Source organism: Rhinolophus sinicus, linkage group LG04 (genome assembly GCF_036562045.2).
Source record: "Rhinolophus sinicus isolate RSC01 linkage group LG04, ASM3656204v1, whole genome shotgun sequence".
NCBI lineage: Eukaryota > Metazoa > Chordata > Mammalia > Chiroptera > Rhinolophidae > Rhinolophus > Rhinolophus sinicus.
The window spans coordinates 6,439,161-6,511,249 of record NC_133754.1 but is presented as its reverse complement, the minus strand read 5'-3'; the positions used below and the strand labels follow the sequence as shown (position 1 = coordinate 6,511,249).

The 72,089-nt window shown below is 40.8% G+C and overlaps 1 long non-coding RNA gene across 2 annotated transcripts; it reads left to right on the top strand.

The window, feature by feature from the left end:
- The first annotated feature begins 29,755 nt into the window (after positions 1 to 29,755).
- On the top strand, positions 29,756 to 46,614 carry LOC109457122 (uncharacterized). Of its 2 annotated transcripts, none has more exons than XR_002138967.2 (4): positions 29,756 to 29,892; positions 42,614 to 42,733; positions 43,156 to 43,330; positions 45,257 to 46,614. It is a non-coding gene; the product is annotated as an uncharacterized LOC109457122 (long non-coding RNA). The 2 variants fall into 2 exon arrangements; XR_012495435.1 differs by having other exon boundaries at positions 43,138 to 43,330.
- The last annotated feature ends 25,475 nt before the right edge of the window (positions 46,615 to 72,089 follow it).

Sequence of the window (72,089 nt, the reverse complement as noted above, 5' to 3'; positions counted from 1 at the left end):
GATTCTTTATTTAAAGATTCCAGTTTCCTGTTATCCAACTTGTCATCAGTTTTCTAAAAAATATCAATTACAGTTAATTTGACGTTTCTTTCAGACAACTCCAATATCTGGGTTGCCCATGGATCCATTTTTATCATTTTCTTTTTATCTCTTGATTTTCAGTCATTTGGTAAGAGGAAAACGACACATTATGTACAGAGGATCAAATATAGGAATTACAGCAGAATTCTTGTCAGAATATATGCAAGCCAGTAGACAATGGAATAAACTACCAAAAAGTGGTGGTGGTCGTGTGGGGCGGGGGTGGGGGTAGGGGGATAGAATTAGAAATGTGTAACTAGAATTCCATGCCCAGGAGAAATATCTTTGAAAAATTAAGGGAAAATAAAAACTTGTTTTTAACAAGCAAAAGTTGAGGGAATTCATTGCCAGCGGACAATACTACAAGAAAGAGAAACAGAAAGAAACGGTATCATTTATTTGAAAATGTTTATCTACATTAAAGAATGAAGAGTGTCAGAAATGGTTAACATCTGAGTAAATGTAAACATCTTTTTCTAATGTTCAATCTAAGAGATAATTGGCTATTTAAAGGGAAATTAATAGGAGTGTATTGAGGGGTTTATAATAAGTGGAAAAAATGTATCACAGTAATAACACAAAAGACAGGAAAAGGAAGTACCTTGTTGTAAGGTTGCTAATATTAGGCTGGTGAAAAAGTGATTGTGGTTTAAAAGGTTAAAAACAATTGCAAAAACCGCGATCACTTTTGCAACAACCTAATACTGTACATTAGGTGGTATTCTATTTTATACTACACACTAGGTAGTGTTCTGTTATTTAAAGTAGATACTGATAATTTAGAAACAAATGTTATAATCCAAGAAGAACTGCTAAAAAGCAAAAAGAAAGCATTATATTTAATAAGACAATAGTGGTGATAACATGGAGAATTATAAAAAATATTCATTCCAAAACATAGCAAGAAAAAAGTAAAAGAAAACAAAGAAGCAACTGAGAAAATATAAGTTAAATATCAAGATGGCAGATTTAAGCCCAACTATATAAAACATTACAATAAATTTAAATTGTTCAAATGTGCCAATTAAAATATAGAAGTTGTTAGATTGGACAATAAAGCAAAGTCCAATCGTATTAACATCAGATAAAAGTTTATTTCAAGGAATTCTATCAGGGATAAAATAGTATATTTCATAATAGTATGTTTCATAAAACAAATCGATTAAGGGGGCCTAACAATTACAAATGTGTATGCCTCTATTATAGAGCTTCAAAACATATATGGAAATAGTCAATAGAATTCAAAAGAGAAAAAAAATATATCCACAATTATAGTTGGAGATTTCAACTCATTCCTGTCTCTAATTGGCAGAAAAAGCTAGGTAGAAAATCTTTAGGAATACAGAAGATTGAAGAACACTACAACCAATGGATAAAACTGACATTTGCAGAACTGACAGCCAACCACAGTCTTAGGGTATCGGTCGGGGAATCTTTATCTTTCCTTATAAATCAATGAACCAAGTTAGAAAATATTGAAGCAAACTACCTCTGGACACATAATTTAATTTCTCGAGTTTATAATATGTGGAGAAATGGTGGGATTTGAAGTAGGTGAAAAAATAGAAAGGTGACAAAACATTGCTGGAGCGAGCACTGTCTCACAGAGCTACACATAGGTCCTCCAGTATCAGAGAGCTTCTCTGTGCAGCAGGTATGATGATTCTGGGCTGTGAAAGCTCCCTCCACTTTCCAGGCACCCATCATCTTCTAATATTAAGTACTAATATTAAGTATGAATTGTTCCTGTCCTTTTCCTGGGTACACTCAAGTCTCATTGGCCTCCCAGCTGTTATTCAAATGAGCTACACATATTCTTGTCTCAGGCTTTTGCACTGGCTGCTCCCTCTCTAGGACACTCATCTTCCCCATAAGTGTGGATGGCTCGTTCCCTTGCCTCCTACAGGTTCTTGCTCAACTATTAACCTTCTTGGTGAAACTCTCCCTGAGCCATGATCTGTCATCATCCCTAATTAATTTTTCCACCTAGCGCGTCCCAGCTAAGTTTTTCTATTTGGTTCTTTTTTTTTTTTTCCACCTAGACTGAAATACAAGTTCTATGAGGGCAAGAATGTTGCCTAATTTTTCACACTATATCCCTAGTACTTAAAATGATGCCTGGCACACAGTGGGTTAAGCTGCCTTTGCATATGTATTCCTGCCACCTGGAAGTTCTTACCATTCAGGCTTCAGGTGAAGTACCACCTCCTCAAAGAAATCTTCCCTTACCACACTATTGAAAGTGCCTCCATTCCGCCCTACTTATTCTTTCTGCCAATACCCTTTTCAGTTTTCTTCACGTGCCTATACACATCTGAAATTACCTCACTATTTGTTTACCTCTTGATTGTCAGTTTCTTGCTGTTGTGTTATAGAGGACAGAATCTTCCTCTGCCTTCTTCACAGCTGATCCCAGGACCTAAAACAGAACACTGCCACATAGTAGGTGCTCAATAAATATTTAATGAATGAATGAATGGACTTGAGTTCTTTGCATGTTTCATTACCTCTCTTGCAATACTCACACTAACCTCTAAATCTTACTCTATGCCTTTTTGTTCTGAGTAAGCTGACCTGTAGTTTCTACATAAAATATAACCTGATATGGAAACCCAGTGTCTTCCAATTTTGTGAAACACTCCAGTCTGAACACAAAAAGGAACAATAGCAACCAAACCCTAATCTGAGAATTCTATCGAACTACCCTGGGGCTAATAACAGTAAATTCCTCCTGTTTAATCTCCTGTGGATCCATTCACAGTCATCCTACTTCTGTATCTTTTACCTTTCCGAGCTCAATGTACTTAGAAGCACAAGTAAAATCCTGTAATCTTCTATTTTGGAGTCCTTGTCTGAAATGGATTCAAGAGTCAAACAAAATTAGCTTCTAAACCTTCAATTTTCCAAGCCCACGGGCATTCTCTCTCACTGAGAAGTGAAGGTGGCTTTGAGCCATCTGTTACTTCCCATGAAATAGTCCCCTCAGATGTCAGAGATGATGGTTCCACTTCTTTTAAATATATATGGGAGAGAGAGAGAGAGAGAGAGAGAAGAAAGAAGAAAGGAAAGAGGGAAGGAAGGAGGAAGGGACGGAGGGAGGGAGGGAGGAAGAAAGGAAAGAAGGAAGGAAGGAAGGAAAAGAGAAAGAAAAAGATCTCCTGGTCACCCGCCCGCACAGCTTTGTTTACTGGTCCTCTGTTTTCCTTGGGAGACCCTGCCAACAAGAAGCTCCATTTAACTGACAACAGCCATTTCTCATTAAACCTCCAATTTAAGCATGACACACAGTGGAAAATTGCAAAACAGGAAGCTTGCAAATTGCACCAAAGCAATGTTATTAGACATGAGACCAAAAGACCCATTATGATGCTGCCTCTTGGGATGACACCCAGAACCCTACCGGAGGAAGCAGGGCTCCTGTGGGAACAGGCTCCTCTTCATGGAGTTACATAGATGCTGGGGAAACACGTGCCTACGGACAGTAACCCAAGTTCTTTAAGAGGTGGAGACACTGACTGAAGGTAGGGTGATTGTACTCGTATGTCCTGATTTGCCAGCGGGGACAATCTCATTTTATACCTGTTATCTCAAGGTCATTGTTGAGTACCTCCTTTGTCTTTCAAAAGTACCCTTGTTTGAATGATCAAGTACATAGGCCATCCTAACTGAAGATCAGTGTGGTTGATGAATCAATAAAAGACTGTTTGGAAGGCAAAGAGAAATCTTGTCAGAGTTTCAACCATGTGCAACCAAGTGCATCCACTGATTGACCTTGGCTGGCTGGAGTCTTGGACAACCCATGTCAGATTGTTGGAATCCAGGCTTGTTGGCTTTGTTATCTCAAAAACTGAAGGCAGCCAACCCCAGAGAAGTGTTTACGATTTGCCTCATCAGCCACCCAGAGAAGTGGACTTAGACATTTCTTGTTTGGTCACACTCTCCTCTTGGCTTATTACTGAGCTCTGTGCCATCCAACATGGTGTCCACTAGCCAGAGATGGCTGCTGAGCACTTGAAATGGAATGGTTCAAACTGAGATGTTTCTTAAGTATAAAATGCACGCTGCATTTGAAAACTGAGTACAGAAAAATAATAAACACCTCAACAATTTTTACATTGACTACATATTAAAAGAGCGATATGTTAGATATAGTGAGTCAAATAAATTGTGTTATTAAAACTAATTTCTTCTGTTTCAGTTTCACTTCTTTAATGTAGCTACTAGAAAATGTAAAATGACCTATGTGGCTTGCATTGTCTTTCTGTAAGACAGCCCTGACCTAGCCATTTTATTCTACCCAGGGAGGCCCACTGAACTGGAACTAAGCAAAACATTCAGCTTTATTTCAGATGGCTGTTTAGCCATCTTTGTTTATTTTCCCTGTACCAGGCATTTAGAAACACTTCCAGACTTACGGCAGATAGCAAATATTAATTGTTTACCACAGGTAGGAACTAAATAAATGTTAGTGCAGATCTCCTTTCCTAGATAGAGCACCTGATTTAATCTCTCGTAAACAATACGGTTTTTGCTACACGAAGCTCACTCTTCCTATGTAACCAATAAGGAAAATACTGCTTAATATGAATTCATCTTGACAATCATTCATTCATGTTCCCTTACTTCAGCAGATATCACTAGCAACATTTTTAGGCGATTTGTCCTATTTGCACCTATATTTATATGGGTGGGATGTGAAATACGGGTATGTTCTATTAGCAAAAGTTGCTGAAATTATCAAGTTGGGTGAGCTGTGAGTGAAATATGAGTGAGGGAAATACAATTTAACATCAGTGATTTAGATGGAATTTAGTGAATGGAAGAGCATAAATAAGGTGTAAGCTTTTTTTTTTTTTTTTTTTTTTTTTTTCAAAAAGATAATGGTGAATTATAGGAGAAATGAGAAATACCTTTAAATATACATCCAATACATGTAGGACCTATAGAGCAGATCAGATCAAACATGTCTTTGTCAACCAGTTAAAAGATTTTGGCTTTTATTCTACTTGAACTAGAAAGCCAACTTATTTAAGAAGGCTCCAGTTTATTTCAGAAGATCACGCTATCTGATGTATAAATAATGAAAGAATGCATGCAACTGTGCAGCGGTTCAGAGGAGAGATGATGGCAGCTTGGAATATAAGCTATGATAAAAGAATTTAGGGGGAAAACATGAAAAGAAAAAAATCTCATAATTGTAGCACCGTTGGGGTCAGAAGTGAGTTACCCTAGCGTATAGATTATTTTGAGCTGAAAATAATTAAAGCCCAAAAAACTCAAGAAGACTTTTCTACTTCCCCCTTCACCTGCCTAAAGAAATACTGATAGAAAAACCTGCTTCAGGAAGGGGGCCTAAGCATATTCACTAGCATAATTGCATTAGCATATGAATTAAGTGTGGCAGACAGCAAAATATCTGTCCCCTACAGTTCCCTTTCTGTCCCAATGTTTCTGGGTGGCCCTGCAAAAATGTGTTTACCAAATGTTGGCTCTTCCTCATCTACCTGTGAATTCACTACCTTCCCCTCAGTAGTCCAAAATGACAAATACATCTCATTTTGCCTCACTGCCTTTGGAATTTTCATGTTTATGTGAATTCCCTGTGGGCATGTATTAAAATTTGATTTTCTCCTGTTATTCTGCTGCATGTCATTTGAATTATTCCACCAGCAGGAAGAACTAAAGTGGTAAGGGGAAAGTTTCTCCGGGCCTGACAACACCCATGCAAAATCATAGATAACTGAGTAATAGTTCTTTCCAGTAATTGATCTACCCATAAGTTTTGGCCTGGTTGCATTATACTTTATACGTAATTTAGAATGGAGCTTTATAAACTTAACATTATAGGATTTTTTTTCATGTTATGAAATGCTTTATAAATATAACTGTTAATATCTGCACAATATTTTGTCAATACTTGCCATTGGTTACATAACTATTTCCTACCATTGGTCATTTTAGGGTGCATAAAACACTATGCTATTTTAAATTACATGAAGTTTTTTATTAATATATTCTCAGGGTTGAATTCCAAAAGTGTAATTACTAAGCTAGAGGTTATGAAGATAGTAGGTATTAAGTATGCTGCCAAACAGCTTTAAATTCAGGCTATATATTTAAAGACAAGCATTTTTGTTACTTTAGATTCAGATAATAGTAATACTAGCCTAACAATGTATTTTTAAGTCAAATTTTGTTTGGGAACCTTCTTTGTTAAACAAATAAAATTTTTGAACATGAATTATTTTATTCATTTAACTACTATCTGTTAAACATCCATTCTGTACTAGGAACACTCCAGATGCAGAATACAAGGAGAAAGAGATTCTCTTTTTCCCTCAGATGGATCTATAAATCAATAATTACAGAAGAGTAGAAGATATTTGAAACTGATTTTCACCATAAATATTTTAAATATTTAATTGAATTCTTACTTACATTTTAAGTTGGTAAATTATTTCTCTGTAAATTATCATTAGGTAAATTTTAGCCCCTGACAGAATTATTAAATGTTACAAATTAGAAAAATAAAAATTAATACATTTTACTTTTTTTTAAGAATAATAATAAATGCGAGAACAGCTGAGAAATGAGTCCTGGTGGGCAGCTGCCTCCAACAGCAACAATTCTTCTCTGGGAGAATAAGAATGTTTAGTGAACAACTAGCTAGCTTGTCTCAGGTGTCAGTGGCATGATTTGAACTGGATGTTTGCCCGGCTGCTCACAAGGCTGTTGAAGCACCAACATGAGCTAACAAAACCAATAATATATAAATGCAGCCCGACCTCCTCCTTGGGTTCTAGGTCTTCTGTCCAGTGTCCTACTTGCTACATCAGCAGGTACCACAAACAACACAGCCAAACAAGTTTTGATTTTCTCACAAGAATTTCATTTCTCTCTCATCTTTCCTATCTCAGCAAATGAGAACAGCATCCTTCTCCCCCACTTTCCTACATCTTCGTCTAATCGTTCAGCAAGTGTTCTCAGTAATACCTGCAAAGTGCGTGCCCACAAGTATTACCTTGGACCACTATGTCTCGCCTGAACTACCGCGATAACCTCCTCACTGGCCGCCCTGTTTCTTCTCTTGTCCCGCGGCAGCCTGCTCACTCCCGGGCACCAAGTGCGCTTCCTAAGCTGTACAGGTTATTTCTGCACATCTCGGGCCCAATCTGTCAATAGTGCTCTGGCCGTCCTATTTATTCTCTCAGAGGTTGCATCACAATCTGGGCAACAGGCCCTCTCCATTCTCTGCCCCACTTGTACCTTGAAGAGAATTCAATCTTCACTCACTTAATAAATATCATTTGGTAAATATTGAATGCCTACTATGTACAGGTACCATTCTAAACACTGGCTATGTTGGTGAACAAAACAAATACAGGAAAAGTAACAAGCACATATATTTGATATTAAAAGCTGATAAATGCTTTTAGTAAAAGGAAATGAAAGGAGAGTAGGTTGGGTGGTCTGGGAAAGCTGGGGCAGGGGATAGGAGAAGTTGCAGTGTTAATTAGGGTGAACAGAATTGGCCTGATTGAAAAGCTAACGTTTGAGCAGAGACCTGAAGGAGGTGAGGGAAGTGGCCATTCGGATGACTATCTAACCAAAGAGCAGTCGAGGCAGAGGGAAGAGTCAGTGCAAAGGATCTAAGGTAGCAATACACCTTCTGGGCCAAGGAACCACAAGGAGTTCTGTGTAGCTGAAGCAGAGAGAGCAAGCGGGGAAAGCAGTAGGCACTGAGGTCAGAGGCAACTGCATGGGCCAAGTCATAGAAGGCCTTCAGGCCATTGTGTGCACAGCAGATTTTATTCTGAGTGAAATGAAGAGTGTTTGCAGGGTTTTGAGTAGATGAGTGGCATGATCTGGATCACATTTAGTAGGAGTCAGTCGAGCTTCTGGGCCGATAACAGAGAGTGTGCGGCAAGTGTAGAAGCAAGGAGACCAATGAGTTCATTGCAATGATCTCGGCAAGAGGTAAAGCTGGGCTTGACTTGCTCAGTTGTTGTGAGAAATGATCGTTCACTTGCTTTGCCCCATCCTACCCTTGGTTCTTAAACTCTGAGAAATGAGTTTACTCCTCCACTCTGCACAAACAGGAGAAAGGAGAAAAGCCTAGATATTCCTCATGCAATGGAGGCTGTGAAATTGGCAAGATATGAATGGGCTCTGGGTTTGATCATCTTTGTTGGGCTGAGCAGCATGTCTAGGGAAACAGAGAAAGGAAGGACAGTGAGATAAAAGGGGAAAAAAAGAAGACTTCAGGAAGAGAGGATTGGGATCTGGGAAGGGAAAGAGGAAGAATCCACGGGCAGTCTCTAAAACTCTAGGCCTCATTGTGTGGTGCAAAGGAAAGAGGCAGCAAAACACCCAACTGCCCCTTTGATTCTTTTAGCTTTAAATTAATGGTTCTTACCTGGAGTGATTTTGCCCCTCATGGGCACTTGGAAATGCTTGTAAACATGTTTGGTTGTCATAACTGGGGGAAGGACTGCTACTGGTGTCTAGTGGGTAGTAGAGGCCAGGATACTACCAAACATCCTACACTGCACACAACAGCCCTCCACAATGAAGAATCATCCTGCCCCAAATGTCAATGGTATCACGGTTGAGAGACCCTGCTTTACACCTATGAACTGAACCCTGAGTAAAGAACAGATTTTGTTATTCTCAGTATCTAGTGCATTTATTATCAGTTCAGGAATGAGAAGACCTAGGACTCCTCTCCACAATGATTGGTACAACCCAAGTAGAAGATAGGTTTCATTTTCCTGACAGCCTCATTCTATGCTCACTGCTCCATTTGGGACCCAGGTGAGTCAGTAGGTGGATACACTCACCATGTACAAGAGAAGTAATGGGCCTACCATACAGGTTACATTTCCATGATAATCAGAATAATTCTGGTATTGGTTAGTTTCTAAACCATAAAATCTACTTAAGTTCTTATGAGACCAGAATAGAGTAGTGATTCATATGCATTATAGATTAAATAGTTATGATTTAAGTTAAAAAATACCTAAGAAATGACTTAAGACACTAAGAATTGCAACATGGCTGCCACGGAGAAATGTATTCCTCGTCAAAAGGGGCATAGGTACTGCATATCCTGAGGCTGAAACAACCACTGGGTACTCATAAACACAATCCCCCTTTAAAGATCCATTTCCTACACACCTTAAAATCAATGGCTGTTTGGTGCCATAGAGGGTAGGCATCCCAGGGGGTGAACATAGCAAACTTCTATTTATGTATCTTAAAAAACAAATTAAAATTCACCATTATCATATGGATAACTACTGTTTTCCTCACTTGGTCCAAGTGTGAGAGGTTTGTGTGACCCACAGTCCTTGGGGGTTTCACAAGACAGAAGGAGGTATTACGAGTAGCATCTTCTGTGTTAGTTCATTTTCAGCGTATTTTGACATTTTGCAATTGACATGTGCCTGTGCTTTTGCCTACAGCCATAATATTCTTTTGTATTATGCAGTTTCCCTGATTAGCTCATGGCAAGGTACTTAAAAGAGCTGTTAAGTTTCAGGGTGAGTTACTTTCTTTTAAAAAAAGATGAATGACCTCAGTCGCTTACCATTTCTACCATGACAGGTGGCTGATAGTAAGCTAGCTGGTATTTCAAAAATGTGAACACACTTATTTTAATGAGGAGTGAGAAATTAATTGCTTTTGAAAGAGGTATGTGCTGGAGAGAGAGAGGATTTGAAAAAAGATGTTTGAAATGTTCCCTGGTTACATGATCTTGATGGCAAAAGCAGTATAGACAATCTATTTTTAAAAATCTATCTGTGCCATTATAAAAAATAGAGACAGTTTTCTAATCTGTTAAAAGTCAAACAGAGCATGTCAGTGGATTTTTTAACCCGTTTTTAAAAAACATAAACAGTGCAGCAGCTTCCAGCTTGTGGAAAAAGTGGATTGCTATCAGGGAAGGGCAATCCAGATATTTGGGAGAGCACCCCATGCTGGTCATAAGGGGACTCTGGAGACTCAGGGAGTCACTTGTGCCCTTTGGGTCCTAGGCGTGTGCTTCCTCTCTACTGATCATACTGACTGTGCAGACCGTTTCTTAGATGTGAGGTAATAAGAAAGGTGTATGTAAGTCAGGGTGGCCTGCAATCGTTTATGCCAAACAGAACTGCCATTAATAAATAACAATCACATGTATAACTGTCGACTTACATTTACATGTTTAAAAAAACAAAAACCTTTTAGGTGTCATTTTCTTTCTATTTGTATTAATACATCTGTTACTGATTCTAATCTGATGTGAGATGTGGTATGAGGCCCTTGTGGTGAACTACAGTTCTTTCAACTCAGTCCCCAAAGCAGCAAGAGTGCTTAACTCCAGTGATAGCGATTTTCGTATCCAATTAACATCAGTATTCTTCTAAACAACGTCTATTTACTTGGTTATTTCTCCTTTTCCAAAAATGCACCAAAAAAGAAAAAAAAAGTGAGTCCCTCCATAAGCAAAGTTGGTGTTGATTCTATCTTTCTATCTGCTAAGCTCTGAGCATCACCTTCCAACATTAATTGTGAATGGCTCCAGGCTTTTCAAGTAAAAACGCTCATTTTGCTGTAAGATTTTTAGTGTATATTCAAGCAAGGGCAACCGGAATATTATTGCTTTAACCTCAGTGTGTTTCATTTGGATGAGGGGGCATCTATGTCTCCTATTTTTATTTTACGGAACAACAGAAGTACAGTAGTGTTGAAGGATGTATCCAAGCCATACAATGAATGGATAGCAGATTCCTCAAATGGAATCCAGTTGCTGTGTTATTTAGACTTCCCTCATGTATAATACCTTCCACATCCTGTATATCAGCAACAAGGATTAATAATACATTGTTTTATTTAATCGCTTCTAAAATTTAATTTCTATATAGAAGACGAAGTATTGGTTTCAAATGCTGGCATAACAGCAGTCAACAATGAATGGCTGCTATCTCTTATGAATAATGGCCATTTTGATCACCTTGATTGAAGGTGTGACAAATATTATAATGAAGGTCATGCTAGGTTAATTATATTTCATGTGGCAGGCATTGCAAATTAAATTGCTTATTTATAGTCATTTATTACAGTTAAGAAGTACTGTCATCAAATTTGATTTAGATGGATTTTATTGAGCAGGAGGGAGTTGGTTTAATTGAAAAAGTTTCTATTTTAGAACACACTAGAGTGTTCTATTCTCTGGTTTGAACATGCAAGGCCTGTATCCACTGCTCCTCTAATATCTCCTGCATGCACTTGAGTTAGTTAAATTGAGAAATGAAACATGTACCCAGAACAGAAACTTCAAATTAGAAAGGTACAAGAATACCACAATTATTTGAAAAGACACAATTGTAGCATAATATCACCGCATCCTCAGACAATCTGCTCCATTAACTGATTTTGTGTCTTTGAACAAAGGCCCAACTCTCAAATGGTCTCAAAAGAATCAAAAGAACACATTTGTATTCGAAGGACTCTGACCTTGACTTCATGAAAGTATGTCAAGCCATACACAGGGTACCCCTTCGTATTTCCATCAGTCACTACTTGTTCAACACTGTGCCTCCGAGTGTAGCGGGTGCTGTACAGAACGTTCTGGAGACTAGAGGGGGCACATTTCATCTGAGTATCACTTTTAACTGCTGAAGAAGGCTCCTTTAAGGGGCACCAAAAAAAAAAAAAAAAAAAAAGATCAGAAACAGACTCAATCCAATACAAAACAAGATACAAGACTATTTCATATTTATTTTTCAATGAGATGCTTTTTTTGTGAAATCAAAGATCCTTCTTAATCTGGGCATTTTACTGCTCCATTCTCCTCCCTCATGGCATTTTACCTCGAAACCCACAGTCCTGCTATAGTTCCTGCTATAGTTCTTTCTCAGGGCATGCTGTCCTTCTTCACACTTCTAAATCTCCACCCAGAATGTTCGTTCGGACTAGAATCCCGACTGCTCCTCCTCCTCTAACTCTGCCTAGTGAGTGTCCACTCATCCCACAGCTCCGTCTTCAGGTAATGCATGAAGGCTTTTCTGAAACATTTTCACTCTCCAGTCCTCAAGGAGAATTGTATCATTCCCTCTGTATTCGTGTGCTAGGGCTGCCATGACAAAGGACCACAGACTCTGTGGCTTAAATAATAGAAGTTGCTTGTCTCTCAGGTGTGGAGGCCAAAAGTCCAAACTCAAGGTGTGGGCAGTCTTGGTTCCCTCTGAGGGCTGGGAGAGATGGATGCGTCCCACGCCGCTCTCCTTGGTTTGTAAATGGCCATCTTTTTCCTGTCTCTTCATAGTGCCTTCCCTCAATGCATGTCTGTGTCCAAATACCCCCTTCATATAAGATGCCAGTCATAATGAATTAGGGCCCACCCTAACGACCTCATTCTAACTTGATTACCTCCATAGAGACACCATCTCCAAATAAGGTCACATTCTGAGGTACTGGGGGTGAAGACATCAACATAGGAATTCTGGGGACACAAGTCAACTCATAACACGCTCTTTTATTCCTCTTCCCCAATTTGTGTTATAATAATTTTTTGGCACCAGTGTATTTGTTTTTTTCTACCTGACATCTTCCACTAGGTCATAAACCTTTACAAAGAGGGAACCACATTTGGTTTTTCTTTGTCACCCGGAACTAGTATAATCCCTAGCACAAGCGGCAGCTCACTAAAGTCAGCTGGTTGGTTCACTAATGGAATGATGAATGAACAGAGACCCAGAGCAATAGTAGTAAAGCCTCTCCAATTAATTTATAGAAAGAGCTATAGCAGTGTGTCTGGAATTCTACATTTACCTGTTTCATAGGTCCATCTCTCATTAGACCATGAATTCTTTGAGGACAGAAACCGTGTTTTGTTCTTGATTGTGATAGAAATTGTTTATTAGTGGCTTATTTAATATCTATCATACTTGTCTTTTTTATAAACAGGCTAAATTTTGTTGGGCGAGGCAATGTGTCTCAGGCTCCCTTGCAGAAAAGTGAGGTCACGTGATGGAATTCTAGCCAATGAGATGTAAGTGGAAGTGTGGCTGGGACTTCTAGGTAAACAGAGAGCAGACTTACCCAGCATGTTTTCTTACCTTTTGCTGTTTCCCTTATTCCTATTCAAAATAAAGAGACAATGCTCATAGGTGAAGCAACCAGTCTGTGACAAGGTAAATAGTAACAAGAATAGAAAATATCTTTCCTTCCCTCAATCTTGAGAGATGTTTTCTTAGTATAAGATTCTAAGTTGATATTTATAGTCTCTCAGCATGATGAAATTATTGTTGCCAATGTTACTTTTAAGAAGCTAGCCACCAATCGAATTGCCTTTACTTTGTAGGTGGCTGTGTCTACTTGATGGCTGTGTTCTTTTTTTTAAAATCTCTTTTTCTTTGGTGTTTTGTTTCACTGCAATATGTTCAGATATAGATTTCTCTCTTTCTAATCGTACTTGTGACTATTGACATTCTTGAAAATGAAAGGGTCTTTCAATAATTAGGGAAAATTCTCAGCCATTATCTCTTCAAATATTGCCTTTTCCCCATTATTCTGATTATTGTCCTCCGAAACTTTCGTTAATATATGTCAGGTAGTCCTGCTCTATCCTCTACGTCTTTAATATGTCCTACATATTTTCTATCTCTTGACCTCTCTAAACTATATTCTGTATAGCTTTTTTACCTATATCTTCCAATTGACTAATCTCTCTTTAGCTATGTCTGTCTTACCTGCTGTTTACATTGCCTAATTAATTCAATTTGTATACGTATTCTAGAATTCTAGAAGTTCTCTAGTGATTCTTTTACAAATATATTTTGTTCTTCTTTTAAAATTTCTAACTTTTGTTTATATTCTCAAGCTTATCCTTTATTTCTCAAAATATTAAATAATAGTCTTCTTTTAATCTTTAGTGATGATAATTCCAATATATAAATTCTTCGCAAGTTAGATTCTCCTGTTTACTATTTCTGCTGGTTTTCACTCATGGTGTCTTGGTTCCTTATGTGTCTTGTGAGTTTTGACTGTAGGCTGGTCATTTTTCTTTTACCATTATCAGTAAGAATTCTTTGAGGTCTGGGATTTCTTTTGAATTTGTTTTGTTTATAAAATATGCCACCACCTCTCAAGGGGACCTGGGTCCTCTTTATATTTTTTACTTGATTTTTTTTTAAATACAAAGACATAAAATAGGCTGCAAACCCACATGAACTCAGGCTTGTGGTTTTGAATTCTCAGCAGTGATTCCCCGCATCCTCTGTCCAGCTCCCAGATTGAGCCAGGTAAATGTATTTATTGTTATTTCTGAATGGTGGTTTTCCTCCTTGTTTACCATTACATGGAAGGTATAGCCCTTTGAATGCCAGCTTTATGTTGGGTATTTTCTACTGGCTTCAGCTCCGTGTATGAACATTAAGTTGTACTTCCTGGTTCCATCTCACCAAGCAGTAGCTCAAATTTTCCTGGATTCAGTAGAAAACCTCAGAAAGAAAGACAACTGTGGCAGTCTCTTGCTCCACAGGGTCCCTGCCTTCACCTTGTTTTTGACCTTGAGGATTCCTTCTTTATGCACTGGCTGATATAGTCTATATTTTCTCCAGCATTCTGGTTGTTTCAATTGGGGCATCATTCAAAGCTGTATATCTGGCAGACTACCAGAAACAAAAATAAAATTAATTGTTTACATGGATGAAAATTTGAAAATAAGCTGAATATCTACCTATAAAAAACTGGGGTTACATATGTACCATAAATGTCATAAAGCCATTAAAAGGAATGTGGTAGCTGCACATATACTGACATAGAAATATCTCTAACACACACTTTTAAATGTAAAAAGCCATTTGCACAACAGTATTCATGATTCTAATTATGTAAATAATTAGATATGTATATGCTTTTGCAAGGACACATTTTTATTTAAATGCACAGAAAAATACCTAGATGTTTACTTACTAAAATTAAAGTAATTTTCTTCGTGGGTTTTTTCCCCCCCTTTTTTTTCCTTTTTGTGATGAGAATGTATTCTTCTATTACTTCAGTTTATTTATAAATAAACACAAGTGTAAAGGAATAAATGAGATCAGGCATTGGAGCAGTTATTAAAGTGCCTGACATATCATAAGAACTTAATTTTACTAACCAATGTCACCTCCATAAATTTAATTTTAAAAAACTTAATAAATTTTCACTTATATTATTATTTTCATTTAGAAGAAAATATTGTTGATGGGATATAGCAGAATATTATTGATGGTGGCTTGTGATATACTACAAATCAGTAGCAGACCTTGGGTTGGAAATTTATCTTTTAATTAAAAGCACTGATCTATTCCCAAACTGTTATTTATAGATCACTTGTTTTACTTGCTACTTTCAGATAGGTATTATTCGCAGTAAGTAAGCTTAAAAATGTGACCTGTGATCAAATACATTTTTAAGATGTGGAGGTATAATAGTTTTGTTTGTTTTGTTTTTAACAGAAGAGGTTGTCAGAGCTATGAAATTCTATTATACATTATGAATCTCCAAGATTACCAGTCTTGTATGAAATACTCCCCAAAGTTATTGAACCCCAGAATTCCTCTCTCAAACATCTTCAGGCCCTTCTTTCCCATGAAATGCCTTTTAAGGAATACTTCACTGGACCATAATACAGGTTACAAATATCACAATATCCATTTACTGGCTCTGAACAAATAGTGAGTTTTTATAGCCAGGTTTTCATGGTGCTTAATGGATAGTGCATTCTCTTTTGTCCTTTCATTTGTCTGGAACAGATTCCAAGTATAAACACTGATTTGTTTTGTCAGTGAAGGCGAGAGAACTTCCCTGTCTACGCCTCATGCTTCTTTGGATTAGCATTGATTAATGGGTGGAAAATATGATGCATCTAGAGTCGTTTCTCGGCATCAAATAACATAAAGCCAAACAACAAAGGGCAGGCATGGAAAATAATAAAAAAGAAGAAGAAGACCCCTGACGCCCTTGTTCCTGCTGACTCTTACCACACAACCAAGGGCCCTGCTGATTGGGAAAAAACGCACTGCCAACTGTAATTGGATAAAAAGTGTGTTTTGCACACACTTGGACTGCACAAAGGAAAACTCAATGAGGTCAGAAGATAGCAAAACAAATATGCACTTGCTCAGCTGTAAGCTTTTAATAATGAGTGCCTACATGCTAAATATCTTCTTCCTCCACCTTCTACATGTGCCCACTCTCTGCACCATGTTTGCAGAGAGCTATTATCTTGGCGTTCTTTGTCCCTTTGAAACTATGCCATTCAAACTTGTTTGTTCGTGCAGCACCAACTCACCAAGGGGCAGGCGTGGAAAAGAGGAGGAGACAGACCAAGACCCCTGGCACCCTTGTTCCTGCTGATAGCATCTTCAGACACAACCATCCCCAGGGACAAACATTTTGAAGAGAGACAAATCACAAGCTGGAGATGCAGAAGGGGCCTTGTGATTCAGCCAGAAAGGAACGGCCTCCATTTGTAACAATGAGGGTTGGCGTAGTTTTGCTTCCATAGTATGTTAACTGGGTTTGACTTAGTTTACATTGTGGGGAAGCAGGGAGTCCTTAGCTCCAAGAGTGGTCTACAAGACAAAGCCCTCTGTGAAACGTGATTTTTTAGAAGCCTCTAGAAAAGATCTTTTTGGTGACAACAAAAGACCCTTCTCACTCTAATCCACAGGAAAGTTTAATCGAATAGAAGCATCTTCACTGCCTGAAATTATACATGACTTTTTCTTCTCGATTACATAGAAAGCAAGGAAAAAAAAAAAGTGATGATCTGGATTCTTTAATTCTTTAAGCATAAAAGTGCTAACAAATTCAGTGTTTCCTGACCCTTGCCTCTGACAGGGTGTGATGTAGCAGGGTTCTGGTGAGAAGGAGGTATATGGGTTACTGCCTATGTCTAGGAAATTCTTGTTTCTGATAAAAGCTGAAATTGATCATTCAATTAATAACAAGTGACAGAGCCTAGAATGTGTCTTCTACTATCCTATACATGTTAAAATTGTTCAACTGTGCTCTCCTGCTGCCCATGAAAGTGACAGTGAAAAATAGCTGGCCATTACCACAAAAGCAAAGCGTAGTGCAGTAATGATGCTTGAAGCTTCCTGCAATGCTGGAATTTTTAGAAATCATTAATAATAAATTATCAGCAATGCCATGAGCGGCTTGTAGCTCTTCTCTTTGGTAGGTAAAACTCTCTGTTATAAAGTAATAATACACTAGGTCATGTCACAGCCTTCTGCAATGTTCTTAAAGTTATTTTACTTTAACACCAATATCGCCAACATTGAATTCATTTTGCAGATGGGACAACCGAGGCCATTCTATCAAATAATTGTTTGGAATGAATTAGTACTGCAACTGAGATTGAGACCACCAGCTTAGCCCCAGGTTTAAAACTAAAGCCTCTGACATATTTGTTAACATGACAGGCACAAGTAGAAATCATTGGTTAATGAGTTGGGGTTGGAATGGAAATGGGATTCCATTAATCACAAACTCTAGGCCATTTGTTTCATCCATCAAATTCAAGAACAAGCAACAATATGATAAATTAAAAGGTAGCTTTGGCCCATATTTCTCAATGTGGTTTGGGGCCACACGGGAAGTAAGCAAGTGTTCTATTAGAGGAAAGGAAGTGAACGCATAGCTAGCGAACACGAAAGCAAAACACTCAACTCCAAGACTTTTATTTATCAGCTCAAGAGCTTAATACTCAGTTACCAGTGTTCAGTCCAAAGCAAGGAGCAAGTTCAGACATGCTTTAAGGCACTTGTCTCAGTCCCCTCAATTCCACTCAGCAATTTTCCAAGAACCTGGTGGCTTCCTCCTAATTTCAGAGTCTGCAGGAATCCAAAATGGACATAAAAATGGTGAAAGCACATTCAAAGCCCAGAACCCATGGGGAGGGACTTTAGGTAGGAAAGTTCTTCCCCGTGCAATCATTTGAGACTTTCTCTTTGTTCAGTGTCAGATCAGTCTGTTAGAACAAAGGCTATCTCAAGCTCTTGGCTCTCTGAAGAAAATTCATAAGATGAATTCTGAGATGCAAATCGTGTAACTTCCCCTTTCTGACTTTCTTTCCTTATGGGTAGTGGGAAGTGGGGAGACTTGAAAACAGGATATCAAATCAGACAGCCCTGGACTACTTGATGGTTTAAGAGCCTCCCTGCTTCAAAAATGTCAGGGGGATATAAAGGACAGCATAGGAAATAACTATGGATGGTTCCAGGCTACGTGTAGATAAAGTTTTGTTTTATAAATTCCTAAGATGATGATCTCAAGCAAATCAGAAATACAGAAAGTCACATAAAACAATAACTTCCTGAACATTTACCACCTTTCCCCTTTTGACAATTATGACTACGACAATTGTGAGTTATGGTTCATCGCTTTGAAAAAGCTTTGTAAATCATCTCCTCCGATCTCCTTCACACAGTTATAAAACTCAAGATTCTATTCCAAGTAAGGAAGCAGATCTTCCCTCCAGTTCGCCAACTGTTAAAACTGTAGACTCAATAATCACGATCTGGGGCAAAACCTGAACACTTAAGCTCTCTTAAAGGAGAACACGTCATTTACACCTCATATAATGTATGAACCACGTTCCAGTTGGATACCATACTCAGATTTCTTCTCAGGCCTTAACAGATAGGAACTTAGTTTCTTCTTTTAAGTTAAGCCCCAAAAGAATTAAAGGACAATAGAAGGGAGAAGCAGGAAAAAAAAATAGAAGTGAGAAGCAGAAAAAAAAAAGTATTTGTGTTGAATAAAAGGATACATCCTCCTAAGATTAATAACAAAAACGAAGAAGATGAAAAGGAGAAAGACAGGAGAGAAAGAGGAAGAAGAAGAAGGAGGAGAAAGAACAAGAAGAAGGAATAGACGTGAATATACGTTTTCCTTTTCTGGCTGTGAATTGACTGTGCAGGCTGTCATCTCCACTGTGTTCTTGCTCATGGAGAGGTTTTCGGAACTACTTGCCAACCAGCCTGGAGCACGGGAGATGCCATGTCCCATCCTGGAGTTCTACCAGGAAACTGCTCTGGAAGAACTAATTGGCCTCTCCTTCACATGACATCTGATTCATATCTTTGACAGATTTAATTTTCAATGAAGGGAGAGCTTATGAGTGTTTCTCTGAAGTGGCCCTGTGTGTTGAGAGCCGATTCCCCTAAACTTGGCTTGTTCATCCTTGTACAGCATCTTCAATAAAAGCAATCCTGCCATGCTTGCTGGTCCTTGACAACCAGCGGCAGGAACGTTCCCTGACACATTTGGACTCTAACTGGGGTCAGTATCCAACATCCTGCAGGCACTCCTGGGGATCACAACAAATTTTCCATCTTCTCTCTTGTTTGCCTTACTCCCTGGGAAGGTTCAAATTAGGCAAGTGTCAATATTTTGATACAGTGACATGATAAAGCACCGCGGTCAGGGCTTGCAATTGCATTTTTGAAATGTTAGCGTGCGGGGGGTAAGAAAAGCAAATAAAGCAAACCAAACTCCACAAAGAAAAATCAATTAAGAGCCTTGAGAAGACATTCTATAGAGCACTCTCTAACAAAAAAACAAAAAAACAAAAAAAAAATCCCTCAATCTCAGTGTGTCCGAAACTGAGTTTATGATCTTTCCTCCAGAACCCGACCCTCTTCCTATGTTTCTTATTTCAGAAAATGGCTTTACTGTCAGACCCAAGCAAGAACCTGAAAAGAGATCCTTAATGCCTGCCTTGCCCTCAGTCACCACGTAATCCTTCACCACGTCCTGTTGATTTTACCTCCTCAGTGTCTCTTGAATCTAACTCTTCTCCATCTCCACTGCCCACACCGTCATCCCTCGTCTGGTAAAAACCATTGTGTCCTTTGGTTGCTGTTGATTCTGACCTTCTACAGTCTGTTCTCATGCCATAGCTAGAATAATCTTTTCCAAACACAAATCCAATAATAATATCAACCTTGTTTAATACTCTTGATTGCCCTCTCATTGCTCTCTGGATAAAGCCTAATATCCATACCATGGCCTCCAAAATTCTCAATGTTCTGGCTCGACCCACCTCTCCAACCTGACTCTGAGCTACTTGCCTTCATACATTGTGCTTTGGTCACTCAGCCCTCCTTCCAGGTCCTCAAACGCACATGCTGCTTCCTACCACAGGATCTTTGGAGACATCAAGTGTCACATTCTCAGTAAAGACTTTTTGATTCCTTCAGCCCAGGTCATGGTCATTGTCATAAAACTGTCTTCCTTTCCTTCCGAGCACTCAGCTAAGTTGAAATTTTCATTCATGTGCTTATCTGATTACCATCTGTCTCCCTTACTCTAATGCAAGGGTGTCCAAACTGTGGCCCACGGGCCAACTGCGGCCTGCAATCCATTGTTAATTGGCCTGCAGCAAATTCCAAAAATATATTTAGTTTACTTAAATAAACCAGGTGAGGCAATACGTACTTCACCTCAAGTGAGTGGCCCGGATGTTTGTGTATTTTACCACATATGGCCCTTGGTGAAAAACGTTGAAAAAAGTTTGGACACCCCTGCTCTAATGCAAGTTCAGTGCAGGCAGGGACCATGTCTGATTTTTCTCACTATTGAGCTTTTTTTCTGTCAGTTTCAGTGGAACATATTTTTTATAGTTTCCACTGTGATTGTGGATTTGCCTATTTCTCCTTTAATTCTGTCAGTTTTATCTTTATATTCTGAAGCTATATTATGAAACAATACCAATTTGAGACTATTTTATCATCCTAGTGGATTGACTCTTTTATTATTTTAAAGGGTCCCTTCTTGCCTTACAGTTTACTTTGTTTGATATGAATATAATTATGCCAGCCTCCTTTTGGTTATGGTTTATATGGTATGTCTTTCTCCATTTTAAAATTTTTATTCTTTTTGTATCTTTGTGTTTAAGATGCTTGTCTTGCCAGCATTGTATGATTGGGTCTTGTTATATTTTTTAATACAGTCGGACAATATAAATTTTATAATCTTGTTTACATTTACTATAATTACTGTAACATTTGAGTTTAAATTTACCATCTTACTAGTTTTTTTCCAATGTATCCTGTTCATTGTATGTTCCTTTGTTTTCCTCCTTACTTTCTTTTAGGTTAATCAAATAGGTTCTACTACTTCATTTTTTCACATCTTGGCAGTTGCTCGTATACAAGTATAATCTTTTGGCATTCTTTCAAAGGCTCCTTTAGAGATTAAACATGAATCCTGGATTTATTAAAATGTAATATAAAATAGCATTTTAAAAATCAATTCCTGTGTAAATGAATGGACCTTTGAACACTTTGACTTATCTTTTTTCTGAATTTTATGCTGCATTGTTATCATATATCTTAATTCTACATATATTTAAAACCCCATAAGACATTATGAATACTGTTTTAGAGAGTCAGTATTTATTTAGATTTACTTACATGTATATCTTTTCCTTACTATTTATTCTTTCCTATAATTTTTTGCTGTCAGTTAGCATCCCTTTTTTTCTGTCTGAAGACCTCCCTGTGTAATTGATGAAAAATTCCTCCAGAAAATACTTGTATAGTATTCAAGACTTTGGATCCAGCCAACAATTTGCAAGAAACACACAGAAGGGAGGGACTTGCTGAACTGTACCATGATTGTGATGCTACAAAAATCCAGACTTTCGGAAATTCTACAGGTGAAGTGGCTCAGGGTCTTCAACAGATAAAGCCTAAGGGGAAGAAAGGAATGCAGGGGTTCCAGCAGATTAAAAGAGACTTACATGATATAACAAATATTTTTAATAGACAAGTGTAGAAATGTATATTTGGATAATCAAAATATAAACTCAAGAAAGAGATTACAATGAATAGTGTAATGGTTGCTCTTAGGCAAGGGAATACGTTGTGATCAGAATAGCAAACAAGGAGACGTTTCTGAGTGGCTGGCAAAGTTCTATTTCTTTATGGTGGTTGCAAGAGTATTTGCCTTAAAATAATTTATTTGGTTTTGGGTGGTTCTGTATCTGTGCTTTATTTTATAATAAAAAAAGATAAAATTTTTAAAAAATTAATCAATTTTATCTTCAATCTTGAAAGACAATTTTAAAAACCCTAGTTTGGAAGAGGTATGGGATGGTGTAATTTGTCTTAAGAATTCATCTTTCAGCCATGTTGTTCTCCTTGAAGAGAATGTGTCTTATTTTTCCCTCTGGCTGCTTTTAACATTTTTTATCTTTGTCTTTGGTTTTCAACAGTTTTATTATGGTGTGCCTTGCTGTAGTTTATGTGCGTTTGTCCACCACAGGAATTATAGGGTTTTTTGCATCTGTGGCTTGAGCCTTTCATCAGTTTTAGAAAACTCTCTTTAAATATTTCCTTTGCCCATTTTCTTTCTTGTTTCTGGCACTTACATATTTTATAAATGATTATTTACAATGTTCCATATACCTTTTATCTTCTTTTTCTCTATTTTGCATTCTTATTTCTCTTTGTGGTTCAGTCTGGATAATTCCTACTGACCTACATTTTGGTCCATTATTTTTCTCTTCAGCTATGTCCAATGTGACAATAGCTGTCCTAATTCACTTGTTGAATTTTCACTTTTATTTATTGTATTTCGCAGTTTTAGAATTTTCTTTTTTTATAGATTTCAAGCGTCCGTTGATATTCTCCATCCTGTCGTCAAGTTTCTCTAATAAACTTAACAGTATTTTCTTTTCTATTTTTTTTTATTAGTTTCAGGTGTACAAAACAATGGACAGTGTTTCCCTGAAAATAAGACCTAGCTGGACAATCAGCTCTGATGTGTCTTTTGGAGCAAATGTTAATATAAGACCTGATATTATATTGTATTGTATTATATTGAGCATTTTTTTCATGTCTGTTAGCCATCTGTATGTCCTCTTTAGAGAAATGTCTTTTCATGGACTCTGCCCATTTTTAAATTGGGTTGCTTGTTTTTTTGGTGTTGTGTTGTATGAGTTTTTTATAAATTTTGGATATTAACCCCTTATCAGATGTATCACTGGCAAATATCTTCTCCCATTCCGTATGATGCCTTTTCATTTTATTGCTGTGTGATATTGTTATCCTTTGCTGTGAAAAAAACTTTTTAGTTTGATGTAATCCCACGTTTATTTTTAATTTTGCTTCCCTTGCCTGAGGAGAAATATCAGTAAAAATATTACTAAAGGTAATGTCTGCAAATCTACTTCCCATATTTCCTTCTAGGAGTTTTATGGTTTTGGGTCTTACATTTAAGACTTTTTTCTCCATTTTGAATTTATTCTTGTATATGGCATCAGAAGGTGGTCCAGCTTCATTTTTTGCATGTGTCTGTACAATTTTCCCAGCACCATTTATTAAACATACTGTCTTTACCCCAACTTAAATTCTTGCTTCCATTATCATAGATTAAATGACCATATAGGCATGGATTTATTTCTGGGCTCTTTATTCTGTTCCATTGATCTACGTTTCTGTTTTTATGCCAATACCATGCTGTTTTGATTACTGTAGCCTTGTAGTATGATTTGATGTCAGGTATCATTATACCTCCCACTTTGTTCTTATTTCTCAAGATTGCCATGGCTATTTGGGGTCTTCTATGGTTCCATATAAATTTTAGGATTATATGTTCTATTTCTGTGAAAAATGTCATTGGTAATTTGATCGGGATTGCATTGAATCTATATATTACCTTAGATAGTATGGACATTTTAACTATATTAAGTCTTCCTATCCATGAGCATGGATATGTTTCCATTTATTTGTATCTTTAATTTCTTTCTTCAATGTCTTATAATTTTCTGAATACAGGTCTTTTCCTTCCTTGGTTAAATTTATTCCTATGTATTTTATTGTTTTTGAAGCAATTATAAATGGGATTGTTTACTTAATTTCTCCTTCTGATAGTTTGTTATTGGTGTATACAAATGCTACTCATTTCTGAATATCAATTTTGTATCCTGCTAATTTACTAAATTCATTTATCAGCTCTAATAGTTTTGGTGGAGTCTTTGGGATTCTCTCTATATAGTATCATGTCATCTGCATATAATGACAGTTTTACCTTCTCCTTTCCAATTTGGATGCCTATTATTTCATTTTCTTGTCTGATTGCTGTGGCTAGAACTTCCAGACTATGTTCAATAAAAGTGGTGAAAGTGGGCAATCCTGTCTTGTTCCTGATTGTAAGGGAAATGCTTTTAGCTTTTCCCCACTGAGTATGATGTTAGCGGTGGGTTTATCTTATATGGCCTTTATTATGTTGAGATATGATCCCTCTATTTCCACTTTGCTCAGAGATTTTTTTTTAATCATAAATGGATGCTGGATTTTGTCAAATGCTTTTTCTGCATCTATTGATATGACCATATGGTTTTTATTTTTTATTTTGTTAATGTGGTATATCACATTAATTGATTTATGGATGTTGAACCAACCTTACATACCAGGAATGAATCCGACTTGGTCATGGTTTATGATCTTTTTAATGTATTACTGAATTCAGTTTGCTAATATTTTGTTGAGGATTTTTGCATCTATGTTCATTAGGGATATCAGCCTGTAGTTTTCTTCTTCTTCTTTTTTTTTTTTTTTTTTTTTTTTTTTTGGTAATGTCTTTGTCTGGTTTTGGGATCAGGGTGATTGTAGTCTCGTAAAATGAGCTTGGAGGCTTCCCTCATTCTGGATTTTTTGGGAATACATTTAACAATATTTAAAATGTGTGTCTGATACCTCCCATATCTGTAAGGTATCAGTATCCTCTATGAATCTGATTTTATTGTTTTTAAATGATTTTGGTCATTGGTTTGTCTCTTGATATAGGATAATTTTTTAAACTGAGTACTGGACATTATTCTATGAAAAACTATAGAGATTATTTGAGGTTCTGGATGATCTTCTCTTTCTTTGTGGAGGACAACATTCACGTGGCAAATCACCTTAATCCAATCTGGACTTTCAGTTTTTGTGAGAGCTGGCCTGTACCTGGTCTGCCTTTACTCTTACAGTGTTGCCCTTTAGAGCTCCCAACTAAAAGCTAGGGTGTTTCTCAAGGCCTCTCACATTAGCAGGCCACGAATGCCAATTTTCTCACATGAGATTGCTGAAAACAATCTATAGCCCCAAAGAACTTGCAGATGCTTCCAGGAGAAAGCAGAGTTGCATTTTGACCTCACCTCTTTGTATTTACCTCTTTCTGGAATCTTGTCTACAAATGTCTTTGCTGCATTGGTCTTATGTATTCCTTCAAATAAATGTCTTTTTAAATTATTTTATCCAGTTTTTCCCAATTATTCTTTGTGGGAGGGTTTGTCTGATAGAAATGAATCCATCCATCTGGTTTAAAAAAGTCTATCTTTAAATAACTACTATTTATTGGTCAAGTACTCAGAGGCCCTGTTATTTCCTCACAGCCCTCTGAGTTCTTCCTTGATAGGACTCTCCACAATTCACAGTTAATTATTTTTGTGTTTCTTTGTTGGACGTCTGTCTCCCCCTCTAGATGGGAAACGCGATGGCTCGGAGGGACCTGTTTTGCTCTTCATGGCATTCTTCTTGTCTAGCTCATAACAGGCTCTCACTGACCAGTTTTAACGAATGAATGCAGGCTTTGGGCTAAGAATTTTATGTACATTATGTTATTTAGTTCTGACCGTAACCATATGAGGCAGGTGTTGTTATCTTCGTTTTAAAGAAGAAATGTTGAAAAAATTAGAGAAGTGAACAACTTCCCAAGGTCACCGTATATTAAATTTTCTGCAAAACTCCTCTTGTTGGACACTTAATTGTTATGCTTTTGCAACCTATACATGCAGCCAGCTTTTTATTTTTCAATATTCAGACTACTAAAGCATTCTTCAGACTACTAAGCATCCTTCAATTGCTTCTCTTTATTTTCCTCTTCCTCCTTTTCATATTCTACGTCTTGCTTTTCAAGGCCTTCAATGCTCATAAGCAAGTGAACTAGAAAAATAAAAGGTGATGAAATTCACAGCAGCTGAGCGAGGTGTCGATGCTCCCACACACCGAAAGCAGGGTAGTACCCCTGTCCTCGTGCCACAGTGGACAGCTCTGGGACCTGGACTCACTCGTTTTGTTTATTGTTGATCTTTCCTTTTATTTTTAAAATAGGCTTTATTTTTTAGAGTAGTTTTAGGTTCATAGCAGAATTGAGCAGAAAGTACAGAGTTCCTACATACCTTTACCTACACACACACACACACACACACACCCTCTTGCACAGAGTCGTGCATTTGTTACCATCCATGAACTCACATTGGCTCATTCATTTTTGTCCTGCTGTATGAAACCATCTGGGAGTGTGTGTCTGCCCAGTTTCAGCCATTTTGTGTTGAGTCCTCTTTTGACCTGGAGTTAAAATTTAAAAATCTCTGCTTCTTTGTCAGCATTTATTCTATTCTTAACATGCTGCAGTGAAGTTCACTTACCCTGACCTTTGGCCCTCCTAGCACATTGCAATGTTTGTAGACTCAAAACCAGGCGATTAACTTTAATATTTCATTCTTGAAGGAAATCAGGTCTGATCTCTGAAAGACAAAGTGGTCATGTTGTCGCTTTGAGTCTGAAATCTTCATGATGCTACTCATGCTCGCAGTGCCCTCTCATCCTGCCCACAAGACCTACATCCGGCTCAGATCCCACCACATCTGTGAAGCCTGTCCTAACAAGCTCCATCCCACCACAATTCTTTTTTCTCTTCAGCACCGTATCTGGCAGCAAACTGTCTTTGGGGAAGCCATTAACCCCCTCTGAGCTTGAGTTCCTTGTTTGAAAGCATGGATCGAGATACTTCAGACAAGTTTGTGGGTAAATTCCAATGTGTCCCAATGTGCCCATGCTTGTCACGCAGTAGACATGCAGTAGACATCAATACTCTCTTTCTCCTTACCTGCTCAGGTATTACGAAGACAGATGCACAATGTGAGGGACAAAACTATGAAACTGTATAAAATGTGCTTGGACACAGAGTACTTGGACAGCCGAGAACAATATCTCAATAATATCAAGTCCTTTCTGGGTTTTTGAAGAAAGGGGACTCTGAAGTCGCTGGAGCAGAGAAACTGGAGGACAGTGGAGCTGCCAGCAAAAAGGAAAAGTGGGGACAAGAGGTATCACTTGGCCCAGGGATATCTTCTTAATCTCCAAATAGCAAAGGGAAATAGCACAAAACAATCGCTCACCAAGCTAGATCGCCACAGGCGTATCTGGGTGGAGACTTGCTTCCAGCTCCACAGTCAGAGTATGTGGGTAGGATTGGAACACACATCAAGGAGGGAAAGTGCTTCTGAGAGCGGGTTGCAGAGGGATCCATAAGTCCAGGCCCAAGGGAACCAGTTCCAGGACTATCACAGGTCAATGAGTAGACCCATTTCACAGCTGTGGGGGCCCTGGATAGTCAGGAGGGGCCACATTGTAGTAAAGCACTTCAAAGTCTTGTTGAGGGGGATGGATTTTAATCCTGCAATGGCTGAGGAGCTCTGGGGAAACTCTGAGCTGACCTGTGACTTGGTGACTGAGCTACCTGGACAGCACAGACTGACGGGGAAGGAAGTTGGAGGCTGGGGAGCAAGTGTGAGGTTCTTCTAACAGTCCTGGGTGAGCTGATGAGGCCTCACCTCAAGTGGCAACAGTGGGAATGGAAAGGGAAGGGCTTATGTTCAAGCACCGCCTTCTGAAATATTTCTGTGGCCTCTACTTCGTGTGGATTTCTGCCCCTCCCCACTATTCCATGACAGACTACAGGTGTTTAAATATGTTTTTTAATTTGATGAGCCTTAAAAAACCTATTTGAAAATATAAGGAGATAATAACATGGACTTAATTCTGGGGGCTTGTTTTTTAAATACCATAAGGGGATGAATTAGCAAACCTCCTCTGCACCTCACCACTAAAGAACAACCCAGAATATAATGTAATTAACTATAAATAATATAACATCAAAACTGGTGCTATTCCACTCAGGAAGCGAAGAGCACAACTATGACACAACCACTGTGAATTCTCTTCTAAAGGAGACTGGCTCATCACCGGCGGAAAGAAACAAATGCATCTTAGCAGTGGTGAGTGTATTGTTGCTAAACAGGCAAAGTGGAGGTCATGGCCATGGAGAAATAAAGTGACCTGGAAGGAAAACTAGCCATGGTCCTCTCAGGTGACAAGGAGACAGCAATGGAGCTGGAGACCAACACACTTTGCTCCTGTTCATGGAACCTTAGCCCCACCCTCCAATCCCTGTCCTCGGTGTAAACTGACTGAACAGAGGTGTGTCGTGAGCATGCAGCTCACAAGCATCAGGGGGCTTATGTTGGGGACTCCCTCCGCCCTATTTTATATACAAGCACCGTGAAGATCCTAAAACTGCAGTAGGTCATCTGAGACCCTATGTGGCAGAGCCAGGACTGGAATCCAGGTTCCCCTCCCACCCAGCATTTATTTGTCTGCCCTGCTATGCCCTGCTCTGACACTTAATATGATGAACCGTAATGCTTACCAAAGGGGAAAATGACTCCTTTCTGCAGTGCCAATGCTTTGTGCATTGTTGACCTTATTTGAGTCATGTTTTTTGGTCCAGAATATAACATCCCTCCCCCAGCACAGCTGCTTCTTCCTGGACCATGCCTTCTTGGGAAAAGCTCTTTGGTGTGGCTGGCAGGTCTTCAGAACTGCATGTTTCTGTTGAAAAAAAAAAAAAAAAAATTGGAGTGAGGAATTCAGTTGCACTTTGGATTCAGCCCTTTGGCCTGAACGCAGAGAAGGAAGTCCAAGTCTGTGAACCTAGAAAAGGATGTCTGCAGCTAAGCTCACGTGACTTTTGGACAAGGGATCCTTTATTGAATCTCCCTGCCCCTCTGCTGAAACTATCGGCTTCACTTAGAAAACCATTTCTCCACTTGCCACCTGGTTGACTCCTGCTGGGCACTCAGTAACATTAAGGGAGGGATTGCCCCTCCAGGACACCCACCCACCCCACCACCTGACCCAGCCCAGGCCTCTCCCTGTGTCCCCACCACACCAGGCCTTTCGCCTCTTTATGTGACTTCTCCCCTGCTAAACTGTGAGCCACGTAAGGTCAGAAAAGGGTCTTAATGCTCTGAGACTCCCCAGCACTATAAACTCTTAATAACAGCTGAGTAAATAAACAAATGAAGGTCCAAACCTCTGTGGGGAATATAAAAGTAGGGTTCAGATCTGAAGTACAGAGAGGGTCAGACAGCTCCCACCTCAGATTCCACAAATTTCTGCCCTCCTTCCTTCTCCCAAAGGGCACAATCCTTTATCAGCCACTCCCAAGGACGAGATCAGGTATACCTTGCGAGACTCCCCTGCATTTGTGAAGTGGGAGACTTCCAGGACGCTTCAGAATCCCATTGGATTATATTTCTGTCAGGCAGTGATGGGCAACTTTGCTCGTGGTTGGAGAAACAACCAGAGATCAACAAAGGACGAATCAGAGATGCTTCCTTTCCATGCAATAGTGTACCAACCAGTGTGACCTCCTCCAGGTAATGCCAGGGTTTCAGAGGTCCAGGTCAGAGGTAGTCGGGGAACCTGGCGCCAGCCCTGAGCTGACATAGCACAGGGCGAGGAGGCAGACGCTTGGGAGGAAAGTTCATCTCCCTGCAGCAGTGCAACACAGCAAAGGGTAAATGAGTGGGCACGGGGCTGCCTGCCCCAGCCTGGCCATACCCTGCTCAACTTTCTGCCCAGTGTCTCCTCTGGGCCACCCTCTGCAGCTTGGATGGAAGCCAGGAGCTGCTGCAACCGCGCAGGAAGGCAGGTAATGTGCCCACTCTGCTCTCCTTTATGGATCCACACCCCGGAGCTGCAGGGCGGACTCAGCCCTGGGCGGGGCCTCCTGCTCACACAGTCCCCAGGTACCTGCCAGGGAGCTGACCTGGGATCCCCTTTGTCCCCGCTCACTCTCTACCCAAGCACTCACTAGTCAGTATGAGAAGCAACTGGGTGGGAGCGTGGGTAGCCAGACGGGCCCAAGGTTCAAGTCCCCGATCTTACTCTTACGCAAGTTCCTTGGCACCTCGGGGCTCTGTTTCCCAGATTATAAAATGAAGCGGATTGTCGTGATAATCACACCTGTGGTTCTCAGCTCTAGCTGCCCATCAGAAGTCTCGGGGGAGCCTTAAAATGCCAGTGCCTGGGCTCCACCCAGATCAATAACATCAGTTTTTAGAGGGTGGGCCCAGACATCAGTATTGTCAAGCTCCCTGGATGAGTCATACTCCTAAGGGCACCCAGGTGTCATCGCTGCACTAGAAGTAATGCATGCATGTAACCTGAAAGGTCTACCGCCTTCAGAATGTGCTATACCATTAACGTGACACCAATGTTCCTATTACTGCTGCCCTCAGTCTTACTTCTGCCAAGAAAGGAAGTCTGCTGGTGGGGAAGTCTGCTTGCTTCTAAGTTGTAAATAAGGAAGCACACATAAGCGGATCCCTAGCCTCTAAGCTGCTCAGTGACACAGCCAGAGTGACTTAGAACAGCCCATCCTTCACAGCTGTGAAGACCCGAGTCCCTTAAAATACATGCATGCACGCACTCACTCACTCACTCGCTCACATCTCCGTGCCGTGACCTCTCGTCCAGTCTGTGTCTGTCCCAATGGAAACATTTCCAGCTGGAGCCCAGTGCCCTCATTTCCAGGTACAATGGTCTGGGAGACAGCTGTCAACTTCTGCACCTTACCTTTCCTCTGTAGTAAACAAATGAGTCACGCTTGGTTCCAGCAGCCCTGGCCCTTTCTGTTGGTGACTCAGGCTGTTGAGACAATGGCCTTGATGCTGATGAGGGAATCAGAAAGCTGGGCTTGACACTCTTTAAAGTTATCTTTGTTTGCTGATTGTTTGTCTAGAGCGACTGCTGTTGAGTTATCCCTGGCTTTTTTAGACCCCTGCAGGGATAAGCATAATTAGAGTGAAAGGAGGGCAAGCCAACCTTCATTAGCTGAGGGAAGCAATGGGTCAAGTACATTAGCACAGATAAGTGACAGGGGTAGACAACTCTAAGTTCCACTTTAGATATCAGTTCCCTTCTTTTTCCAAACTAAATACTTTCCAAGTGTCGTTAGCAGAAGGACATGTTAGAAGTTCAGTTTCCTACCTGTCCCATCCCTATCTGGATGGTGGTACAGGGCTAACGTTGGGTTTAAGCCAAATACGTAAATTTCTCTCAAATCTACCCACTTCTTTGCCTGCAAACCACCAAAGCTGGGCCAGAGTCATCAAGAGAGAATGCATTAAAGCCTCTTGCCAGGTTCCCCACATTCTCTCTTCCCTATAGAGCAGCCAGAGTGGTGCTTCTTGATCTCAGATAGCATCATTTTCCTCCCTTACTTGAAACCCTTCAGTAATTTCCCCATCGCTCTCAGGATCAAACCTCACCCTCTGCCATGGTCTCCAAGTCTGAATGGCAGCAGGATCTGGCCACCACCCACCTTCCCACCTCTTCTTCTTAAGGCAGCTGGAGACATCCCAGCCCCAGGCTTCTTCTCCTTGCAGGTCTTGGAACCACATTCTTCCACCCACCTGGACACTTTTTCCAGGGTCACTAATGTCTAGAACCTTCAGTTTTCAGCTCAAATTTCACTTCCTCGGGGAAGCCTTTCCTTCCTTCTCCTATGAGTTCCTGACACACGACTTGCTCACATGCTGACTTTCCCATCCTAACACTTCTCAGGCTTTGTTGTTACCATTTAAGTTCTATGAAGAAGGGACCCATCCACACTCCTCTCTCTGCCCTTTTCCCCTCTGGTCTTAGCACCTAGCAGGTGACTGCATTCCAAATGAACCCTGTGAGTAACTGCCAAAGGCGGTTATTTGTGATCCCTCAACAGGTCCACTGGGAGAGGTCAAAACAGCAGAACTAACAGAGGAGGAGAATATTGTTCAAAGAAAGAGCAAGACATGTTACCTCTTCACATAGCAATCGAAGAGCCAATAGCTTCCTGTATTGTCTAAGCTCCCTACTTATGTGTCAGATACAGTGTTAGATATTTTTTAACAGCTTTATTGAGATAAAATTGGTATATAAAAAAGAAAAACCACAATGATATGTATCACCTCATACTAGCAGTTAGGATAGCTATTATCAAAAAAAGAACAAAAGACCAGTGTCAGCAAGGATGCAAAGAAAAGGGGAAGGGGACCCTCATGCCCTATTAGTGGGATGTAAAATGCTGCTGTGGGAAACAGTATGAGGGTTCCTCAAAAAATTAACAATTACTGTTCAACCCAGCTATCCTTCTGGGTATGTATCCAAAGAATGTTAGTATTTTATCTATATGAAATATGCACTTTATTGGTGCTATTTTTCAAAGACTTCTTTGCTAGACTATCAAAGAGGTGAGGCCACTGTTAACAGCTCAGAAGAATGGGCATGTAGTTGACAATTATTTAGTACCAACAGTGTGCCAAGCACAGCAACCCTGTGAGGTAGGCGTTATTATTCCTTCCATTTGATGAATGACAAAACCAAGAAGCACAGGGAATGAAGTCATTTGCCCAGTGCTGTAGAGCTGGGACACAGAGACCATATTTGAAACCAGCCACTGCTGTTCGGGGGCAGACACCTGTTACACTGTTTCTCTGTGGAACTGCCTAGCACCTTCCAAAGTTTCGGTCTCCTGTGTTTGTGAGAAGGTACCATGGCCTGAGCGTGTGCCGTGCAGCTACATCCCCCGTCCATAAATGGAGCCACCCCTAATGTCTCAGAACAGAAAAGGGTGGGGCTTGATTTCTGTGCTCTGTGAATTATTTCTGAAGAATTTCTTGTATTATCAGTGACTAAGTAATTGCGGCCATGAGGAGATAGAAAGGTGTTTCATTACAGGCGGTGTAATCTTTAACTGCATTTAAAAGGCCTGCAGCTCTGTGGCTTCCCACCCACTTTATGACCCAGAACTCTGCTGAGCTGAAAGTGCTCTGTGACTTCGGGGTGGTTGTTATCAGTTGACATAACCGAAAGTCCTCCTGGCGGGATCTGATGTGGTCCACAGTGTCTGGCTGTTTCCACGCCAGCCTCCTGGTCTGGAGAATTTATACGATGCTGTGCCTCTCCAATTTACATCAAGAGGACAGTGGGGATGTTATTACAGGTCTTTCTACTTTAATTAAATGTCCTACAAAGGGGTATCTGCTCTTTTTAGTTTTGCTGGTGCCTCTTGTACTCACTGACCCACTGCCGCTGAACAGGGTTATCGCCTAATTGTTAGAGGCACGTAGATGCTTTGGAGCCTCCTCTGTCCACAATATCGCAGTTCGTACTATTTGTTGGTGAGGTGTCCTCCTCATCATGCTTTTTATGCTTTGTGCTCCTGAGTTATTGAGGTCATGTTGATTTCCACTAATAAAATCACGTCCTCTATTTCTAAGTTTGGTAACAACTCCCGTCGTGATTAACTCTTTCCCAATTTCATAAACCTGAGAAATAGATTCTTCTACTACAAGGAGCTCAGAAATGCTACAGACACATCCCCCTTTTGGTAATAGCTCACTTTTATGGAGTGTCACACAGTCTACATGCACTTTCTGCTTTAATCTTCTCAATATCCTTATACATACTTACTGTTATCGAGTCCATTGTACAGATGGGAATGCTGAACAGATAGAACTCACTTGTTCATTTTTAAGTGACCTACCAGATGCTACACAACTAGTAAGGAGCAGAACTGGGATACAAACTCATGCGACTGACTGCAAGAGCCCACATGCTGACCACTGTGACACGCTATCCCCTTTACTCTCCTGCACTGGTTTTCACTGGAGTCGTTTTATCCATTATACTTGAACATTTGAATGCTTGCTTATCAAAAGTACGATCCTGAATGATTAGGATATATTTTCCAGCACCATTCAATTTCTGTTACACACATTCTCCCCTCACCCCCGGTGCACACACAACTGTGCCCACAGATAACCCCAAAATTCAGGTGTATGAATTTTGATGCATTTTCCTTTTCATTGGATCAAATTGTTCTCTTTTGCATACACAATTACCTTACTAGTTCTTCCAAGGTGATCTAGAACCTGTTGCTTGTAAGCCTTTTTAGAAATTAGGATGATCTTCCTGAAAAAGGAGCAATTTCCCTGAAAAAATATGGAACTCCAGAGAAAGGAATACGGGACTGGAAAGCCAAAGAAAACAGTGCTTGTTTCTTAAAATAGGTTGAAATAATGCTTGAGACCTCTTAGGTTTGATTTCATTTCACCTTGGGAACTAACCACATAACAGACTGGGTTGGATAAACATATCCTGTGCATCTCTTGGAGGAGAAGCAGTGCAGAATTTCCCTTCTAAAAATGATGGCAGACTGTGACGAATACCCGGCAGGTGTACGCAATGAGAAAAGCAAGAGACATGGGCTAAACCTTGCCCCTCACTAATTTTGCAACGCTGGGCACATCATGACCTCTTGGAGTCCTGGTTTTAATTTCTTCTACATGAGCCTGTTCATACCTGCTCTCCCTCTAGACTCTTCAAAGGGTTAAGTGAATAACATGGGAAAGTTGCCTCGCATGGATGGCTAGCACACAGTAGGCCCTCATGAAACATGGCACTCACGAAATGTGGCGTCTAAACCTAATCCATTACCGAGCTCACTTAACACTCCAGGAAGTGTCGGCATGGCCTGTAAGATGACTTGTGTTGCTAAGTCTTAGATCCTCAGATTTCCAGAGGTGAGATGGAAGTGAAGTTTCAGTCACTACACCATGAAAAGGAAAAGAAACAAAATGGGAAAAGAATTTATTTGAAGACTGTCAGAGAAAAAAAGTGGTAGTCCCTAAGAGTCATTTCCTTTCTTCTAGGTCCTGGATTTGGGGGTGGATTATTTTTGTTTTTTAATTAACTAAAGTTAGTATTATAACTTTTTTACAGTTGGTCTACTTAAGGTTAGAAGGAGTGAGGATAGATAAAAACTAACAATCATTCGATGCCAGGACAAAAAGTGTAAATCATAGTAACTTTATAGAATAAAATCCTCTTTCCCCCCTTAGGGACAGTGACTGTTATGTGGACAGAACCCAGAGAAAACACTATAACAGCACTGTTTGCTGAATAAAATTTCTATAACTAAATCAAAAGCATTATTGTCATGGGCCATCTACCAGGGCACAGAAATAACTTTGTTATTACAGGCTCAACTTTCTGGAGATGATTTTGTGAGAGGATTTTGTGAATGGTCATTTTTGTCTTTTTAAGATGAATGTTGAGGAATATACTGAAAAATCAACCATCATCTTCAGGCCATGTGCGACACCAGACTAAACACCTGTGTGATCTGTGTCTTTTTCCCCTGAGAAATGGGACTCTCTCCTATGTATCTGTGCTATTGTAATGAAAAAAAGTTACTTCCTGTCAAGCTGTGTAGTATAGTTGGTGGGGTGGACCCATCACGTTTGGTTTTCCAGGCCTGTGCCTTGTTCCTCTCCCTGGAAGCTTTCAGACACCTGAAGAAACCCATCCACAGGACCCCTGCTCCCAGTATGCTGGTCTTCCGAACAAGTTATTTTTGTTGCTAGTGGCTTATAACTCACTAAGAGAGAGCGGAAGATGATTCTGTGCCTCTGTGGCTATTTAGCTTCTCAAGAATTGTTTATGAAATAAAGCAAGACTGGAGGCAGTGCTCTGTCACAGTAAACGAGGATCAATTATTTTAATTGGCAAGAGCAACGTTGACTGGTGCTACAAGCAACCACTTGAAAGCACTGCCACTTCCCTAGCTGTGCTGCCTGTCTAAGTGTCATAGTAGATGCTGGATGGTGGCTTAAGTGTCATTTTGCATTTAGAAAGAAGAAAAGAAAAAAGAAGGACCTAAAATATGTCTGCTGGTATTCATTCATTCATTCATGAAATATTAATTGAGGGCATAGCTGGACAAAGTCCTGTGCTAGTTGCCATGGTGATCAGAGCCAGGACCAGGGTGAGGTGAGTGAGGCACTCGCCCCAAGCAAAGCGTTTAAGAGGGAGCCAGAAAACTCAAGAATCAAGATAACTAACACGTGAATGCAGTAATTGTTTTGAAAAATCAAAACATGCAACAGCAACAAAAATCCTTGATGAACAGAATATCAAAATCTCCAATAAAGCCAGAATCAGTAACAGTGATGGGCCATTTTAAAGCCTGAGGCTTAATTGAAAATTTTGATAACATGCTCATCGTGGATTTTTGCACTAACTTTTATTTTTTAAAATGTCACATAACAATGGTATTTATTTGACTGGGCTTCTGAGGGCCCCCTTAAATTTTGTGTCTGAGGCAAATGTTTCAATGATCTCGCATGGTCCCAGTCCTGATGGAGACAAGCACACCCTGCGGTCCAGGAGTTTGTAGTAATAATAGGACCCCTGAGTGTTCTATACCAATTACCACGTTACCAATGAAAAATGATGAATGCCAGGAGAAAGCTTGTGAAGCAATGTCAGAGGAGCTAAGAGGAAGGAGAGCTTGTGTCCACAGTGGGGGCCAGCGAAGGTTTCGGACAGGCTGTGTTTAAACTGGAGCTTACATGTTCTGTAATGGTAGAGAAGATCTCAGTACATACAAAGGTGTTTAGCACCGCTAATCATCAGGGAAATGCAAGTCAAAAACACACGCGCTATCTCCTGACACCCATTGTTATGGCCTTTATCAACAAGATGAGAAATAACAAGTATTTGTGAGGAGGTAGAGAAATTGAAACCCTCGTGCACCATTGGTGGGAATGTAAATTGGCACAGCCACTATGGAAAACAGAATGAAAGCTTCTCAAAAAATTAAAAATAGAACTACCATGTGATCCAGCAATTCCACTCCTGGGTATTTATCCAAAGAAAGCAAAAACATTGACTCAAAAAGATACAGGCACCCCTCTGTTCATTACAGCATTATTTACAATAGCCAAAGACATAGGAACAACTTAAGAGTCCATTAACAGATGAATGGATAAAGACAATGTGGTATGTAATGTAATATATCTATAGCTATAGCTATATATTCTATAAATGTGATATATATATATATATATATATATATACAAAATGTAATATTATTCAGCAATAAAAAGGAAATCTTGCCATTTGGAACTCCATGGATAGACCTAAAGGATATTATGCTGAGATAAGTCAGACAGAGAAAGACAAACACTGTACAGTCTTATTTATATGTGGAATCTAAAAACAACAAAAAACTGAGCTAATAGATACAGAGAAAAGATCGGTAGCTGCCAGAGGCTGGGGGTGGAGGTGGGGGTGAAATCGGTGAGGGGGGCGGTCAAAAGGTACAAACTTTCAATTATAGAACAACTAAATCCTGGGGCTGTAATGTATAGCACGGTGACTATATTTAATAATACTGTAGTGTATTTGAAATTTGCTAAGGGAGTAGATCTTAAAAGTTCTCATCACAAGAAGAAAAGTATTGTTACTGTGTGGTGATGGATGTTAATTAGATTTAACACGGTCGTCATTTCACTACACAAACACACACAGGTATATATAGGAGAAGATCCCAGACATCCAATCCAGCTTGTAAGTGAAACAAGAAGCATTGCTAGTTCAGAACAGGGGAAGAGAATATACAGGCCATAAACAGAGAAGGTGGCCAGGTGTTGATGAAAGTGTGTGTTTATACAGTGCACAGCATGTCTGGGAATCCTTCCCATAGCTGAGGAGGAGGCCTTGCGGGAATGGATTCATTTTACAAGGCTTTTACATAAACAAGACCCTCGTTCCAGTTCTGTGGATGGAGACAGAAGCTGGTGTGTGAAATAAAGTGAATAAATCATGCTTGTGAATAGTGAAGGAGGCGCCGTGTACCTATCCTCATTCATCAAGTGAATTCCCGCCTCACAGCCTGGTTTCTGACTCAGCAAGCAGGAGTCTGTCATGGTCAAAATCCGGGTGAATGTTCACGCCAGTGACAAAATCCTCACGTGCAAAACCAAAGTGTTAGAAACAGTAATTACACAAACACAGAGGAGAAAGCATGAATTCAGAATCTTCTAAAAATTCATATCCAAGATGGAAGCAGGCCTTACCTAGATGGTTTGATTCTAAATCCTATAGTTCTTTCAGGATCCACCTTCCTTTTTTTGTTTTGTTTTTTTCCTCCAGTTTTGCAGCTTCTTTTATGCATCCACCATCCTTTGTTTACTACTAACAACCTTCAATTGATCAGGCTCAGAAACAAATTTCAGGAGGTTGTTTGGAACCAATTCCCTGATTTGAATGGGCTGAGTGACTTGTGAATCTCTCCCAAAGAAGCCGAAGCCGGAGGGGCGGATAGCTGGCAGAGGGAAGGTGCTTGCTATGCAGAGTGAAAGGGAGTGTAAGAAATAATTAGTGGGGATCACATAACACACAGCGTCTAATCTGGACTGTTTGGGCCCAAACAGTGGTATGGTTACCACAAGCAATTATTTGTTGAATTAATAAATGAATAGCACAAAATCTGAAGATTGTATTTTTCTAAAATTAGCTCATAGTCATATAATATTTACTTGGGAGGGGGAGAATTAAGCCACCTGAAGCTGAAATCTGTGGCATTTGATGCTCCCAGAAGACATTCACATTCCTTTTCCAAGAGGAACCACGGTTTCTGCCTTCAACTGAATGAATTTAACGCCATATCCTCAAGGCTTTTACCTCACTCAGAAGCTCTACATTTTCAGAAAACCAAATGATCAAGTGACCAGATCAGAAAAAACAAACTATTTTAAGAATGAAAAAGTTGTGGCCTAACGTGTATCAATATACTTACTTTCCACAGAGTGATAGGAAATTGGTTTTCAGAGACTGCGAGGATGTGAGCATTGGAAGGGAGTGTGCACGTCACTGCTCCGGCAGTCTTCTCCTGGGGAGGCCTAGCTGCTCCCCTCACCTATAAAACAGACCAGAGGGGACGGCCCTGACTAAAATGAGGGAGGGGCTGAGAACCTCAAATCGTGGCTTCCTCCTAACTCCAAAGAAGCCAGCTTAAAAAAAAAAAATAATAAGTCCCTGAAGATTTAAAAAAAAAAAAAAAATCCCCAAGGAAACGGGAGCCCAGAAAGTTCAGATAATTTGCTTCAAGTCACACAAATGTAAGGAACAGGTTTGGGAAACCGCTCCTGAGTCCAGGTTCCCAGCTGCTCCTGCTGTGCTTACCAATAGGACACCAAATGCAAAGGGAGGCATTTCCCACAGCAGTGCGTGCATGCCCACGTGTTCGTGGTTTGGCCCTAATAGGACTTAGATCAGTGCCCTCCAACCTTTGTCCTAACAGGACCTATGCACAGTGTCTGTGAGGCACCCTGAGCTAATGGCCAGAGGCCACCGGCCCAGGGACTCAGGTGGTTGTGGGTCAGGCCTGGCCACACTGAGGGGTGAGATGTAACCCATCGCGGTGGGGAGCACAGGCTGGGAAGCTCCAGGCTCTGCAGCCTGGCTCACTACTCCTCCAGGGACAATACAGAGAGGAAAAGACTGGCCTGACTATGTCCTAGCTGTGCCGTCAGTGCCTGTGAGGTACCGTTTTCTAGCACTTGTTCAGGAGCAAGTTCTATGCGGCTGGGACAGGCCTGTGTGCCCAGCAAAGTCAACTGAGCTTCACGATGGTGAGGCAAGTTGCCATATTATGTCCACTCTACACACTTTCTTAGCCCCTGTTTCATCGAAACCCTAGTCTAAAGGCTGCGGTGAAGATGAAATTGAAAGAGGTCATGAAATAACTGTGTGATCAGTGCTGTCAAAGACAGGTCAACCAGGTGTGGCCAGAGCATGGGGACGCCTCATGGAGGAGCCATGTCTGGACTGTCTCTACAAAGATGAGTCAGGTTTCACCAACTAGAGAAAGAGAAGACGCCACCCAGGTGAAGCCACAGACTGCACAGGGGAAGGATTTTCCCATCGAGGTGGGAACATTCAAGCCTTGTTCAGGGAAAGGTTTGCTCTGTGGTTTCCAAAGGAAGAGAGCCCAGGAAGAGGCATACTGGAGAGACAGGTGAGCCCAGACAGGTGAGTCAAGCGTGCAGTGCCGAGAAGACTGGACTGTCCTCTATGCATTCCTAAGACCAGACATGAGACATGCACTGGGTGCTACGCACTATGGTAGGGAGGTGTTGGGGATACGAATGTAAAACGAGTCTTGGAAGTAAGAGAGAGATGTAAAGAAACGAAGTGTCCTAAGTACTATGGTTGAAATCTGTATCAAAAATAACAGGTAAAAAGCAGGCGTGGTCAACTCTATATGGAGCTTAGGAATGTCTCCAGGGGTGAGGCGGGAGGGGGCATCCAAGTTTAAGACATGCAATTTAAGAAAACAGGACTGCTGAGCCAGGAACACGATCAGAGCTGCGTTTTAGCAAGATTACCCTGGCTGGGTTGTGTGGTATGTTTTTGGAGAGAGGAGTAATTGGAGACAAGCATCCCAGCTGGGAGGTCATTACATGGCTCAGGAGAGAGAAAATGAGGGTAATGGCAGCAGTGATGAAAAGAAAGCCATCAGTGGAGTTGGCTGGTCCAAGTGTCAAATCAGATAAAGCCTTGCATAGCAACTCCCTACAACAAAGTCTAATTCACATAATTAACCTATGAGACCACAGTGAGGTCTGTTTTTTCTGCCAGCTATAGAGGAGTACCACCAAAGATTGATATAATCCAGGCACTCCGACTCACAAAACTTTCCCCATCCCTGTAATTATGAACTGTCATTTATCCACTCAATCCTAAATAAATGACTCCTCTTTCTAAATACACCCCTTTTAAGCCCATCTCCTGGTATTTTGACTAAGAACCTTTTTCAGTATCCCTCCACTCTTTGTTTCCAAAGTAAATAAATCTTGCCAAAGAAGATTTATGGGAAATAGGGTAGTAATCTTCAAATTATTTGAAAATTTAACCATGAGGCTCAGATACATTTTTTGTGTGTGTAAATGGAAGAACAAACCTTTCTGCCTCTGACCCCCAGGAGCTTGCTATACGTAATGATAACAAATCCAATGCATCTCTCAGCAACCCCACATGCACTCTCATACATATTATAGCTCAGAGATGAGTGGACAAAGGTACTTTCAAGAAATGAACCTGGAGAGCAGAGGTGGAAGAAGCTTGGAGAAGCTGCCAAGAGGGTGGCCTCTGGAGAAGCCTTTTTCTTCCACAATATGTGAGAAGGTTCCTGGTGATGGGTGGTGGAAGGGCGGGCATCTGGGCTATATTTGGATCAGTGAATGTGATTTGTGCCTAAAATGGGGCAATCACTACATAATCATCACTCAATAAATATTTATGGAACTGAATTTCAAGCGGGCAGATTTTAGATAACTGTAGGGATAAACTTTCCAACTATTAGAGCTGTCCAACCATGATGACTGGAGAAGCAAAACAGCTCTAACCATCTTGTCCCTCTTCTCCTTCTGTCCTCCTTTCCCTTCTCTTCCTCTTCTTCTTTCCCTCTCCTCCTCCTCCCACTCCTTTTCTTCTTCTTCCCCTTCTCTAACAGCACGACCAACAGGATTGCAGTCATCACTTCATGAGAAAGACCATCCTGGAACTCCAAGAGATACAAAGTCTCAACTGCCAGGAAAATGAATGACAATTTAGTGTGTGTGTGTGGGGGTGGGGGGAGCAGAGACTAGAGAACTACTGTAGAGATAATAATAGAAATTAGAGTGAGATACAGACATTTCTGCTTGTTTCATGACAGAAGGGTTCAAAGGAAAACTGAGTACATCTCATCTGATTGATAGAATCAGGAGAGAGGTTTTTGGAGGATGAATAGTACCTTGAAGGATGGGTAGCATTTTAATGAAATGCAGAATGAGTGGGCAAAGAGATATACAGGCACCGGTTATCCATTATGTTTTGGCTGAGGGATAGGGTGCAAATAGCAGAAAGCTTGTTGGGATCATATGACGAGGTGTTTTAGGAGCTGAGCTGAGGAGTTTGCACTAGATCTGGGTAGCTATTTAGAGTTTTCTTACAATAAAATGATAGCATTAAACTATATTTTGGGAACACACATCTGGCAGCAATGAGATGAAAATATTATAGGGAAAAGAGAAAAGAGGCAGGGAACCAAGGGGTCAGAAAATCGTCCAGAAGGAAGATAATGAGGACCTACACTAAAGATGGAGAAAAGGGAACCAATATGAGAGAAATAGTGAGGTATGAGGGAGACACTCACATGACTCTGAGATGGTGAGTTTAGGTAACTCTAGGTTAGTTAGTTCCTACTGATGGAAACAGAGCACAGAAAGAACCATCACCAAAAAAAGAAAAGATGAAAAACAATACAATGCAGAAAACTTGCTCCTTTGGAAATATGTCAAAATATATGCCCACCATGCCTGCTTCATTTAGATTTCAAACACATCTGAGTAGCAGCTTTTTGATATCTTGCGTGTAGCTTATTACAAATAATGGTGGAACTGCTGAAGTTAGCAGAAGATGTACTGCTTTACATAAATGAGTATGGATTCAAAATTATGGCTCTAATAAGCACACGATATTTGCTCACATTCTTATAGGTCTTCTTGAGTGGAAGAGAAAGGAATGTGGATGCAGCACATTTATCGGAGCCTTGAGCACACTCACGGGAGCGTATCAGTCATAAGAATAAAGCGTGCCAATTACTCCACATGTGAAAAGTAAGAGAACCACTGGTTTAAGAGATGAGAGCCTGAAGATTTCTTGGAATAATGTCAAAAAGTGTTGAGGGAAGAAGGGAGAAGTAATGTGATTATATTGTAGGCCCAGGTCAGCTGAGCTCTTGGTGTTTTGTTTGTCCATCTAGCACTTACTTAGAAGTACCTGACCTTCTCCCTTTTCCTTACACACATCAAAACGAATGATTCGAGTCTTAATAACAACTCATAACTCGTATCAATTCCTGGCCTGGAATTTGACTTAATCCAGATCCATCTTCAACACACAGGAGCAAATTATGAATAATAGGAGTTGGGTTTTGGAGGCAAGGAGTCCTAGGTTTGAAGCCGGCTGCCCCCGTTGGCGACTGTGACATGAGTAACTTAACTAAATCTCTGTGTGTCAGTGTTTTGATCTCTAACAGGAGGATGAGAGCACCACCCTCAGAAGATGGTGCTGGGGACGGGAAGGCACGATGGCTGTCCTGCATGGGGCTGACAACAGGAAGTGCTCAGCGAAGACTGATTCTTTCCTGCCTCCCAGCCCATCCCCAGAACTGTGGTCAATAAGCTGCTCCAAGTCACAGGTGGACAGGAAAGGTAACCAGTCTTGCCCAACTGTTTCACAAGAGAAGAAGGGAATTTTGCTTTAGACACAGCTTTAAGGAAAAACATTATTTCTCTCAACTAATATGAACATATTTAAAATTTGAGATGTTGGCTAAATCTACTCTTAATATTGTGTTTTAAAAATTAAGCCAGAGCAGACCGGAAAGGAAGACTCTGCAGACACGCTAGCTTAGCCATACTGCTTATCCCATGTACTTTCTGCTCAGAGATTAACTGTAACCGTTTCATTTTATTTCACACATTCCCATTTAAAATAGTGTGTGGCTAACCTAATGCACTTAACATAGCTATTTCCTGTTTGGTTTTCCATTTCTATTTAAATACGATCTAAGATACTGCACTATTCCTTGTGTGAGCAATAGCCAGTAATTGTAATTTTCCTTTGTACACTTACATAAGAAATGGCCCACATGGCATCTGATTCTAACCAGTTGTATGACCTTGGGAAATTTACTTATCTTCCATGGTCTCAGGTCTTCAGCTGAGAAAATAGGTTTAATAATGTCCCATTGTTATGAAAATTTGTTGTTGGGAAGATTGAGGTATATGCATAAATTTCCTAGCATAATCCCCTTCCCAGCTTCCTGTGATAAGGCAAGATAATAATAATTCAGATTTTGAATGTACCAGAATGATTTTAAGTACATTTTGCACACTAACTCTTACTCTTCTCAAGGACCTGAAGAGCTAGGAACTATGATTATCCCCATTTTACAGAAGAGAAAACTGAGGCACAGGGAGTTTAAGGAACTTGCATAAGGTCACTTACAAGTAAAGCAGGGTCAAGTCCAGGCAGTTGTTTCCAGAGGCTGGCTTCATGTGCTCTATGGCCCTTGTCAAATCTGGGTTCATGAAATTAACATTTTTGGATGAATCCATATGTCTGTGATCCATACATTTTTGTGAAAGAATGTCAGGACTCTTTCAGTATAGTCAATGTACTGGAGAGAAGTTTAAAATTTCTTTTAGTTTGCTCTCTTATTGCAGGTAATACTGTCAGACCCACATCAAGTCAGTAGATGGCTGCCCAGCCACCCCCCCCCCTACTTTGTTAAATGTGCTCTTAATTTAACTAAGGCATCAGAGAAAAACAAAATCTGTCCTTTGAGTCTTAAATGAATTGGCCCACATTCCCATCTGAGGGGGGCTTGCATCCTTCCTGTCTCCTGGATTTCGGATACGTAAAGAAGGTGTTGCCTTATGATATTGCTGGTCAAGTTCCAATTCTTCCCATTGAAATATTGACTCTGTGTCAATATGCGAATTACCTCATTGTTCACTGTGGGCTTTCTCTAACATGCGGCTCTGGATATAGAAAATCCACAAGGGTCCCTTATTTTCACACACACACACACACACACACACACACACACACAGTTTTTGTATGTACTTCATTGTAATTTGTAAGTACTGTATGTCCTTTACTGAAGACTAGATAGAGAGGTTTACACCATACCAATGTAAACAAGTAAAACAACTAAAATTGATATGGTATAATATTTTTTTCCATCAACTGATGGATACTACCATGTAGTTCAACACTTTCCCTTTCCTTCTACCCCCACTCTCACTAACAAAAAGTATTATGCCTTCGTTTTCTTATACAGAGCAATTTAACCCTCTCTTTATTCTTTTTCTTCCATAACATTCCTGGGCCTAACCATCATGCTCAACTGTTCACATCAGGCCGGCTAATCAATGTAGGAGAAATTCTCAGGTCAGCTGCTAAGATGGTCAGTTTTTACCCCATTCTGTTACATTAACCTTGTCCACAGTCCAAGTGTGAAATGCATCTCTGTGCACAACCAACTTCGACAGTTAGTTGCCAAGTGCTAATATCCCACCTTAAATCTCCTTCTTATAACTCGAGGCAGCCCCCTCTTGTCTCACATGCAGAAACCCAGAGTACAGGATTCATCCAGCTTCACATTATTGCATCCCAGAGATTGCCTGCTTCTTAAGGAAGAAGTTGTTTTGAATTTACCCCTATTCCTGAGACCATTGGCGGGAGGGGAAGAGATGGAAGTGAGGCAAGAGAAGCAGTTACCTGGGAGGGCTCTCAGCACTGGGGGGTGAGAAATGAAGGGTGCCGATGGAAGGACGAATGGGTGGAGTTTAGGAGACACCACTGGAGGCAAAGCAGAGAAGAGAGCGTGGCAGAGACAGACCCAGAAGCTTCATTAGGCTGGGAGCCCTACAAGAATAACTTGGAGATGGAGAACCAGGTCTACTCAGTGATCACCCGTTTCATCCTTTGCTGCCATTTTTCTTTCCTGTCCTCTATTTCTTTTACCTCATGGCAGCTTTTCTAATTAATATATATTTAACACCCAGCTTGGGGTGGATATTTGTTGAACAGACTAAGAAGAAAAGACTGGAACCTACCCTGGAAAATTTTGGGGGTCTTTCCCAGAGACACTTGCTGGGGAACTTTAAAGCCAGTGTGAAATCCATTTAGCCCAGATTCAGTCCCACCCATCTTCAAACTGGGTAATGAAGAACATAATAGGAATTAGTGAAATTTCCAGTTATGCCAAATACAGGGACTTCAGCGCACAGTGGGAAGAACGTATTTGTAAATGTTTAAAATGCCTCAAGAAGTTAGATGTTTACAAAGCCCTACGATACTGCCAGCCCCTGGGAAGGTGGATGGTCTGAGCGCTGAAGGAGGGCACCCAGCTGCTGTGAAGTCTTCCAGCACCACCTCCGAGCCGATGCCATCGGCCAGTTTCTCCTCATGGAAACCATTTTGCCATCAAAGAAAAATTCTATGTTCCCCTCATTTAATTATGTGGACATTTGCTAAATTAAATGCACTAAAAGGCTGGAAGCCAACATCTACAAAGGAGAAATTTCAGACTCCTCTGTTTTCTGCCTGTCTGCGCTTCCTTGAAAACAGACACCAGGCGATGGAAAATGTGGTAAAAGTTTTAACGTTCGTGCTCAAAGGAAAAACACCTTTCCTTTCCTTTACATTGGCCAGCTGTACCTGGCAAGGCAAAGACCAGCTGAGTGAAAAGTCACTTGTGTGAAATCCAGCTGAGCTGTCAGTTGAGCTCAGCAATCAGTGACTTGGAAACAAACAAAAAAATCAGAGGAAAGAAACTAGCTTAAGGTATATTACTTTTCTGGTGTTAGACTATATACCGAGGGTGCCAAAAAAATGTATACACATGACTTGTATTCATCTTTCGTTATCAGTATATATTGAGTATTACAATTTTAATACAGTTTTTTCCTTTCTTAAAATGTGTACACATTTTTTGTCTCTCTCTCGCTCTCTCTCTCTCTATATATATATATATTATCTATATGTAATATAGAATATATAATATTCTTTTCTAATACCAAAATACATAGTCTAACACCAGAAAATATATATATTAAAAATATATATATATATTTTCTGGTGTTCATATACATATGTACATATTTACTTTTTTTTGAACTCACAATAAGTAGGTCATTCACCTTCAAAGAAATGTTCTCAAGGAACTACCCCAAAGTATACAATTTTATTTTATATTATGTTAATGCCTGGCACATAATACAAGAAAATTAAAAGTAGTGACAACAATTCTCAATCAAGTAGGAGATCCTCACCCTCAAATTTCCAATGTGATGCCAGTGCTTGATGAAGCTGAGGAGAGGAGGCAGGAGATAGGGGCGCCCAATGATTCCTAGAAGTCTTCTCTCTCATTTGGCCAGAAAGGAATTTACAGCTTTGCTTGAGCCTGAAAACGTGTGTCCCAGGTGGGAAAAGAACTCTGGTTGTGAGGAGAGGAGGTTAGTCTACTCTTAGCTTTTCCACATGGCTTTATTCAAAAATTGTTTAACTTTTTTGGAAACAATTCTCTATTTGAAAAATGGACATGCAGATGCTTCCTAACAGAGTCTAATTTTCACATGTCTTTGAGACTGAGGTGAAGAAAGGACAGATGTTGTTATCTGCAACCCATGAGTGGGCGGGGCCACAGAGTCAGGCCCCGGCTCACTCACCTCCCTGTCCTGATGCCCAGGCCAGTTGGACGTGCTGTGGAGCCTGCATAAGCGTTAATGAAGGCTGCAAAAGCTCTCCCTAACGTTAAATTCCTCCGTCAACGTCTGGGCCCCTTTAAATTGTGAACAAGACGCCCCTTGTTCTGGAAAATCTATCACCTCTTGCCAACACACACACACACATACAAAAACACGACTGTTGGGCAAATAAATCTTTCCAGAGAAAATAGATTCCTTTCCAATTCAGTCAACTGTACTGAGCTGGAAAGGGAGAAATGTTATTTTTCCAGTATGAAGGGAAAACAAGATCTCTCCTTGTTTACCCTGTCTAGCCCATTTCAAAAGAAGGTCAGTTTAATGCCTTCATAAAAAAAGAAAAATCTCAAGTGTTGTTTATCAGAAGACACTTGGTTCCTTTCAGGCTGGGAATCACACATTGGAGCTCTGTGCTTCTTCTCTTTGACCCAAGACACATGAGGCAGCGTGCAATCCCTTGCTGCTCTAGAGATGTCATTGGGAATGGGAAAGGCAGAGGGTGGGGACAAAGTCTTGTGATGTGGGATTTTTTTTGCCATTGGCCAGTCTGTGTCCCACCCAAATCACTGAGCATGAAATATTGAGCTTGTGAATTATTCTCCACTTTATTCAAGGCCACCCACACATTCTTTGCTTACTTTTACCTATATTCCCCATAATGTGTGGGCCTGAATCATCTCCTAGGAGAGTAAGAAAATGGAGTAATGAAGTGCCTGGCTGAGGAGATAGAATTTACGTTGGACACAGTGCTGTGCATTCCCTGGCGTGTTCTTCAGAGCTTGCTGGAGGGAGAATGTCCCAGCCATGGCTGCAGTAACTTGAGACCAAAGGTTCCAGCTTTCTAAGCTGTTCAACATGAAACTAGGCTTCTCATGCAGCATATAGGTGTTGTGCAGTAGAAGTTTGGTGAAAAAAAATCAAATGCGTTTCCAAAACTGATAAATCTGGGAGATTAAACTTAAAAAATAAAATTATTATTAATATGTTGTTGGGACAACATAGATGGCCCTTGAGGATATTATGCTAAGTGAAATAATTCCATCACAGAAGACAAATACTGTTTGAGTCCATTTCTATGAGGTGTCTAAAGTTGTCAAATTCTTAAAAACACAAAGTAGAATGGTGGCGGGTAGGAATTGAGGGGAGAGGGGGAAAGGAACTTTTGTTTAATGTATATAGAGTTTCAGATTTACAAGATGAAAAAGTTCTGGAGATCTGTTTTATAACAATGTGAATATACTCAGCACTACTGAACTATACATGACATTTCATGTTCTATCGTAAGTTTCATATCAGATGTGTTTACCACAATAAATGTTATGTACATAATTATTTCAAAAACTAGAGAATAATAAACTTAAAATGGATCTGAGAGAAGTCATCTGGTCACCCTCTCACCCAAAGCAGGATATTCCCTTAGTTATTGCAGAGAAAGTTAATGATTTCATACATTTTCATTTGTTTCAAGTATTGTTAATACTTGTCTTACCCAATCTGTCATTACCACAAGCTTATACAATATGTATTTTTTTCTTTGTCTCACTCCAAACCAATTCCAAATAGCAAACAGGCTGCTTGTTTCCATTGGAACCTGAGTGAGCCCCAAATGGGAAAAGCTGCTTCCTTCCCTTCCATTGTTTAATGGCTGGTACAGTTTGGATCTTCGAAGTTCTGGGATGAAATAAGATTTGTTTTAGAATTAATATTCTGAACCCAGAGGGGAAGAGTTCAAAAACCTTCACTCCCCTCAAGGTGCAGCTAAAACCACTCCATGGATCCTTCCAAGGCCCCATTCAGTGTGGTTCCAAGAGACTGAAGGGAAAGGAGGGAACATTTGCAAAGACCTCTTTCCAGAAGCACCAAAGGCCTAACAACTGGTCCAAAGAAACCTCCATTTCTAATGACTAAAGTGGGGGGCGGAGGGAAATGTCATATTGTTCCTTAGACAAACTCTTATTACCTGAGAATAATACAGAAGAGTTGTTGATTTTCAAGAGAATATTTAAATAATGCAGGATTTAAAACATTGCTTCTAAGAACTGTATTGTTCAATGTGGCATCCACTAGACACATCTGGTTATGAAGCACTTGAAATGTGGCTCGTCCAAACGGAGATGTGTTCTAAGAATAAATAAATACACACCAGATTTTGAAAACAGTACAAAAAAAGAACATAAAATATTTCATTAATAACTTTTGTATTAGTCACATGTTGAAATTACATTTTGTATATGTTGGATTAAATAAAGTATATATTATTAAAATCGATTTGACCTGCTTCTTTTTACTTTCTTATTATGGCTATGAAAAAATTTAAATGGCATGTGTGGATTGCCTTATATGCCTATTGAACAGTACTGATATAGACTATTCTGTGAAATTTAGAATGAATAAGAATTGAAAGTAAGTGCTATGGTGGTATGATATGATAATAATTAATAATGATAGCTTTTATGACACATCTACTATGTGTCCGACACTTAATCTATATGAGTTTATTTAATACTAATAACATTTGTGGAAGGTAATTATTATTTAATCCCATTTATTGAAGGCTAAGCATCTTGACCAAAATTGCATAGCTTGCTAGCAGTAGAGCTAGTATATTTAAATTCAAGTGTTCTGGCACCAAAATGCATGACCTTTCCAATGCCTAAAGTATTCTTTACCTCACTTTAAAAAATATGCTCAAGAATGTTGACATTAGGTGACTTGGAAAAAGCAGGATATCTTCCTACTCAGCTCCTAACTATAGCTTAAAAGTTGTGATGATCTGAAAAATCAGTGTTATCTTTTCTTTTCTTAGCATTGAGAGGGGATTAATAGAAACAGTGGCACCCATAGTATTACATGAGGAGATTAAAAAAAAAAAAACTTGGCCCTTAAACTGTAAACAGAATTTTAAGTTGGAGAAAATTACAAATTAAGATTCAAACTTTCCTTAACACAGAAGAAAAAGAGAATGTATTTGATGGGGGAGAAGTTGCTATTGATTGAGTACCTCCTATTTCCATCAGGATGTCCCATAAGTTCGTAATTCTTGCAGGTCCAAAATGGAACACATAATCTTCATCCCCAAACCAGCCCCTCTTCCTCCCTCATTCTCTATCCTGGGCTCTGTCACCTGAATCTACCCAGTCAATTAAGCTGCAAACCTTGTTGTTTCCCCTCATTTCCTTACCCTTTTTTCAGTCTCACCAGTTTACAGGACACAGGTTTACCTACCTTTGCCTGAATAGTGCAGACGGTGCTTCTTCCCACTGGCAGGGCCGGTCCTTACTCTCACCAGTAGATCATAGCCTCACTTCTAGCCAACACTGGGCATAATTCAGCTTTTTAATTTTTTTCCAGTAAAAACATATATGTAAGTATAACTCATGGTTGTGTATATTTGCCAAGTTACTTATAATTTTTTAGCTTTTTGAGTGTTTTGCTCTGTAAATTTCCTGTTGGCATACTTTGCCCATTTTTCTGTTGAGGTTACTGTATTTCTCTTGTTGATTTGTCGTTTGATTTCTTCTTTGATTTGTGTTCTTCTATATTGTAAAGGCTCCTCTCCCATTTTAAAATACATTTCTAACTTTATCCATATGCCCTTTGTATAACAGAAATCCTTAACTTTGATATGCTTTATAATTAATTTTATACCAAATGGGTTTTTTTGAAGTTTTTTCTACTGTCTCAATATCAGACACATTTTAGGATGAGTTTATCATGGATCTCAAAGATCTGGCTGGAATTTTGATGGGCTTAGATTGTATTTACTAGATAAATGTGGGGAGAGTTGATATCTTTATGATATTAAATCTTCTCACCCAAGACTGAGAGTCTTTCATTCACTTCGGTTATTTTTCCTATGTCCTTTATCAGAAAGTTTAAGTTTCCTCAAGCAGACCTTAAGTATTCTTGGTTAAATTAATTACTAGACATTTTTTAGTTGTTGTTGCTTTGTGAACAGTGTCTTGCTCTTTTAAATTTTATTTTTTTCTTTTTGTTTGTTTGTTTGTTTTGCTCTTTAGATTCCACATATAAGTGAAATCATATTGCATCTGTCTTTTTCTGTCTGACATACTTCACTCAGCACAATACCCTTCAGATCCATCCATGCCACCCCAGATGGCAAAAACTCATTCCCTTCCATGGCTGAGCAATATTCCATTGTATATATGGACCATCTCTTCTTTATCCATTGATCCATTGACGGACACCCAGGCTGCCTCCACATCTCGGCCATTGTAAACAATGCTGCAATGAACATATGGATGCACATATCCCCTCAAAATAGCATTTTGGGTTTCTTCAGATAATTACCCAGAAGTGGGATTACTGGGTAATCCCTCTTTTTCTCGTTACAGCCTTTGTTTCAAAGTCTATTTTGTCTGGTATAAGTATTCCTACCCCAGATTTTTTTTTTTTTTTCCATTTTTATGAAGTAACTTTTTCCATCCCTTTATTTTCACTCTGTGTGTGCCTTTCAGTCTGAAGTGTGTCTCTTGTAGGCAACATATGTAAGGGTTTTGTTTTCTTATCCATTCAGCCCTCCTATGTCTTTTGATTGGAGTATTTAACCCATTTACATTGAAAATAATTATTCATAGATATGTAGTTGTTGCCATTTTGTTCATATTTTTTTATTCTTTTCCCCCCTCATTGTAAAGAATATTTACATTACATTAATATTTCTTATAATACCGGCATGGTGGTAATGAATTCCTTTAGCTTTTCTTGTCTGAGAAGCTCTTTATCTCTCCAATTTTAAATGATAGCCTTGCTGTGGAGAGAAGTCTTTTTTGCAGGTCCTTGCTTTTCATCACTTTGAGTGCAAAGTTTCTGTTGAGAAATCAGCTGACAGCCTTATTGGAGCTCCCTTATAAGTTACTAGTTGCCTTTCTCCTGCTGCTTTTAGAATTCTTTGTCTTTAACCTTTGCCATTTTAATTATAAGGTGTCTTGGTGGGGTCCTGTTTAGGTTCATCTTGGTTGGGACTCTCTGCACTTCCTGGCTTATATATCTATTTTTTTCATCATGTTAGGAAAGTTTTTAGCTATTATTTCTGCAAATAGACTCTTAATCCCCTGCTTTCCCTCTTGTCCTTCTGGTACTCCTATGATGTGAATGTTATTATGCTTGATATTGTCCCAGAGCTTTCTTAAACTATCCCCAAATTTTTGGATTCTTTTTTCTTTTTGCTGTTGTGATTGGGTGTTTTCTGCTACCTTGCTGTCACTGATTTGATCCTCTGCTTCATCTATTCTGTTGGTGATTTCTTCTAGTGCATTCTTCGTTTCAGTTGTTATATTCTTCACTTCTGACTGGTTCCTTTTTATGGTTTCTATGTCCTTTTTTATGCTTGCTATCTCTTTGTTGAAGTTCTGACTAAGTTCCTTGAGCATCCTTATAACCATTGTTTTAAACTGTGTCTCTGATCATTTGCTTGCCTCCATTTTATTTAGTTCTTTTTATGGAGTTTTCTCCTGTTCTTTTATTTGGGATGTATTTCTTTGTTTTCTCATTTTGGCTGCATCTCTGTGTTTGTTTCTATGTATTAGGTGGATCTGCTATGTCTCCCAGTCTTGGCCGGGTGACCTTATGTAGTAGGTGTCCTGTGGGGCCCAGTGGCGCAGTGTCGTGCGGGAGACCCTGCTCACTGCGCCATTTGTTGTGCAGGGGACCCTGCTTGCTGCGCCATTTGTCATGCAGGGTAGCCTGCGGGGTCTCTGGTCCCACTCCCCACACAAGAACACAGGACACGATGAGGCCAAAAAGGAACACCCACGGAGCCATAGATGGGGGAGTCATACTGCTATATTCTCGCTGGCAGCTGGGTTGGAGAAACAGGAAGCAGGAGCCACACTGTTTGCAACCCTCACTGCACTGCTTGCAGGCTCAGCCACCTTCTTCTTGCTAGCCCACATTTTTTCCTGCTAGTGTAGCCACGGCAGTTATATTAGTGCCCAATGGCTCACTGGTTACAGCTGACTGCCAACTAGCCACAGCTGATGGCCAGCCAATCACAGTTGATGGCCATTTATTACCTGAGCCAGCACCTTTCCATGTGAGGCTGAGAGCCTGGAAACTGCACTCCTGGCTCTGTCCTCACACACAGTCTCCGTGGTCGCCTGCCCTGAGTACTCCGGGAGTGTCCTTTGTGTGAGTTGTGTGTGCCTTCCTCTTATATTTGAGCCTTGATTGCTATTAGCACATCAGTGAGTAGGACTGACCCTCAGACTAACTGGCTGTGGGGTTTGGCCATGTCCACAGCTTACAGGCTGCTGTGGGGGGGGCTTACACAGGGGGATTTTCCCCAGTAGGCTCTGGTGCCTGATGAGACTGCCCTTTGGGTGTGCTGCTTGTGGGGCTAATTGGGCGGTGATCTGCTGTGGTATGAAACCAATCTACAAGTATGTTGGTTCTGGGGTCTCTTGGGCGGGACTCTGGTGCAGGCCCAGGTCAGCCACTGCCTGTTACCAGCCAGGGAATACATGATAGGAGCTACAAAGCAACCCACAGTTAGTCTCTGCCTGTGTCAGACCTGGAAGCACGTGGGAGAGGCCATGCTATGAACTTCATGAAGATGGCTGTCACCAGTACCAGGACTGCGGTAGTTCTGCAAAAAGCCAGGAGACTCTGAGGCTTGCTGCTAGCTGCCAGCTCCTATAAGGTTCAGCTGCTGACAAAGCCTCCTGTGATAAGGAGTTGGGTGTGGCAGGGTCTCGGTGAGTCAGCAGGGTGGAGTCAGCAGAGGAACCAATCAGAGTTAGATTTGGCCTAAGGGGGGGGCTCAACACAGGAAAGATGGTGCCGGCCTGCCGGCTGCACGAGAGAACGCCACAGCAGGAAAATGGCAAATGTCCTCCAGCCCTCAACTCAACTCCACTTCACTCACCTCAGTCTGCCCCTCGTATGCCTCCAATGCTGCCTGAGTCACCGACCCCCCGCTGGAACCCAAGTTGAGTGCCTGGGAGTGAGAGAGTCTGTGCGCTGGCCATTTAAGAGAACATCTGGGTTTCCTGCTGCCTTCTGTTGTACCTGGATGGTGGGAACCCTCACTGTTTTTCACAGTCAGATGTTGGGGGGCATCTCTTTCTGGTACCTGTACTCCTGGCTGGGGAGCCTGGTGTGAGGCTGGCGTCCTTTGCTCCTCTGTGGGGAACCTCTGTGGCTGAGATTTCCCTCCCAATTTTCATTCACCACACCCAGGTGTGGGGCCAGCTTGTTTTATGTCTCTGCCCCTCCTACCAGTCTCGAGGTGGCTTCTTTATATCCTTAGTTATAAAAGTTCTGTTCAGCTGGACTTCAGATGGGTCTCCATGTTGATTGTTCTATAATTTAATTGTCAGTATCTTGCTTTTTAAAATAAGATTTCTAATTGTTTGCCGTTGGAAATGCTGTTACAGTTTGATCAGATATCCACCTAGTTCTCATAGTTTACCTGTTGATTTTATTGGTTATTCTGAGTAGATAGTATATCACCTGCCAAAAACAATAGTTTGTTTCTTTTTTTCCAATTCTCCCTATTATTTCTCTTTCTTCCCTTTAGTGTTGGCCAGGATTTCCTATATAGTATTGGTTGTAATATACAGTGGTTTCTGACAGTGAGAATATTTGTTTTGTTTCCAGTCTTAACAGGAATGCACTTAAAATTTCTCCAGTAAGTAGAATATTTGCTGAGGGTTTTGGAATACAATCATCGTCTATTTAAGGGAATTAAAGAAATCCTTTTCTACTCTTAGTTTGCTAAGAGTTTTTATTATAAATAAGTAAAGAATTTGTCAAATGCTTTTTCTGCTTCAACTGAAATTATGAGATTAAAGAAAATTAATCTATTAATGTTCTGAATTATGTTGGCAGAATCCCTAATGATGAACCATTCATTAATCAAACTGTGTTATTTTAAACCCTATTGTTAGAATCAAATAGCTAATATTTTAAAAGATTTTTCACCTATTTGCATAAAAGAAAGAAGGTATAATTTTCTTTTTTTATGCTGTGTTTATCTGATGATACCAATATTATGAAATGAGCTTTACAGTTTTGGCTTTTGTCTCTTCTGGAATAATGGATAATGCAGATGGAAATTTATTGTTGCTCAAGAATTTGATAGAATTTACCTAAAAAACCATTTGGATCTACAGTTTTTTGAGAGGGGAGGTTGTCAATTATAATTTAATCTCTTTAAAACTTATTGGTCTATTAAAGTTCCTTATTTCTTATGCCAATTTTGACATTGGATTTTTTTCCATTTTGTCTAGGGTTTCAAATTTATTTAGTTCATAAAACTTTTAGCATTTTAGTGTTTTTTTTTAAATGATAGCTGCTACTAGAGATTTCCAACAATATAGAAAAGTTTAATGAAGAAATTGAAAAATGCACCCGATAGTCTATGCCCCAGAAATAATTATAATGGAAACATCTCTCTCTGTATGTATATTGTTATAATTTTATAACAGACATTTCTCTGTAGGTAGCTTTATTATTATTATTATTAGCAAAAAAATACAGTACTTAATATTATTACCTATAAACCCAGGTAAAAGAATTATATACATGTACAAATAGAAGAATGAATTCCTGGATAGCTAAATGATAGATGATATAGATAGATAGATAGATGATAGATAGATAGATAGATAGATAGATAGATAGATAGATACCATATATAGTTCTATTACAATACCCATGCAAAATTTTTTTTGCATTTATTGATTACAAATACATCCCCTCAAAGAATTCTCTGCATAATGAGAGCAGAAAGCCTGTTTTTGTATCACTATAACTAACTGAGCTTCTCACATTTATTTCAGGCTTGTCAAAATTGTATCAAACGCATGAGGAAATGAATGAATGTGCAGTGCTATATGCACATACTGTTCTCATATATTGTCTATACAGTCCTCCCCAGATCCTTGCAAGGAGATAGTGTCAACCCTATTTTATAGTTGAGAAAATGAAAACTGCAAGGGAGTGTGTAACTTGTCCAGAGTTCACAAGTGACAAGTGACTGGTGGGATTCTGGCATCAGATCTAACTCTGATACATGCTCTCTTTCCACACTGATAATCAGAACAAATATCCCAGAATAAGGGAGAGACAAAAGTGCAAAAGGGCCAAAAGAAATACCAAGGATCTGTAGTTCCTTTTTTGAACAAATGTGTATTAAGTGCCTCCTAGACACCAAGCATTGGGATAGGAACTGGGTTTTGGGGACTCTTAAATGGAGCTCTCACCTTTTATGGCACTAAGGAAATAGTGAAATCGGTGGTGTTACAGCTAAGTTCTACTCTGAAGCATGGGGAGGGATGACAGAGAGACATAGAAGAAAAGTGGTTCCCAAAGACTTCCTGTGTAAAGAGAGGGAAAATGAAGGCGGGCAACTGAAGGAGGGAGGGGCAGGGCACCAACAGCAAGCAGCAGAAGAAAGGGTCCTGTGGGTCAGCAGTAGGGACTCATCCCTCCTTAGTCCTCTTTATAAAGTGGTGCCCACTGGGGCCCACCAATTAGGATAAAATGGAAGAAGTGTCCCCTTGTCCTGCTGCATGCGTGACACCTGCGCTGAGCAAGAGCTGTGTCAGGCCCTATTCCATCAGCTCGGCTGGGTGCCCTGGTCATGGCCAAGCCACACCACCACCCTGCCTCCTGGGAGAAGCTCCTGGTAAGGCCATCCTCATCACTGCTCACTACTTTATTTAAGGTCACTTTAACAAGTCATTAGAACAGATCACAGTTGGTTTTGTGATATCTATCATTTAAGATGAAGAAATATGGCAATAAAAAAGAATTATAACCCGATTGGGGGGTAGAAAGTGGGCAGGATAGCTTACTTTCTGGTAATTTTCTTATTAACAGAAACCCCAATTAAGAATTTTAGATTTCTTAACATTATTTTCAAATGTCACCAATTCTCTAAGAAAGGTAGTGCTCTGAAGGAGGGGGTATAAAAAAATTGGGGGACTCTGTCTTTTTTTAATTCTGAAATTTTGTTGAAGTATATGACACCCACAGAGAAAAGTGCACAAATTATAAGTGTACGGCTCCCTAACTTTTTACAAAATGAATACATCCAAGTAGCCAACACCTAAGTCAAGAAACAGAGTTAGCACTAGCACCCCAGGACGCCCCCTCATGTCTCCTAGTCACTGTTCACCATCCACAGGCAACCACCACTCTGATTTGTAATGCCCCAGGCTAACTTTGGCTGTCTGTGAACTCTATACAAATGGAATCATTCAATGTGTATTCTTTTCTGTCTGTTTTTTTCCCCCTCAAACTTATAGTTGTGAGACGGACACATGTCGTTGCCAGCAGCAATGGTTCACTCACTCTTCCTGCTGTATAGTATGCCCTTGTAGGAATATACCACGAATTATTTAATTCACTCTGCTATTGATGCACATTTGGGTAAATTCTAAGATATGGTTCTAAGATATGGTTCCTGTATAAGGCAGTTATATGCAATGCACTGCACATTTTAGCCAGTGAGATGCAAACCAGACTGATGAATTTTTAGGTAGAGAATGTGATCAGTGTGATCCAAGCTGGTTAGTTTTACCTTCTTCCTTTAGCAAAGCTTGGTAACTTTTTCATGATACAATAATGTGACGCTCCTATTTCTTATATACACCTTGCTGATTGACTTAAAACTCGGTGAGTAGGTGGCAAGTGGCATTGCTCCCATTTTCCAGAAAAGGGAGTTTAGGCCAATTGCTTTACCTCCCTTCTGCCCTGTTCACAACAGGAAGTCAGTATGGGCTTCGGGCTGTGAGCTGAGAGATGTCTCCACAGTCCTCCCCACACAGGCAGCCTGGCAGGGTGCCCCGTGTGTTGCCAGGAAGCCCGTGGGAGGAGCCACAGCCTTGAGGTGGGAGGGATTCTATTAATACCTTAGATTTTTATAGTACTCTGCCTCTAAAGGACTTCGAGCATCCTTTCGGAAGAGCTGGCCAAAGTTTGTGACTCATATGCCAGCATTAAGAGAAATGTGGATTTGGAGATGGGCCTTCATATGGCTCTTGCACTGACTTCCGGCTCCATCAGGGTTTGATGTCTCACCCCTGGTTATTGTTATGTGCAGGATTCAAAAAAACTGATGAGCTAGTCAAGGGGTAATTCTCTTTTCTCTCCTCAACATCCCAGCAACCCAGCTCTTAGGTTTTCTGGATGTCCTTACACAGGCTGTCTTGATCCCAGGGGTCCTTTCTCTATATGCCGTGGATTCTTTTGGCTATCTGGTGAAGTCTGTGGACTTTTCACAGAATACTGTTTTTTTAAAATAAAATATACAAGATTACAAAGGAAGTTGAGTATATTGAAATGCAGTTATCCGAATAGTAAAACGAAAAAAAAATTGGTTGATGTTTCAAAGTAATCATAAAGTATTCACAGTATTTAAAGATAGCAGTAACAACTATAATACGGTATTAAAAGATTTTCATTTCTATTGGTGACAAAATCACAGATGCTAATACTTCTGTAGTTTGCTACCTATATTTATAGTTGAAATAAATTTAAAATTTCCATTAAAGATTAATAAAAACTTAAGATGGATCCCTTTTCTCCATCTAAATTCATAGCACCCCTGAATTCCATCACTAACCCCTAAAATCTATCCCACTTCAATGCCCCCAAAGAAATCCCCTATCTGAACACACACACACACACACACACACCTCTAAACAGCATTGCTGTCTGGAATCCAACAGCCTCTCCCCAGAAAGCTGGATTCCAGGCCAGTCTTACCATCAGGCCAGAGACTAGCCAGCTTCATGCTTGTGACTATAATTCTCAGACTTTGCTAGTATGGCCAGATAAGAATTGACCTAGAATTGAGTCACTGCCTTCTCTTGTCAGTTCCCAGCATGGCTCCCCGTGACAGGTTTGGAAAGAGGCCTTCTTTTCAATGATGTTCCTTCTCTTTGAAAACAATCAGGGAAGTTTAGATGAAATCCAGGAATTGTTAGTTTTATGTTGATGGTTGATATGTTTGATAAAAGCATTGTGGTTATGAAAGAAAATGTCCATAATTTTTAGAGATGCATACTGAAATGTATAGGGATAAGTAGCATGTCTGGGGTTTGTGATTAAAATTTTTAATTACTCTGGGTAAAAGGGAATGAATGAAACACGAGTGGTGAAAACTTGAGAATTCTGGACTCAGGGTGATGGTTATACAGGGGTTAAACTATTTTCTCTACTTCAGTGTATGTTTAAAACTTTTTGTTATTAGAAACCTTCAAAATAATTTTTGGACCAAGAAATTGAGTAGAGAATGCTTTTTTATAGTACCAGTTTTCTTCTTTACAACAATTATTATTTCATTTACTTCCATGCACAAAACAATGACTCCACTGTATTGTCTGTCTTATAGTAAATATGCAAGTTTTAAAAATTAGTTTCACTCATACCTTTTGCCAGTTAATTGTTGGGCATGGGTTTCTATTCAGGTTGGGAAGAGATAATGTACGACATGTGATCAAACAATATAGTGAATGTTTAAATTTAAAAAATGTATTACAGTAAAAGACACATTGCCATTAATCCCCCTCAAAATGCTTCCCCTCACTTCCGACACACTTATCCCATCATTCTTGCCATTTTCTGAAGCAGTTCTGGAAGTCCTCTTTCCTGAGTGTCTTTAGCTGCACTGTCGTGGCTGCCTCGATGTCCTGAATCGATTCAAAACGTTTACCTTTCTTGGTCATTTTGACTTTGGGGAAGAGCCAGAAGTCACATGGTGCCAGATCCTGTGAATAAGGTGGATGAGGACACACCGTAATGTTTTTATTTGACAGAATTTGCCATACCAGAAGCGATGTGTGACCTGGAGCCTTTGCATTGTGATCACAAACTACGGTGAATGCTGCTGCCATCCAACGGAAAGGCAGGAAGTTCCATCCAATGGACAGGTAGGGATCTTCAATACTGGAAGCGGCGTGTTGAACCTTAGTAACAGTGTGTGACAAATTTAACTTGTTTGGTGCAGTCAGTTGGGTGTGAGCTACGGTTGAGAGAAGGTATGTTTTGAAGTGTGCCATATGGGTATACATGGAACCACAGTTGGCAGACAACATAAAACAGAGTACGGTATAAAGGCCAAACCATATAATAATGATGGGAAATGTGATAGGAGTTTAAGAAAAGGGAGATCAGTGAGGACTGGTGGTTTTGAATTGGTAGTTGCTGCCTGTTGGTGTCAGAATTTTGGGGTCATTGCCTCTTGCTGGGTTAGGCCTCTTTCTTCTTATTCACTTTTTAAACAGTGGAATTCCCTCTGAATTCTTAAAGCCCTTAAACAACAACATTCCTGTTCTCAGTATTTCCCTGCCCCCTTCCCCTAGGATGCTGTAGTTTACACATCCTGAGTCTCCGTGGATATGTGTTGTCATTCTGCTCGGGGCTGCTCTATTTCATCTTTCTATCCCAGATGGTGAACTAGGTACCAGATGGTGGACATAAACCAGATGCTAAGTACCGCCATGAATATTGTTAGCCACTCAACCTGGTGTAGCCCCTGGTGGTGCAGGGTGGTGGTGATGTGGCAGGCAGGCAGCCAGGGGACGACCGGGCCCGAACCCCATGGTTGCCTCAGAGGAGAGTCCTTTCCTGCCACTTACCAGGGAAGGGGACTCTGGCCAGCAGTAAAGCTTCACAAACGTCTGCCATGAGGGGAGAGTGAAAGCAAATGGGCAGATGCCTAAGCACAACTATAGAGCCCAACCGGCAGCAGCCAGTTGCTGGGACCAAACTCACAGCCTTTGGAATGGGCTGGAAATGATCTCTCAGAGCAGGAGAAAGAAACACATCCCCAGATGGCATTCAAGAAGACCTAAATGCTGAATGATCCAAATTAAAAAATAATAAAAACGAAACTTTTTTTTAAAGTTGTTTTTTCACCTTACTTAGGTCATTTAAAGCAAAGCAAGTTTTGTTTGTTTGTTTGTTTGTTTGTTTGTTTGTTTGTTTTTGAATCTTCACTTATTCTCATTCTGAACTATCTGAGGCACTGTGACCAGGTCACTTGGCCAGGCTGAGGGGTAAGAGGAGGAGCTGGGATGTGCACATACCGATGCCGTCTCTGCAGTAGCCTTTCCATCCTTTCAGGGTCTCTTTCACAGCTTAGAATCACAAGTTCGAAGTAGAAGAGAAAGCATCATATTCATGGTACTGTGGTAAGATTCAGGGAATCTGTCCAGGACACACCCCCTGACTGACAGGTATGCAAAACTTCAGCCCAAATGGCCAGCCCTCCCTGGGACCTGCCTTCCCTGGCCTCCATATTGCTCCCCATAACTTCTTTGATAAAAGGGGCTCCATAGGAGATTCAGGTCTACAAGACTTAATTTTATTCCACCTCTCACCGTTAAGGGGGTCAAACATAAATGATTGAACAATCATAGCAAAATGACTGACTCTGTTCTGTGTCTAGGAGAGGTGCTCAAAGAAAAGAACCTTGGGGAGTGGCCTTGATTTACAAAAACGACCTGGAGAGTTGCCTAGTCTGACTGAGAGAGGCCAGGGCACAGAAACACTAAACTTCTGCTTCATCAAGTAACCACACATTTGAGTTTCCTTAGGGAAGCAAAGCCCCACCCCAGGATCTGAGGATCCAGGAACAGCACAGTGGTCTCTGGAGAGAGAGGAGAGGGTCCAGCGAAGGTGGCTGGTGTGGAGCCCAAGATGGGCCATGAGAAATGTCTTGGGGTGAGGATGGCTACAGCATTTTAAAGAACAGTGGCATCTGATTTTCTATTTTAAATACTTTCCATTCTTCATTATCTTGTGACCCCTTCCATAGCCTCCAACCTTTCCATCACTCTGTTCTGTAGAACAGCTTTAATTGGGCGCTTTGGGGCAGAATGGGGATACTGTCCTGCGGGAGGGAAAGAAGGGCCAGGTCAGTAATCAGAGGAGCTGTCAGCAGCCATTAAGAACAGGGTGCCATGGAGAGAAGGCTGGCTCACGGGCGGCCTCACCTCAGGAAGGAATGTGAGATGACACTTTCACTCAAAATATACTAGAAGTGACCCTGATGGGAAGGTGGGAGGGGAAAGCTACTTCTTACTGGGAAAAGAGCTCGACTGGCAGGAGACACTTGGATCCTTAGGTTACCTATGGGGGAAAAAATCACATTTGCCTGGTTTAGGTTAGAACACACACACACACACACACACACACACACACTTCATCATTCCTGTTTCTTGTCTTCCCTAAAATTCTATTTATCTTCCATTACAACATTTATCACATGACACTAGTATTTCTGGTGTGCTCATATGTTTTTATAATCTAACTTGTGAATTTTTCTTTGTATCTTTTACCAGTAAATTGCCTGGCATGTGTTAAGAAGTGTTTGTTGAATGAATAGTTAGATAAAGGGCCACTACACACATTAGTAACACATGTTTCTTAAGCTGAAACACGAACTCCCTCAGTAGAATCAGGTCCCATGTACCATCTGGGAGCTGAAACCAGTCTTGTTCCTAGCTTTCTGCATATCCCTGAGCCATTTAGATGAACCCTGGGCTTCAGAAAGCACTGGTTCTGTGATGACCCACGCTGAAATCCACAGCACTCCTCCATGTGCTGTGGCGTCTGACTAATGAGCAGGTGTGGACAGGCTGGCACGGGCATGTGACTTTCACTGGGCCTGGCAGAGCTGGCCCAGCTTCACTGCCCAAGGTAGGGGGTCAGCTGACCTCCAAGGGCAGCAGCGACCTGGTGAGTAAGAGGAGTGGGCAGGCCTGGCTTCTGAGTCATTTGGCAAGTGCCTGGGAGCTTATTGTCCCCGCAGCTCTCCACATGATCTTTCCATTTCCTGTCACAGTCCCCAAAATTCCATCATCGTTAGAGTCATGCTTTTGGGTATCTCAGAGATCCCAGTTACTGAGTGATTTCTTAATTTGGTGTCTGTAGGATTCTGGAATGAAACAGGAAGGGGGAGGGCATGGAATGTGAAGATAGGTGAGGAGGACACAATAAAAAAGAAATGAGAGGGAGATATAGACAGGCATCGCCCCCCTTCCAGTGGTTGCTTGGGCAGGATAATACTTTCTAGAATACCCTCAGCCCTTCCAAAGTTGCCAGACACTACTGAGAAACCCTGGGGGTCAGGACTCACCACACAAATTCTTAAACACATGCTTTCTCTTCCAGCCACATAAAACTCAAGCTTGAGAGAGAAGGAGGGGATCAAAACAAAAATGTGTTGCTTAAGAAGGCACTGTAATCCTGGCATACCCCAGACCCACATTTCCAGGCTCCCTTCTCCATCCAGATAAGACCTAGGATCTGAAAAAGGATCCTTTTCTAGATGAAGGCTAAGAACTTAAAAAGAAACACAGGACGGTGTCTTCTTAACCCCAAATTGGACTATTGTTTCAGACATCTATGTGCATCGTTATCTATGAGGTCTTACAAAGGGAAAAGAAGGACACACTTTTGACAGTATTTAGGGAGCACTCAGATAATTGCCTTTAGTTTACCTGTAATAAATCTCCTTTGTTAACCAAGGGATCTAACTTTACTGACTCCTGGTCCAGGAGAGGGCTGCCAATTGGGTCCACCCTACCAAGACCACTTCTGGAGCTGCTGCTCTCAACCACCTAAACCATCACCATATGCACAGGCCGGCCCCTGGAATCTGCATTTCATTTGCCTTCCAGGACCAGCTTGACCCAGTGATTGGTCATGCTTTCTTTTCTCATAGTAACTATTCACTTTTGTACATAATTTTGCATTTCTGACTTTGTGTCCCTTTCTGTGAAGAGAGCCCCCATATTATACAGGCTTCAGTCCCACAAAATTGGAGCTGCCCTTTCTCGGCTCACAGGACACACTCACAGTGTGCATAACTGCACAGGAAATCTCAAGTCATGAGTTTCCGGAGAACGATGACTCTTCATTAACAAGAATGTTTGCTGTATAATGGTCTTGGAAGCATGTCATGGAATTAGAAGGAAAAAAAGCAGAGAGTGGGGATTTCTGATTGTGGAAACGTACCAAGTGTTCTACCTGGTCTCCGATCTTTTCTTCAGCTACATGCACAGAAAGGCATGACAGCGGTTAACACTTTTAGTCCTCGTGGGCACCCCTTGAGGTGGGCACCCTAACTGTCCTCATTTTACAGGAAAGGAAACTGAAGTATAGAGAAGTGAAGCAAATTTCCCAAGATACAGTTGAAAGTGGACCAAGCCACGTAGGTCCAGAATCCATAGTCCAGACCTCTAAGCCAATCCCCTGTTTATGACCATTGTTTATGTGTGAAAGAGCATCCAGTACCTCAGAAACAATATCTTTATTTTGCTTTTGATTGACAAATACTCTCTATTCTCTGAATTCTGGTTTGTGAAGTTGTTGCTTCCCTTTTGATTTCCTCCCTTCCTCAGCTAGAAATCTAAGACATCCAGGGTAGTGTGACACAGGGTGAGGGGTTGCAGTGGGCTGAGTGGTGCCCCCCAAAACATCAGCCCTAATCTCTAGCACCTGTGAATGCCATTTTACATGGTACAGTTGTAGCAGACATGAGTAAATTAAGGATTTTGAGATGAGATTATCCTGAATGATCTGGGTGGGCCCTAAATACTATCAAAAGTGTCCTTGAGAATGGCCAGGGGACATTAGACACACCTAAAGAAGGCAATGTGAAGATGGGCAGAGGATGGAGTGAGGCAGCCACAAGCCAAACAACGCCAAGGAATGCTGGCAGCCTCCAGAAGCTAAAAGAAGCAAGAAACTGATTTTCCTCCAGAACTCCTGCAGGGAGGGTGGTCCTGCTGACACCTGATTTCACCTTTCCAGCTTCCATAACTGTGAGAGAATCAATTTCCATTGTTTGAAGCCGTCAGAGTTGTGGTAGTTTGTTACAGCAGCAAGAAGAAACTAATACAGGGTCAGTGCACGAGAGCCAAGAGGTTAAGTGTAATAATAATTATAGCTGCCATGCATCGCTCCCTTACAGTGTATTGGGTTTGCACTGTGTGACATACAGCCCTCCATTTCATCCCCACAAGGGAAATGAAGAAACAGGTCCCACAGCTACGAAGGGACAGAGGAATTATTTCAACCCAGATCTGTCCAACTCCAAAGGCCTTGAACAGAAACACTAGTATACTGTCAAGTCCAATACTTTACAGGGAGATCTATTAACTTAAAATGACAACCAGGCTCCAACAGTTCTTCGTGGTTTCTCTGAGGCTAGATGATATTAACTAAACTTTCCCTCTTTGTCCATATACCCTCGCACAGTTGGTTATCACATGGTTCTTCTTAGTGGCTCTTTAAAAAAAAAAAAAAAAGAGGTACAAACCATTATTGGTCCGTTTTCCAAGGGAAGAAACTGAGATACAAAAATCTTGGCCTGAGAAATAGATAGCAACTTTCAATTTTTTAAGGTGGCTTTTAGTTTGTGGAGTAGGTGTATCAGTTCTCTGTGCACAAAGGTTAAATGAAACCAGTGTAAACTGTGGAAGCAGCCAGGTCTTTGTCACTGAGGCAGTAAAGCGACAAAGGATTCCTGTTCAAAATGAAACTTGCAGTAATCTGCTGTCAGCGGGTTGTGTGCATTTTCCCCATTTTAACAACATGTACTTCTCTCTTGATCAGAAACATCAGGTCACAAAACGTCCATCTCATCTACATTTTACAGTGTTGTTTATCATCTCTGCACACGCAGGAAAGAAAACTGATAATGAAACAGCCAAATTGGATTCTAGGGAGGATTTGTCCTGACTTAGAATACTTTCAGAATCTGTTCAGAATGCCTCTGATTTATCATTAAGTCCCTTAAAGCCATTTCTTTTGGGCCAGCTTTTCAGGGATTGGACATCAATTGTGTGCCAGTTACTGGGAATTATAACACAGCTGATGAAGTGTTACAACATAGAGTCCATTGGATTTGCAGGAGATTACAGGAGGTTGTTATAGAAGTCAGCTGCTGTTAAGCTGAAACTGTTTCTGAGCAGAGAGAGCATGAAAATAAGGAAATAGATTGTCACCTGACATGTATCTTGTGGTCTCTGGATATATGCATTCGCGATCCCACAATTCGTTCTACCTGCCCCCCTGCACTTGTGTGTGTGTGTGTGTGTGTGTGTGTGTGTGTGTGTGTCTACTCCCTCCCACTCTCTCTCTCCCTCAAGCAGGTATCATGCAAACTATGTAGGAGCAAGGATGGAAGGTGGGTTGATGCTTGTGGCTATGCAATGGTGGGTGGTAAATTCAGCCACATCACAGACTCAGTTATGTTCAGAAAAGGGCACGAAGCACGTTATGTACTGAGGTTTTAGCCGACCCATAAAATCCAAAGTACTTCACGAACCGTGAATCATAGTTTTGTTATACTCCTGGCTGCCTCCACTGGAAGGTTTCTAGATAAGTCTGCCCCCTTCCCATAGCACATATATGGGAAGGAGCTCGTGGGAGGGGCAGTGGTGAAGTGTTCCAACCTTTTTGGCAATATCATCTGAAATCACCAAGGCACATACCTTATGATCCAACCATTACACTTTCGTGATCCTATCCTAAGAAGAAAGAAAAAGTGCCCAAGGGTATTTGTGCAAGGGTGTTTACTGCAGCATAGTGCCCAGTGGTAGAAATCTGGTAGCAAACAATTTGCGTTTCCTGCAATAGGGAGTGGTTGAAGAAAGTATGGGAAAGATACACATTGTGAAATATTATGCAGCTATTAAAAAAGAATGCATTAGATCTATGTGCATGAACCTGGAAGGAGTTCCGTGTAGATTATTAAGGGGAAAATGTCAGTTACAGCATAATGTACACAATACCCTATGATCAAACTTTAAATTATTAGAGCTTAGTTTCTCCAGAAGTATTATCATCATGATAATATCATCTGTAAATGTGAGGTGTGCTCATCAGCTTATCCAAAATGGAAAAGAATTATGAATCCTAAATTGGACTGACTTCAATCTTGCTAAGGGAATGTACTTAATAATATGTACATGCCCTGCCCAAGCTCATATTACCCTGGTAATCCTCATGACGTAAAAATACCTTTTACCCTCCAGAGAAATCCCTTAAATTTGGGGTTCTGGTAAGCTATTAAGTTGAGGAGTAGGATGAAAGAAAGCATTTTAGATTTGCCTTTTCAAAATATACATACCTGTGTCTTACCCCGAACGTATGAAGTCTGAAATTTCCAGAAGGTTGGGGATGGGAGACAGAGAGAAAGGTCAGAATGTAGAGAAGTGCCCAAGTTATGTAGCTACTCTTTCCTCCCTTGTTTGACACATTTGGAAAGAAATGTCTTACAGTATGTGCTTTGCCCCAAGTACCAGCTGTAATGATGACAGTAACAATAGCATTTAACATGTGCCACACACTGATCACAAACTAATTCACCGAATTCTTACAACCACCTACCAAGGAGGCATTAATTTTTATTATCCCCATTTTACAGATGAGAATAGAGGGGTTAAGAACCATGCCCATGACTACAGAGCTAGTTGGTGGTGAAATCAGGGTTTAAAACCCAGGAAATCTAGCTTCAGAGTCTAAATGGAGAGATGTGACTCCCAGCGAGTGAAATATGGCACCTTCATGAGCTCAATGAAACATTTTTATGCCCAAGTTTCTCATTTATCCCGTGCCTTGGATGAGACCTAAGCAGTTCTTCTATTTATCAGAGCTCACCCTTTGCCATATCCTGGTCACCCTGCCATATCCTGAATTTCCCTTTGAATTGTTCAGTGTATCTGGAGAAAATATGCTCTATTCTTTTTCTTTCTTCCCTCAGTCCCTCCCCGGCCATGGAAACAGGCTTGTTTCCTAAGCAGATAACTATACTGAGTCTTTCATTAGAAGTCTGCAAAAATGGGCTGAAAGCTTTACTTCTGTCTTACCATGATGCCAACAGGTATCGCTTTCTAAACCTGCCTTTAAAATTAGCCTGTGAGTACCAGCATGCCTCTGAAATCACTTGCTGAAGGCGAGGAGGAGGTGACAAAGGAGACAGGCACATAAATGTTCTTTTCTCTAAAGGAAGCTTGTTCTCAGTCTCAAACATGGAAATTAAGTCTTTTCTTCAAGAATTTTGATGTTGTGGGAAGAAATATGTCCTAAGAGTGAAGGCTCAGGTCTGCCACGATTTAGCAGTGCATCTTCAAGCAAGTTACTTCACTTTCCAAACCCATTTGGGACCAACAATTGATGCTCTACTTACTTCATAAGGTTGTTGGGCTGATCCAAATAAGAACCCAGGCTTTCTGGTTTCATGTGCATGCCGTCCATCCCTCCCTCCCTCCAGCAGCCTTTCATTTCTTCATTCATTCATGCAGTGTGGATGTTATCTGCCAAGAGTTCACCAGGTGAAAAATATCTGAATGCTGAAGACTGTGGGAAGAAAAGGAGAGCTGCATCCCAGCTTGGGAAAGAGACTGAAGGCAGAGAAAATGGGGTGAGGAAGAGCATAGGACAAGCAGGGACCTACAACAGCCCATGACCCCCCATTCTAGCATTTTACATTCTGTTCCCATTCCTCTGAGGTAATCATTATATGTGCCACAAAAAGAATTAATTTTTGAGGTTTCCTCAAGATGGAACCCTCTTTACTTTATCCAGGCAGGACTCGTCTGTCCTACCTTCTCGCTGAGCCCCCCTGTTAAGGACAACTGGTGAGCAGAAGTGGGCCAGGCTTCCCAGTCAGGCCTGCTTCTCAGATCCAGCCACATGCGGAGGTGTGGGCGGGTGCTTTAAATCCACGCCTGCTCTAAAGGGAAACCGTAGGTATTACCTCTTGTATATAAAGTACAGAGTCTGCATGCCCTAGAAAGATGTTAAAGGTAATTAATGCTGTGCACCTTAGTACATAAGGGACAGATATTAATAATACTTTGAATTTGGGAAGTGTTTCTCTGTGTACTATTAGATTTCTCTTTGAAGTAACTTGGAAAGGTAAAAATAAGACAATAGAAACATTACTTCTCTGGCTGTTTTATATAATGAAAGAAGGAACAGAGACTGGAAGCAACATGTGGCAGATTATACAATAAAACCAGCAGTTGAGCCAGAACTAGCCTTCAGGGTTCTTAGATTCCAGGGCACCGCTGACATCCCCCGTCTGATGTGAGCACAATGTTTTCATCCGCCGATGATGGAGGGTTTCTTCTATTCCGATAATACTGCTGAGAGTTCCAGAAACAACTCATTCATCCATTTATTAATCTTACAAACCCTTAACTGAAGAGAGGGGGTGGAAACTGACTAGAGATGGGGCTGGAACAGTAGTAATCACAGTCCGGAACCCTCATTGCCTTGAAAGCCAAGTTCAGTGCTAGACCTTTATCCTGAGGGCAATGGGAAATCCCACAAGAGTTTTGATGCAAGGAAAGTCACAAGCATTTAGCAGCGTCACTTTGAACTACAGTGGGCCTGACTAGAATGGGCAAATGTCAGAGCAGGAAATCCAGTCAGAATTATGGCGATAAAGCATGAGATGCTGGAGAGATGGTGGTGACAGCCATAAGAATCATACCAAAATGTGAGAACCAAGGTGTCATTCTTTCCCCAAATCCATTGTTTCCCAATATCTCCTCATAGGATGACTGCAAGTCTGTTTCCGGTAGGAAACATCGTCCAGCTTCTTTCCCCAGCCTTCTCTTACACCGTTAGACCCTGCCCTTGGAATATTCAGGAATGAGAGAGGAAGCAGAAGACCAGATCCTGGGATCTTCATCACAATGACCAATTGTCCCCAGGCCGGGTTCCAGATCCTGAGAGCCAGCTGAGACCATTTGCTCCAGACAAGTTTTCACCAGGCTCCTTACACTAAAGCCAGCCCTCTCTATGCCCACAGGGAGCGCTCTGGTATTTGATAAAGCCTCACAGGCCTCAGTGCTGAGGGGAACCCTCCACAGGGCTGAATGGGGAGCAGGGAGGGTACAACCACCTCTCCCACAAGGTGAGCATGGCCCAGGGCAACCCCGCCCCTGCTGCCTCCCACAGCCCTATAGGCCTATGCGCCTGCCACTCAGCCAAGCGCCAGCCCCCAGTGTCCAGCCTGGAGTCTGAAGTCTCTTCCCATCATTAGCATCTCCGACGTCTCCTGGCTGGATCCTCCAGGGGCTCCCTTCTGCTCGGAGTCATGTTTCCATGCTGGCCTCCAATGCACCGCCTACAGCCCACTCGCATAAATACTTTCTCTTTGGATTCTCATCCTGTAAGACGGACACGGCAGGGATATTCTGGTTTTACAAGGTGGGAGAAATTATGGTTACGGAGGTTGAGAATCCACGTGCCGGGATTTTAATAGCGGTTCTAGGCCCATGTTTTCTGATTCGTAGCACTGGCTCAGTCGCTACACCGTTCCGAGAACTGTTTCCTCACCTGTGAAATGCAGCAAATAATAGCTACCTTGCGGAAGTGGTGTGAAGAATACAGAAAGTTAGAAGAAGAGAACCTAGCACAAGGCCTGGTCTGCAGTGTCCTGTCAATGACTAGTCCGTGTGCAGCGACAAATAGCCTCAGGGCTTCTGACTGCCCCTCTGGGACTCCCTCTGCTAAACCAGTGAGTCTCAGAGGTCCAGAGAGCTAGAGGGTCCAGGGACATAGCCAAGGGGTTCGGTGAGTTCCGTCACATAGGAAAAAACGCTACAGGAAAACATACTCCTCTAAGGCAGATACTAAACATTATTTCTACCACTACTAACACCAATAATATCATAATGTATTTCTGTCAGCTTTTTGCCAGACACTGTTCTATGTGTGATATATATTACATTAAGTCATTAGACCCTCACAGTGAGTTGTGAGTTACATCCGATTGTAATTCTTATATTATAGGTGAGGAAACTGAGGCACAGAGAGGGTAAGCAACCTATCCATGTTTAAAAACCCGAAAATTGTCGAAGTTGAGATTTATACCCAGGCAATCGAACTCCTAAAGCCACACACATTAATACTTGTGCTATACACTGTGTATGACAAAATGAGTTCTCTTTTATAATGAATACTTTCGCCACCAGCTACCAGATGTCCCTGACTTACTTTTAAACTCCCGAAGTTCAGGAGAGAAAAAAAAAAAGAGAGAGGAATCTAAGCCCTGACTTGTGGATAGACTCCCTGTGGACTAATTACTGGAAACCCTTGTGTAGTCCTATGTTTGGAATTCCATTTTAGCTGAGTGCTTTGCACTGTCACAGCCCTCAGTGTCTCCATGGAAGTGCCCACTGTGGGAGGATGGCGGAATGACATCACTGGGGTGGAATGCAGCAGCCATCTTATCTGCCCACATGGACACCTGCCAGGAGGGGAATGACTCTCTTCCTCGTGATAATTTTGAAGCCTTTCTGAGAAGGTAATAAACTACCCAGTTACACCATAATCACAAGGTGTACTGCAGTGACTGCAAACCCTGTGCCTCAATGTCACAGAACAAGGGGAACGGGAGATTGGGGGAAAGGTGAGAGCCGGTAGACCGGAGGAGATCAGGGACTAAAGGCTAAACCCTGTGAGATGGGAGCAAGGATTTATTTGCCTGGAGGGCAAAAAGGAATAATACCAACAGGGGAGAGCTGGAAGCAATTCTCCCTGGGAGCCAGGTCAGAATTCCTGCTAAGTGAATTGGCCTCTATAGCTGTGGTGGCCTTAAACTACACAGCACACTTCCATACACAGCTTCCTTTTGTCCAAAGCAGTCCCAACTCACCCAGGAAAAATATCCAGGTTCTTGGGCTTTGCCCTC